The sequence below is a fragment of the Gavia stellata genome, chromosome Z (assembly GCF_030936135.1).
Source record: "Gavia stellata isolate bGavSte3 chromosome Z, bGavSte3.hap2, whole genome shotgun sequence".
NCBI classification, from domain to species: domain Eukaryota; kingdom Metazoa; phylum Chordata; class Aves; order Gaviiformes; family Gaviidae; genus Gavia; species Gavia stellata.
Genome location: NC_082637.1, coordinates 76,835,604 through 76,907,692, shown reverse-complemented (window position 1 = coordinate 76,907,692; position 72,089 = coordinate 76,835,604).

Below are 72,089 nucleotides of genomic sequence, written 5' to 3'. Positions count from 1 at the left end.
GTCTCTTCTCTTCCCTGCATTCTCTTCTTCTGTATACTGTTTTCAAAGTGGCCACAGTTGAAAGCTGTGCTCAGTTCCCTACTGCTCCCTTGCCTTACACTGTCACCATCAGGGCCCTCAGCCCTAAGTCCATTAGAGTAACATCCAGTTCACCACAAAGTCATCCTCATATTTGAGTTTTTCTTTTTATCTTAGCCCTTGAACCTACAGCTAAGGCCCGGTGGTGGACACTGAAACACTGCACAGGGCATTCAGAAACCCCAGCCGTGCATCTCTGCTCCTCACTAGTGGAGAAAATAAAAGGGTTACCCTAAGCTATTTCAAACAGTGTATTATTTTCAAAGATTTACCAGAACAATTGCATTTATCCTGATAGTGAGGTTGACAGAGCCCAGATGGTGGTATAGAAGAGGACATCTATGGGCTTTTCCTTGGTCAGACTGAAAATCTGGACCTTGACGTCAGATTAAATCAAAAAAAGAGAAAAGTTCCTATATATGAGTTTCAGAAGCAGATTTCAACACATTCCACAGATATCCCAAAGAAAGGCTGGAAGAAAAGGTGGCACTCCAGTGAACCACATTCAAAGCCTACTGAAACCAGGAATAAAATGTCCCTTTCCTTAGAGTATTAGGAATTAGGTGAAAAAAAATGTAGCCAAGGGCAGTCTTCACTGGATCTTACATGCTTTATGGAGTCCTTTGACAACTAACTTGTAGAAATATCTGGGGAGGCGTGTTATTTTATAACCCAAAAGTGTGCAGTTCTCTACAGCACGTCGCTTAACAAAGAAGCTATTACCAATTAGACATTTCCTACTTTCATAGGAAGCTTATTTTCAAAATAAGCCCCAACTTGTAACTTGCATCTTATTTATTATTTACATTACTTGTTGATCTTTGCTCCAAGAGGTTTTTGACTGCAGGATATCTCTTCTTCAGAGAAGGTTTGTTTGGGATATTTTTTGGCTGTAGTATAGTGTTGCTCGGCAATTTATCTTTAGCAATCAATGTCCTCTTACTGCATAATCTCTGCCAACTATTGCACATGTTCTTGGTACGTTTGTGTCTGTGTGAAGAGCATTGACACAGGGCAGGGCAGGACTAACAATCTTGGTCTGACACTGTAGGCCCATCCTAGCCACCCACCAGGGAAGGGAAAACTACAGATGATGCTGCATGGAGGGTTCTTGAATCAGGTTACACTAAAAAAACCTCATCTTTAGCAAAATTCAGTGAAATTTAAAAATTCCATTTACTCTGTGAAGATTTTGCTTAATATTATTTTTATTTTTGGTGACAGCAGTGTACTTCTGGTGTAGACCTGAGTGCTTGATTAGTGCTGGAAAGTTTGTTCTCATACAAATGAAAAAGATATTTCACCCTGCAAAATACCTGGTGTTTCCTCCCTGTGCTGTAAAGTTATTCTGAAATGTCACCAGAACCATAAAAAAAAATATTACTTTGGTCAGTCATTTCCTAACCTTCACAGTCATAGTAGAGGTTGGGAGTTAACTGTGTGCTGAAATAAGCTTAGTATCTTAAGGAAATCGACACCACTGCATAAGGCTTGTTGTTTTCTAATCACTATTGCAAACTACTGATGTAGTCACTTTCATGAAGTACATTACAAAAAAAAACAAAGAGTAAAAACTCATTTTGTTAACTTCTGGGAAGTTAATTCTATCTTGCAGATACACAGAGTGCAAAACATCCCACCTGTGTACATTGTGTACACACAATGGAAAAGGACAGTCAAAACCAACAGTAATATTGAAAGTCAGCTAAAGAAGCGTCATCCTCTTGTTTTCCTGACCTGTACCAGTGAGGGTGTCAGTGCAAGCAACAGTGGGTACTGATTATAAAATGACACCAAAACTAAGTGTATAAAACTGGGCAGTGCTAAAAAATTACCCCTCGTTCAGCAATAAAAAAAGTAGAAGTAATGTGTAGCTCTGGTGCTATTGAAGAAAGTTCTGCAGAAACAGGTGGCAAGAATATCACCTACCTTTGTAAGGATGTCACTGGATCTAATAGCAAATAAAGGCAGATCCTTGCCAGGGTAACACCATCTGGACTATAGTTGTCAGTTTTGTCCAATGGTCCACAGTTTAAAAATTTCATTACTGCAAAGCCTGCAATGGTCAGAGATGCTTCTTTAAATTTTGGGGCTGATAATCCCTTTTGGAATAAGCCCATCTTTACTTGACAGAAAAGAGGGAGAGACATTTATGCATGCTAATTCTACATCTGATCCTTCAGCCAGACAGAGACAGCCAGAGATCAAATACTGGAACATGAATCCATCTGACTTAATTTATTTAATTGGTATTACCGAGGGTCCATTGCTTTTCTTTAGTTAATATGTACTAAAAAGTAGTTCTGATAGACTTATTTTATATTTTTATACTTATGTATGGTAAACCCTTTTTTGTTCTCTTGAGTAGAAGTACAGCATTTCCTTTCCTGGGACCATGTAAGCACATTGGGAAGAATTTATTAGGAAGGATTGGGAAGGATTTATTAGCTGAATAATTTAGAGCCAAACAGCAGTCCCAAATCAGGAGGTAAAAGATTTTTTATTGAATTCTGTACTTATATTCTGGTTGCTCTTCTGGTCTGATGTTGGATACCTGTAGGGAATATATATATTAATATGTATATGTATAAGTAAGTCTATATATGTGTGTGTATATATGTTATATATGTTATATATTAAATATATAATATATATATGTGGGGAATATATATTAATGTAACAACAACAAAAAAGATAAGAATAATATAATAACATATAAAGATAGATGATACATATACGCGTATGATATGATAACAGATACACACTTTGTTACAGATCAGTTAAACTCCCGAACAGTATTTTTACAAAAAAAGTTTTGATATCGTTCATTCCAGAGATGGGACATACCAGACTTAGGAAACATTTTGTAGATACCTGACACCACCTGAGACCACCAAGTACAGTCGCGCAGTCAACCACCATCAGCTGATGTGAGCTCAGGCTCAGTTCATTGCCACAGTAGCACCAGGTGACTCCACAGAAAGGTTAGAGCAGAACTGAAGAGGAGAGAAAATTAAACCAGTGGAGTAACAGCTAACAGCTCTGAAAATCATGAGTTTTCTGCTCCTTTTATCAGTCAATTGCTAAAAAGACCCAAGACTTCCCACTATAATAAACTTAACTTGCCTTCACAGAAAATAGCCGTAGTCAATGCTCTTTATTTTTTAAAAGTTAGCAGACATTGGCATTGGAAAATGATTGAGTAATTAATTGCATTGATGAGTAATGCTGAGAGAAAACAAAAAAGTAGTTTCCAAAGTCTTTGTATAGGGGATATAGCTATGCAAGTATTTCTTTCAGGCTCCTAAAGCTGCATACACCTTCCACTTCTTAAACTAAATTCTGTTGCAGTTATGTTATAATACACCAACATCTGCCTCTTTCCATTTGCCACCAAAGTCCTTTGTAAGAGGAATGAATCACTACAGTATACATCCAAACAGGCAGAGCTCTTTCTCAGTTTGATTAGATGATCATTGCAGGTCCCTTCCAACTGAAAATTATGCTATGCTATGCTATGCTATGCTATGCTATGCTATGCTATGCTACTCTATGCTATAAATATTAAGCACAAATTGTGCAACAATCTGGTTGTAAACTGAGTCTTCCACGGGATATCACACACAGCATGTCAACATGTTTCCTAGGGAGAAACTCTCTCTTCTCAAGTCCTCATACATATCTTATTACAGAATCACTAAGGCTGGAAAAGACCTGTAAGATCATCAAGTCCAACCAACAACCAACACCATCATGCCCATTGAACCATGTCCCGCAGTGCCACATCCACATGTTCCTTGAACACCCCCAGTGAGGGTGACTCCACCACCTCCCTGGGCAGCCTGTTCCAGTGCTTCACCACTCTCTCAGTAAAGACATTTTTCCTAATATCCAGCCTCCTGAACCTCCCCTGGCGCAACTTGAGGCCATTTCCTCTTGTCCTGTTGCTTGGCACTTGCAAGAAGAGGCCAACACCCACCTCTCTACAACCCCCTTTCAGGTAATTGCAGAGAGCGATAAGGTCTCCCCTCAGCCTCCTCTTCTCCAGACTGAACAACCTCAGTTCCCTCAGCTGCTCCTCATCAGACTTGTGCTCCAGACCCCTCACCAGCTTCGTTGCCCTTCTCTGGACACGCTCCAGCACCTCAATGTCCTTCTTGCAGTGAGGGGCCCAGAACTGAACACAGGATTTGAGGTGCGGCCTCACCAGCGCCGAGTACAGGGGCACGATCACTTCCCTACTCCTGATGGCCACACTCTTTCTGATACAGGCCAGGATGCCGTTGGCCTTCTTGGCCACCTGGGCACACTGCTGGCTCATCTTCAGCCGGCTGTCAATCAACACCCCCAGGTCCTTTTCTGCGGGGCAGCTTTCCAGCCACTCATCCCCAAGCCTGTAGCGTTGCATGGGGTTGTTGTGACGCAAGTGCAGGACCCGGCACTTGGCCTTGTTGAGCCTCATAAAATTGGCCTGAGGCCATCGATCCAGCCTGTCCAGATCCCTCTGCAGAGCCTTCCTACCCTCAAGCACATCAGCACTCCTGCCTAACTTGATGTTGTCTGCAAACTTGCTGAGGGAGCACTCAATCCCCTCATCCAGATCATCAATAAATATATTAAAGAAAACTGAGCCCTGGGGGACTCTGCTTGTGACCGGCCGCCAACTGGATTTCACTCCATTCACCACAACTCTCTGGGCTCGGCCATCCAGCCAGTTTTTTACCCAGCGAAGAGGGCACCTGTCTGAGTCGCCAGCTTCTCCAGGAGAATATTGTGGGATACAGTGTTGAAGGCTTTACTAAAGTCCAGGTAGACAACATCCACAGCCTTTCCCTCACCCACTAGGCGGGTCACCTGGTCATAGAAGGAGATCAGGTTGGTCAAGCAGGACCTGCCTTTCATGAACCCGTGCTGGCTGGGCCTGATCCCGTGGTTGTCCTGCATGTGCCCTGTGAGCGCCCTCAGGATGAACCTCTCCATAATCTTCCCCGGCACCGAGGTCAGGCTGACAGGCCTGTAGTTCCCCAGATCCTCCTTCTGGCCCTTCTTGTAGATGGGCATCACATTGACAAGCCTCCAGTAGTCTGGGACCTCCCCTGTTAACCAGGACCATTGAAAAATGATGGAGAGTGGCTTGGCAAGCTCCTCCGCCAGCTCCCGCAGTACTCTTGGGTGGGTACTTGCTTTTTTCCTTCTGACTTGGCCACAAGTAGCTGGAAATGATAATCACATAGCCTATCAGTCACACATTATTATGGGATTATTGCCACTTCTAACAGGCAACACAGATTTTGTCAGTCCTGCTTGACTTTGTTGATCATCCTTGCAATTAACTCCTCCATTTTCTCTGGCAGATAGACAATCTGCAGGGGTGGTGGGGGTGACAAGAAAATACAAACAGAGGCAGACCTGAAAGTTAGTAATTTCACATAACCACTGAAAAAGTTCTGATGATCAAGGCAATTACTGGACTGTTGGTAACTGGCTTCCCCTAGGGCTTTATTTGACCTCCAAAAAGATTTGAGATGGGATGCAAAATTCTGATGCTTTTGTTGCTGAATAAGGCAGCTGCCTCTTCATCAGAACTGCTGTCCTATATATCATCTATCTGATTTTTGTTTTCCACTGGTTGCCTGCTTTCTTTTTTTTTTTTTTTCCTTACAGTTTCTGATTTATGCATATGACTTAGCATTCCACCAAAGCCCCCCTTGGCTTCTGTCATTTGCACTGTCTGCTGCTGGGCGGAGTACATGCTCTTGCCACACAGACCATGCCCTTTTATTCTCCCTTACCACAATAGGATAGATAAAAAACAGCAGGCTCCGTCCAGTATTATTTTAGTTTAGAGCTTCTGATGGATGCAGTGAAATGCTGCAACGTTAGCCATGCCTGGGTCAAGGCCACCTGTGTTACAGTGAGATGTGCTCACATTCAGAAGTAAGACCACAACCTAGAGTTTTCACCTTTCTCACATTTGAAAGGCGCCTAAAGCAAATCTCAAAGACAGAGACACTAAAGGCTGTATCTGCTGCAAGTGGGCAAACCTAGGCATAAAGCCAGATGCATATTCCAAAGAAATGAAATGAGTGCATCTGAACTCTTCTCCTTTCAGATCAGAAGATAGGCCTAAAAAGACTTCTTTGACTAGTGTTACGTTGTACTTTGCAGTTGGATGCTTCAGTGATGCGTATCTTGGCTTGTCTCAGTTTTTATTATTACATTCCTCCCCAAGGGGCCAAGAGACTAGCGAGAAATTTTTTTTATGCATATGTTGGCTTTTGCAATAAAACAGCAGGGGCGAAAGTCTGACTCCACTGAAAGTGATGGCAGTCTTCCAGCTGGTTTCTGCATGGCCAGGTTTAAAGAGTGGTACCCAGCCTTACAGGTGGGTCCCTGAGCAAAATCATACACAAACAAGAGGGACAACTTTGACATGATAACTGCCAGAGGAGTACTGCATGGCCAATTTCCTCTCCTACCAAGCTACTGTCAAGCCTTCTGTGTGATAAACATTTGGAATCAACACTGAAAACCTAATACATGGAACCTGCTGCACATCACCAGATGCAGCTTCCCAAGTAACTGGAGGATATTCTGAAAGAGCTATCAAGGATTTGCCCAATTTTTCTGTTACTGTTGTTTCTGATTCCTGTAAAAATACACTTGATAGCTTGAAAATGACTGCACAGATTACTTTGCAAAATGATAGCTGTAAATGCGCAGCATCTGTTATGCAAGTGTGCAGCAAAAACAGTATTACTGACTCCAGTTCTGGACCCATGCACCCGAATGATAGAAGCAGTCAGCACATCTAGAAAATGTTTTCTTTTTTGCCCTTCAATTTAGGTTTATATTTCCGGACATGCCTACAGCTAGCATTAGTACATGGTGACATCACTTTTTGTATATAATTTTCCCACTGAAACAAATTCAACCCCTGGAAAAGTAAGTAAAATTCAGTTGTTTCGTGGCTGTAGTCATGCGCATGTACAGCAGCAATTAGACCATTCACCTTCCTTAAAGTAATTCTTCAACATACACAAATTCCTTCCAGTTCCAGTGGTACTGGAACACTGACATTTAAGAAGCAGAAGAGAAAATACTTTCATTCATTACTAATAAGACATTCAAATTTATGTCTCTTACAATCAAAAAGGGAGTAATATTTCCTGTAAAGCTATTTGTCATTTGCTAGCAAGGCAAAAATCTAGTGAAATGCTGTTGTATACGTGTCTCTTATACCAGCCAACAAGGTACGCTGCAAAAAGAGCGAGCGAGCTTTGGTATCAAATAAGGTAAGTTAAAATGGAAAGGAATGAGATAAATTTACAAGAAAGCACTTTGAATTTAAACCAGTCAAATAAAAGGCTATGAAAAATCTCCATTCTCCCCAAGCAAAGAACTAGATTCTAAAATAACCATAATGTCTTCTTCAAAAGGTTTAATGATGGAGCATCCTCAGGTAAAGAAGACGGTAAATAAAGTATATGGAGCTGCTTCTCTAGTTAATAGGTTGAAAGTTCAATTCTTAAACTGACTCAAATGAAATTAAGGACCGGTAAATGAAGTAAAACAAAGAGCTAGGGGATCTGTAGAGAAATTCACTGGGCTTAAGTACATTTTAAAACAAATTAGATTTCCAGAAAGTTCAGCACAGACCAAGAAAAAAGCAATCAGTGGGGAAGTGCAAAGCCAAAATTGCATAGCTGAGGGTTGATTTACTTCTCTTTTCCGAGGCCGGACTCCAACATGAGTGTGCTGAGAATGGAGAGTGCTGGCCCAGAAATTTGTCCTGGATATGAAACAGAGGGAGACCCAGTAAAGATTTCTGAACATGCTGTCCATTGACTAGGGCTGTGAGGCATAGACCCTCAACAGGACTTGTTAAGACTTTTACTGCTGTCAGAAACAAATAATACTTGGAGTCATAAAGAGAAAAGAGGACTCACCCAGCACAGCACCCCAGCATGTGTGGCTGGATGTCTCTGGAAACAGGAGTATGAGGGACTGTTAAAGCCAAAAATACGTAGTCTTTGTCCTTGAGAAAGCAAACCTTAATACCTGTTCCTGTGACTACTTGGTAACCCTGTAACAAGCATTAAGGAATAGGACAGAGCAACAAAAATAAGAAGACATTATCGGTTCTGCAGAAGTAGGCTTACATTGGCTAGGATGGAGTAAAAAATATCAGGAAAATTAAAAATAATTCAATTTTATGTTAAAAGAAAAAAAAAAGAATTAATCAGAATGGAGTTCTTAAAACTTGATTTCTGATGGCAATTGTCTATGTGGACTTTCTGACATCTAATAAAGAACAATTTCCTATCTTTCACTCTGAGGGAGGGCTCTTTCTCTTCTGTCTACTCATCTGTTTCTGAGAAATGTGTCTGAACCTGATGTCTTTGATAACCTCTTTGATAAAATCCAGTGGGGACAAACAGACACATATACACTCACAGACAGCATGATCACGTTGGCCTCAACTTCGTACAGACACTACAAAAGGCTCAACCAGCCCTTTCCACAAATATCTAAAAATCATAGGGACCTGGTACAGTAAATTAAGGTGGGAAAAAAAAAAAAATCATCCTACACAGAAGAGCAACAGCTTGCTAAGAAATCAGTGAAAAAGAAGAAAGTAATATGATTTAGACATTTAATTTTTTGTCCATAAGGAAGATATTGAGGATAAGAAGATAACTGGTAACACTAAAGCTCAGGAATATCCTGTCCATGACACCAACTGTTATTGGAGTCCAACACTCTCTGACCAGATTCTTTTTGATATTACACATGTGGAGGATTTAATCTTCAATATCAGATTACTTATCTGAAGTTATGTTACACAGGATTTTGATTTAGCAGACTGATAAACTAATGAACATAAATCACTATACAAATACAAATTTCTCTTAGCAGAGTATAGCAACTGCAATGAATCTATGAAGAGCTCCCTTTTTAAGTTCATCTTTCTTTGCATCTTCTACAGTCAGTCTCTCCCCTTCCCTGAGCTTCATGAACACTTTGCCCTTGTCTTCTCCTCTGAGCCTTCTCCCATTCTTTGATCTAGAACAAGCAAAGATAAGGCACTTCTTTTACATAAAAGGCAAAATATAGGGTTGTGATTTAGAAAATTCTCTTGTATGATAAACAGTTGGTTGCAGCTTTGATGTCTGGCCATAGCAGTATCTGAAGACAGAGTTAAGGCTTATCCATGTATCCAAAGGGAAAAGTTTTAACTCGTGCAATACCTGCATCAAGTCTTGACCTCAGCTGATGTCCCAGATTCATGAAGAAGGCAGCACTATTCTCTTAATGGAAAGTACAATATAATTTTTCTTATATTTTAAAATTAATCATTAAGAAAATAAATTTTTTTGAGCTTATGTCCAACAATAAAGCAAAGAAAACTGTGAAAATAATAGGGAGGGAGAATAAAAAGGAGACATGAAGAATAATATAGAAAAAGTCTCAGGGAAAGAATTAATGAAAGAGCAGATCACTAGAAGAAGAAAATTAGAGTTTTCACTAGTGCTATCCACTTTACATGAAGACGGTTGTAATGTGAAAAGCATGATTTGTAGCCACATGGAATACAAAACACTTAACATACAAACAATGAACAAAAAAATTAGTACATAGTGATGCACTAAAGGGCCCCTTCCAAACCATGGACTGTTTCTCTAAACAGATAGAAAAGCTCAATGCCCCACAGCTGAGTTTGTGCCATTGCTTCCTTTTGAAGAAAGCTTCGTTCTAGGCCTTGCTTGTTCAACACACAAAATGGCCACAAATGAGGTCAGTCCACATGCCAGTCTGCCCTCTTCGGTTGGGTTCCTTCTTTCAAACCTTATTACTATATAAACACCTTGTGCATAAACCACTCAGCTCTAGCCCGCACCTTTGGCCATGCCAGTCATGGCCACCATAGGTTCCGCAGCTCAAAGCATGGGGACGGGCAGAGATAGCAGCAGGAGCCTCAGCCAAAGCACAGCAGGAGCCCAGAAAGCAGCATGGCAATGGGTCTCTGTCTGCATGGCCTGCCTTTCCCTTTCCTCTTCTGCCCTTGCCTGGGAGGAGGGCAGAGGCAGCAGGGCTGCCCTCAGCCTCTCAGACCCCAGCCACATGAGGACCATCACTCACCAGTCCCTGGTCCTGGTACACTTGTCAGTGCGCAACACTCGCTCCTGGGTCACTCTGGGAAACCTGGTGGCCCCTCCAGGGATTTCCTCTGTCCCAGGAAAAAGCCAAGAAGGGGAAGGTGGAGCATCTATCCTCCGTCTTCTTTACTCTCCCTTACCAAGCTGGTGGAGACTTGGCAGGAAAAGGGAAGGGGAAAGGGAAAGGAGAAGAGGAAGGGAAGGAGAAGAGGAAGGGGAAGAGGAAGAAGAAAGGGAAAGGGAAGGGGAAAGGAAAGGGAAAGGAAAAGGGAAAGGGAAAGGGGAATAGGAAAGGGGAGGGGAAGCAGAAGGGAAAAAGGAAGGGGAAGGGGAAGGGGAAGGGAAAAGGAAAGAGAAAGGGAAAGGGAAAGGAAAAGGGAAAAGGAGAGCTCACTGTGATGGAGAAGACATGAGCACTGCCTTGATGGGGTGGCCATGTGGGTGTTGCCACAATTCTTGGCTGTGGCTAGCCATTTTCCCATGTTTCTGCTCCTACCTGGCCCCCGTGGCCCCCCAGTTCTTCTCTGTGTTTCCCATGAGGCAGTCTGTGGCATTGGTTGCAGTTTTGAAAGCTGTGTGTTCTGAAAGAGGGCCCAGACTTTGCGATGGGGTCACGGTGAGTGTATCTGGCTAAAGGCTGTGCAGCATAAAAGACAAGAAACAGGAAAATTGCTAATTTAAATGTTCAGATACATGGACCCTAACTGACAGTGGGTAGTGAAGACTGTGAGAAGACCAGAAGGCACTGATTAATCCTCTGTTGCAGGAATCACTCATGTGCAAGTTTGAAGGGGTTCAACCAACACTTGTTAATTGGTGGGAAGAAGGAAACAAGATTGTTATAGGCTATTGGTATGAGTGTCTTAGGAAAGAACCAGCTTATGGGATATTTTGGGAGATTCTGGGACTGTATAAAGCTTACTGTTCTTTGTCTTAAGGGGAGTGTGAGAATGGACAAAGCATTATGGGACTTTTGGAGGAAAGACTGAAGTTAAAGGAAGCAAAGAATCAGGGTGGAACAGGGAGGAGCAACAGCGGGAAAATAGAAAAGAGAGATAAAAGGGGTCAATCAGTCAAGTCCTGCACTTGATCACCACAGGTCTTACTACTTTATTAACTTTTGAACTATTTTGTGTGTGCATTCCCTATAGTGTGTGAGCATGTGCAGGTGTGATCAGCTAGAGAGCTTGGATCTGGACTAGTTGGCTGGTAGGTCTGGGAGATGGTTATGGGGTAGAATGTGGGTTTAGGGGCAAGCTACCAGAAAGACCAGGAACCCAGGACCCAGGCAGTGGAGATACCATAGGTCTGAAAGCCAGCTACTGGAGACTCCCATGTGAGCCTGTGTGGGTATGCATGTGGGTGCCTTTGTATCCATGAGATCCAGCTAGTGGATTTCGGGCCTTATTAGCTGGTGAGTAAGAGCAAGGTCAGGCCATTTGTATTGCTAATGTTTACACGAGTGCTGTTTGTGTTTATGTGGGTGCCTGCAAAGGCACTGTTCTCCTATTTTGCTGAGCTGTGGCCATCTATGTCTGTACAGGGAGTGCATGGCTACTGGGAATTTGCACCAAGCTTCACCACTGGCTGGATTTGAGAATGGGGAACAGCAGTAGCATCATATCTAGATGGCTGGGAAGAGAGCAATTGCTATGTCAATGTGTCACTGGAGTTTAAAAAGGGCTAGATCCAGAACTGCCCTTGAACTGTCCTAAATAGATAGCCCTTCAGGCTTTCTGAGGACTTGGAAAACCCTCTCAAGGGCCACCCTGGTATGTTTCCAAGCACCACACAGTCAGCTGAGAAGTATTTGATCATCAATCATCTAAGTATTTGAGATCTAGCACCTTGTAACGCTTGATGGATTTGAATATTTTCCTTTTTCACAACACGTATATGATGAATATCCCATTGAATAAAGGATTTCTAAATCTTTTTTTCTGGTGGTAGTCTTTCAGTGGTAGGAGGCCAACAGTCTTAGGCCTGAGGAACATAAATAGGTGCATAGCCATGCAAGTGCTGGCCAGTGTAATAGCCTGAAATGGAACTATACACTGTTCATCTTTTCATCACCATCTTCCTCAACGAATATGCAATAAGTCATCACAAGCTCAGTCCAGTGTAACCAAGAGGCATCCCTTAACATTTTCGCATTTTGTTGGCAAGAATAATAGCTATTTTTGCATTGCAGAGATCTTCCTTTGGTTTGCTCTGTGCCATGCCAATAGCTGCTTTTTCTCCTCTAACAGATGTTGTCAGTCTCATAATGGAAGATGGTCTACAGAATTTTGATTTTCAGTAGTGTAGAGAAAGTGGGGAAAATAAACTTTGCAAGCCTGGGATCCCTATGCTTGGAGAAGGCTGTTTAGTTTCATAGGTAAAAAAATCAGAGTCTATGAAAAATATACACAGGCTGGGTACTTCTATACACATGACTCTGCCACCTTGGGTGAGTAATTGCATGAACATTTTTTCTTTCAGAAGCTGACTAAAGGAACAGTAGCCCTCACAATCTCTCACATTATGCTCTGTAAATAGCCCAGAAACTTGGTGTCCATAAAGAGCTGAATACAGTCCATGAGAAAATAGTATCCTCTAAATTCTGTCTTAACTTTGACTTTTCTTTCTACCCTCTGAGCTAGCTTCTGGTGCTAATGGCCAAGATAAAAGGTGTCCCAGTTTCCTGCATACATTCCCTGTTATAAAAATATAGCCTTTCCCTGTTTTGTGCCTTTTTATCTTGGGCATGCGACAATAATTTAGTTTTATATTCAAGATATCTCAATGACATTAACTGCATTTCCAGCCTTTACATTTGTGAGGCCTTTCCACATAGGCTTCACACCTGTCACACAAAATCACAAGTGGACAGTCCATTTACTTTTTAATTAGCAAGGGCTTTTTTATTTGTCTAAATGTTTCCCAGGCCTACAATGCATTTAGGGCATCTTAAACTCTCACACATGCTAGCTGCACAGTCCTGCAACTCAAGAACTGAGCCAACTCAATACTTATCAACACATTCATTGCTTTTATGAACTCCATCCTGACTGCCACTCCTCTGTATCGGAAAATAATTATGACCTTTGAGCACTGAGACCCTGCCTGTGCTGTTTTTGCGATATCTGTGGTCACCGAGAACATATGCGATGAGGGTGCATCCCAAAGATGCTGTCTTGTCACTTCCACAACAAATATGGTCTAACAAAACAACATAGCTTTGTGCTCAGTCTGTTTCCTATTTGCCAGGCCAAACTTCATTTCTTCTGCTGCTCATTGGCCTTTTAGGACATTCCCTTGAGGTTTCTCCTCAGGGTCACCATGTACATGTTATTGTGAATTTGACTTTCTGCTCTGGTTTACCATTTCTGTATGGACTGGGGACCCTTTAGCTTTTGGCTTGACTCATATTGTTGTTCTTGTCCCTCTTCTTACCCTGGCTGACATGCTGTCCCCTCTTTGTCCCAGCTTTTAATAGCTGCCATTCATCAGTTTGCCCCCACCCTCTGCAGCTCATTCCCACCCCACACATGCTGGGATTTGTTCAGCACTTCTTCTAGAAAAGAGACCCTGAGAGTGGCCTCTGTCTCTCCCTCCATTCCTTTTTCTTTCTTTTGGTTGATTTTCCACTGTAATCACAACACTAAGTAATCAAGACCATAGACTTTTAAGCCATTTACAAGCATCTGATTCGTTCTGCAATTTCATCAGCTGTGAAAATTTTGCCATGAAAATCTGCTCCTAACCTTATCAGACATCTCTTTTAGATACCAAGGTGTGTTCTCCCTTTTTCAGCAGAGGCCTAGTTTCTTTACTTTCAAGCCAATCCTCATACACAGTTTTCTGAAACCTCACAGCGTCAAGAGGGTTCACATTAGCAGGTCTGGCTCTGACAGTTCAAGGGAAGCTGTGGTTATAGCTCTTTATAAACTCCAATAATGCATGCCAAGAGGTGTTGTGTGCTTTAAAACACCTCCACATCTCTAACATACTGGTTAAACACTCTATAATGGAAACATTTTTTCATTATTAGGAGCAAAGTGGTGAACTTATCCTGCTTTAACTGCTTGTGTGAAGGCTATTTTTGAAAGCCTTTTTAGCCCCAGTCTGCCTGTAATTTCTGTGGTCTGTACACCCTGATAAAACTGCTTCTAATAGCCACACTTATTGCAGAAGTCATTCTGCCTATCAGACACATCACCCAGATGTGTTTGGATAATACATTTATTACCGTGAAGATGTTTTTACTGCCATTATTTTGTTTGGAAAAGTGTTGTATATCCACAAAATCTCACTCCCATTGAGCATCCACTTCCCACACAATCGTGTTTCTCTGAAGGTACTTTCTTACCTCCTGTAAGGCGTAAGCATCACCTCTGTCCAAGCCTTTTTGTCCTCCCTGCTTTCTGTTCACATCAACTGTTTATCTTGTGGCTACTTCAAAATGTGAATTTACACTATCAAATATCCCCACCACTCCAGGAACAGGCAATCCAGCATAGACACAGCTATTAACATGCTGCTCGTTCAGACAATCATTTTAACTGGTGGTCGAAGAATCTTTATTAATAAGGTATCAGGCAGGTGTGAGAGGGGTTGCCTGCCTGGCATCTTCAGACTTACTTTTTCCCCTCTTTGAACATTACTTTCCTTTCTTTGAATGATGCTGTACCAGAAATCAACAAAAATATCTCCTAAAAAGAAATGCTGTATCTTCCTTCTCACCAGACAAACCTGGCTTTTGAACACGTTAGATAAATGTGTGAAGGCTGTAATGGTACTGCACATAACTGTGACCACAGTTCACGGGTGTGGGAAAAACAGATCCAGCAATAGCTGGGGCAAAGACACTCCCATCCCAGTCAGGTAGAAATTCAGCAACTACTATAACAGTGTTCGTCTTTTACTAATTTGTACTCTCATTTTTCTTCCTGTTGCTGACCTCCTGCTGTGCACACAGCTTCAGACCAGCGTCTGGGCCCTCTTGCAGAGTGGACGGCTTTAATAACACAATCATGGCTACAAGCTGTCATGGTAAAAGCAAATTAAAACTCAGGGTGAGGGAGGTGGCCAGGCGGGAAGGGAAACACAGAAAAATGTCCAGTCTCAGCCGGGGATCACAGCAGTGCCCTCACCACCAATCCATTGCTGTGGTGAACTTCGATCATTTGGGGATGTGCCAAGGTGATGGTGGCACTGTGGTGGCTTGTATCCCAAGTCCTGAACACCTCTCCCCACATCTTCCACCTCTAGTGGGCTGCATGATGTCCTCAAAGGAGCAACCCAGGACCCTGAGCTGCCAGTCAGACCCTGGAAGTGCACAACACCTAACACTCCCGGGGTCACCAGGACCCTGAAGGGGGTTGCAAATAGTTTTCCTGATGGAAACCAAAGCAACCAAACATGAGGAGGGAGGCAGTGTTGCCTTTCTTAGTTATGGATAAGCTAGGACAGTGAAGAGAAAGCCTCTTCTGCCCAGGCGGGAGCAATGGGTAAAAGAGACCAGGAAACTGCAGGTACCACCACCAAGTGCAGATGCTGCTGCTTTGTCCAGGCCCAACAATCGGAACTGCGGAAACAAAAAGGAAACCAGAATAGTCACAGGAATGTCAGAAGAAGAACGGGTTTTGACTGCCTACCCTTTTCCACGAAGGCTCACAGGTGCAAGCGGAAGGAATTGAAAGACCTCAAAATCACCTTGGGAAGCCAGCTTGTAATTTGTGTCCACCCATGGAATGCCTGAGACTCCCACCCTTGCTGAGGATGGAGTCCCACCTGAGAGCAAGGTTCTGTTCTCCCAATGCTCAAGCTCAAGGCTGTTCCCAGCTGCTGTGGACATACCAACTCACCACCCCAACATCTGTCCCTACCTCTGAAAATGAAGCCCTTTTTCCTTCTTGTCTTAGTCCTTGAACAGGGAAGGAAGTTCATCTAGACTTTCAACTCATGCCGATCTTCCCTTACAGCCGTTTACTCACTGTTGTGCCACAGAGAACAGATCACTCAAAAGACTCAATTTAATCCTTACTGGAGCCATCTCACTACTAGTCCTAACAAGAACTGCAGTGGGAACAAAAAGAAAAAGAGTAAAGAAAACTAAGCTCACATGATGTTGCAACCTCAAGCATGAACAATGAACACCCCACTGGGAATTTCTAAGGAAAAGAAGGATGTGTTATCAACTGCCTCACAGATGCAGCTTTCATGTCAGAAGTAGCCATGCTTTTTCTAACATGCTAGATGGAAACCATCCACAGGGTACCAAAAGATACTATGCTGATCTGAAGATACTAGAAATACAACTCTCTAATATTCTGGATTTGCAAACACAAATATTGCTACATGTGCATGCAATACAAACACAGAAACAGCGTGCAATTACACATGCAGTGATGCTAGTCTACTTTTGCCAGCCCAGGAAATACCACCCTGTGCCAGGGAAATGCCTTTTCTATACCTGGAAAAAAAGGCTAAGGAAGTAGAAGGAACAACATCAAACTGGGATATAGGGATGCAGGGAAAAATGAGGGACAGAACATGCTCAGCAGCAAAGACAACGGGATGTCTGTTTGCCTTCAGAAGCAAGCAGGTAAATAAATGAAGCAAACAGAAGTCCAGTGGGACTAGGCACGGATTCGTCAGTTTTCTACTTTAAAAGGAAATGTACAGAACACGCATGTGTATTAACTGCATTTCTTTTAATCTACTGTACTTACACAGATACACACATGGGGAGACAATTTTGAGAGAGGATGCAACTAACAGGAGTCTTTTTGTTAAAGGTACCACTGGGAGAGGACTGTCTCCATGCTGAAAAACATTCCCTTGCCTTGTGCCTTCTTGGGGCTCACACTCTCATTGCTGCGGAGCTCCCAGAGCCAGTCATGAGCTGTGGAGGTGGAGCACAACTGTTGGAAATGTGTCCTGACTGAAAAAGCACACCATTCAGTTTGCCTTTCCTCTGGATTTCATATGAGCTATTCACATTAGCATGCTTGTTTAAAGTCTCAGATAAAACAATGGAAACCTTAGTAATATCATATATTTTCACTCTTTACAGTAATGTGTCCACTGATGGTGACAGGCTCATTGCTACTACATTACACAGGCAAAATGGTAACATCTTCCAGAGCCCAGTGTAACAAAGAGGTTAATGATTTTTCCAAAGTAATTTGCAGCAATTTGCATGATTCATAAGTGGTAAAAACGCAACTGAATTTTCAGGTCATCCCAGAAAACTGGTAATAAGACATTCATTTCATCAGATCTGTTCGAGATACGGCACAGATGGTAATAGATTATTGGCCTGGATCTAAAATGTCACTATTATCCTTCTTTTTTTAACAAGTTCTCCTACCTAAGTTTTTATCATCTCAGCATCAGTTACCCTTCTGGTTGAATGGAGCAAAAACCCCGATGTTATTAATACATGCAGTAGTTGCTAGCATAGGAGATAAATTAAACCAGTGGCATTCAGTCCATGTACCGATCCATGCAATTTATTAAAGTCCAGAAATCTGTACTTTTGCCTGTTTCTCTTACTGCATTGCCAGACCTAACAGCACTGTGTGAGAGCCCGAGTTGGAAAACTACAATTGTCAGGGGAGGAATTTGCATATCTGACTTTTGTTAATGTCATTGAAAAGGGAACATCCAAATCCCTCACCTTTGCTCAATAGACTCTCCCTTCAAGTAATATTTTTTACAGAACATTTAGTCCTTGATAAGAAAATTTAAAAATACAGTGTCTTCAGAATAGTATTTACAGTTCAGAGACATACTTTCGTTGCTATATTTTGTGGTTACTGGCATACCCAAAACCCCCAAAATACAAATTTTATCCGTGTTTGTCATTGTCATTAATGACATGATGCCTTGAGACTGATTACAAAAAGAATTCTCTGTAAGTTCTTCTCAGTAAATTGTCTATTTTAAATATCACTTCTGAAAGTCCATCACTGAAAAAAAAATCTCTTGAGTCTGGAAAACTACAAGTCACATAAAATTAAAAAGAAAAAAAAAAGAGCATTGATTTTTAGTTCATCTTTTATTAATTCTTCTTCAAACTAGGTGTCATCCCTTATAGTAAAAGGACAATTTATATTTATTAGATTTGAGTTATATTTATGATATGTTCATGTAGGGCTATTCTTGTTTTATACCTGAAAGTATATTGAAATCTTTGGAGACTGGCACAAAGTAACAATTTATACTGACAAGATGTGACCTTATCAAGACTATAAGGATAATACTTTTCATTTGAATGTTCTACAGCACAGAAGATCTGTTATTGTAGTTTGTAGAGTCTGTTTATTAACTGAAAGCTTTCCTGATGGGCAAGGATATATGAGATTTTAGAAGTACAGTCCAAAAAAAAGGAGTATCTTTTAGCAAAACTATCATTTGAATACTGAATTTGGAAAGTTTAATTGCAAGGCAGCCCACATGAATATGTATCAGGGGTATGCAATTACAGAGTATAATTCCAGCTTCAACAAATATAATCCATCTAACAGTTAAACAGTCTCCTAATTTTGATCTTTTTATGTGTGTTGTATTTGGAGCACAGTAGTGAGAAGACTCCATATGAATTCTTTTTTAACATTTCCACCTCAGCAATAGTTATCTTAGAACAGATTTACAAAGCTATGAATGCAAATTAGTGCCTGAATTCTCCAGCATCAACAAGTTCAGGAGAATGCGTGCCTTGAAATTCTATCACTAAGGAAAATATCTAATCAGAGTGGTACTCCTGGAAACTTTTGGTAATCAAAGAACTAATGGTTACTCATACTATGCCTTGCATTTTGGTCTGGTGATTCCCAACCACCCTGCATAAGACATGGCCTTGAAAAGTAGAGGGATCCAGGAGAGCTGATTGATGCTCAAGAAACACCGCCTCCAAGCTCAAGAGTTATCCGTCTCAGCAGGCTGAAAATGAAGCAAATGTGTCTGGGGGCCTGAATGGTTCCTGGCTGACTCAGACATAAACACAAAGTGTGCAAGAGGTGGCAGAAGGGCAGGTGACCCAGGAGGAGTATGGAGACATTGATTGTGCAGGAATGGCATTAAGAAAGCCAAGGCCCACCTGGACTTGAATGTGGCAAGGGATGTCAAAGGCAACAAGGATGGTTTCTACAAGTACATAGACAGTAGAAGGATTACTATGGAAAATGTGGTCCCACTGCTGAATGGGGCAGGAATCATGGTGAGAAAGGACATAGAAAAGGCCAAGGTGCTCATTGCCTTCTTCACCTCAGTCTTTGCTGTTAGTACCAGCCTTCAGCAATCCCAGGTCCTGAGACCACTGAGAAAGTCTGCAGCAAGGAAGACATGCCCTTAGTAGTGAAGGACCAGGTTAGGGAGCACTGAAACAAACTAGACATGCATCAGTCCATGGGGCCTGATGGGCTTGCACCCACAAGTACTGAGGGAGCTTGCTGATGGCATTGTGAGGCTGCTCTTGATTATCTTTGAAAGGTCATGGTGACTGGAAGAGTGTCCTGAAGGCTGGGAGAAAGCAAGTGTCACTTTTATCTTTAAGAAAAGCAGAAAGGAAAGATGTGGGGGTCTACAGGCCAGTCAGGCTCACCTCAGCCCCTGGGCAGGTGATGGAACAGCTAATCATGGAAACCTTTTCCAGACACAGGAAGGACAAAAAGGTGATTGGGAATAGTCAGCATGGATTTATGAAGGGAAAATCATATTTAACCAACCTGATAGCCTTCTACAATGATGTGAATGGCCTGGTGTTTGAAGGGAGTGCAGTGGATGTTGCTTTAGGAAGGCTTTTGATACTGTTTCTCGTAACATTCACATAGACAAACTGATGATAGAGATATGATGATAGGCTAGATATGTAGGCAGTGAGGTGAACTGCTGAACTGCTCGGCTTAAAAGCTTGTGGCACAAAGCGCCAGTTGGAAGTCAGTCACTAGTGGTGTAGCCCAGGGCTTCATATCAGGGCCAATACTTTAACATCCTCATTAAACACCTGGAAAATGGGACAGACTGCACCTTAAGCAAGTTCACAGATTGTACAAAACTGGGGAGAAAGGTTGATGGGCCAGAAGAATATGCTGCCATTCAGAAAGACTTGGACAGGCTGGAAAAATGGGTTGACGGGAACTCATGAAGATCAATAAAGTGAAGTGCAGAGCCCTGCACCTTCAGAAATAACCCCAGCCACCCATACATGCTGGGGAGCAACTTTTCTTGCAGAAAAGGCCATGTGAGTACTGTTGGACAACAATTTCAACATAAGCCAGCAATGTGCCTTTGAGGCAAAGAAGTCCAACAGCCTTTTGGGTTGCATTAAGAGGAATGTTGCCAGCATGTCAATGAAGGTGATCCTTCCCCTCTACTCAGTCCTGGTGAGACATATCTGAAGTGTTCAGTCCAGTCCTGGGCTCCCCAGTACAAGAGAGATGTGGACTTACTGGAGTCTGGTGAATGGACACCAAGATGGCGAAGGGACTGGAGCATTTGTTATATGAGCAAAGGCAAAAAGTGATGGGACTGTTTAGCATGGAGAAGAGAAGGCTCAGAGGAATCTTATCCATAAATATCTATTGTGGGGGAGTAAAGAAGAAAGAGCCAAAAACTTTTCAGTGGTATTCAGCAATAGGATGAGAGGCAATGGTCACAAACTGAAATACAGGAAATTCCACTTAAACACAAAACCCCCTTTTTACTGTAAGGGTGGTCAAGCAATGGAGCAGGTTGCCAGAGAGGTTGTGGAGTCTCCATCCCTGAAGGTATTCAAAACCCAATTGGACATGATCCTAGTCAACCTGATCTAGGTGACCCTGCTTTGAGCAGGTGTTGGAGTAGATGATGTCCAGTTGTGCCTGGCAACCTCAACGATTCTGTGATTGTGTGACTCTGCAAAGGTTGAAGCTAAGCTTGCTTTTGGTAGAGCTCTAAAGATTTCCAAAAGTGCAGTACAGCACTGCTGCTGGCATTTGTGGGGTAGGAACTTCCTCATTCATGAGGAAGGAGAGAGACATAAGCCAAAGTGCTGTTACTATGAAGTCTACATCTTTCTCCCTTGCAAATCTTACAAGCATTTAACCACCATCTGCCATAAATATCCTAAAATCTGAGGCTCTGGAGATGATGGAAGTGCACCATGTTGCTTCTTTTTCACAGTGCTAGATAGTAAGGAGAAGGCTGAGAAAAGCATCACTGTTTTTCTGTTATAGACCACCCGACCAGGGCGTAGAAGCTGATGAAGCGTTCTACAAGCGACTGGCAGAAGTCTCTCAGTCGCAAGCCCTTGCTCTTGTGGGGGACTTCAACTTACCGGATGTCTGCTGGAAGTACAATACAGCTAAGAGGAAACAGTCCCAGAGGTTCCTCGAGTGTGTGGAAGATAACTTCCTGACGCAGCTGGTAAGCGATCCTACAAGGGAAGGTGCCCTGCTTGACCTGCTGTTTACGAACAGTGAGGGTCTGGTGGGAGAAGTGAAGGTCGGAGGCCGTCTTGGGCTTAGCGACCATGAAATGATAGAGTTTTCAATTTTCAGCCAAGTAAGGAGGCGGGTGAGCAATACCGCTACCATGGACTTCCGGAGGGCAGACTTTGGCCTGTTCAGGACACTGGTCGGGAGGGTCCCTTGGGAGACGGTCCTGAAGGGCAAAGGGGCCCAGGAAGGCTGGACCTTCTTCAAGAAGGAAATCTTGAAGGCGCAGGAGCAGGCAGTGCCCATGTGCCGTAAGAAGAGCCGGCGGGGAAGACGGCCGGCCTGGCTGAACAAGGAGCTTATGCTGAGGCTCGGGGAAAAAAAGAGAACTTACCACCTCTGGAAAAAGGGGCAGGCAAGTGAAGAAGAATACAAGGACCTCGTTAGGTCATGCAGGGAGGGAATTAGGAAGGCGAAAGCCCAGCTAGAGCTCAACCTGGCCACGGTCATGAGGGACAACAAAAAAAGCTTCTATAAATACATTAACAACAAAAAGAGAGCCAAGGAGGATCTGCATCCTCTACTGGATGCGGCGGCGAACATTGTCACGAAGGATGAGGAAAAGGCTGAGGTACTTAATGCCTTCTTTGCCTCAGTCTTCAATAGACACACCAGGTATCCTCAGGGTATCCGTCTCCCTGAGCTGGATGACAGGGATGGAGAGCAAAATAGGCTCCCCATGATCCAGGAGGAAGCAGTTAACGACCTGCTATGCCACCTGGACACTCATAAGTCTATGGGGCCTGATGGCATCCACCCAAGGGTGCTGAGGGAGCTGGCGGAGGAGCTTGCCAAGCCACTCTCCATCATTTATCAACAGTCCTGGTCAACGGGGGAGGTCCCGGTTGACTGGAGGCTTGCCAACGTGACGCCCATCTACAAGAAGGGTCGGAAGGAGGATCCGGGGAACTACAGGCCTGTCAGCCTGACCTCGGTGCCGGGGAAGGTTATGGAGAGGCTCATCTTGAGGGTGCTCACGGGACACGTGCAGGATAACCAAGGGATCAGGCCAAGCCAGCACGGGTTCATGAAAGGCAGGTCCTGCTTGACCAACCTGATCTCCTTCGATGACCAGGTGACCCGCCTAGTGGATGAGAGGAAGGCTGTTGATGTTGTCTACCTGGACTTTAGTAAAACCTTTGACACTGTTCCCCACAGTATTCTCCTGGAGAAGCTGGTGGCCCGTGGTTTAGACAGGTACACTCTTCGCTGGGTAAAAAACTGGCTGGATGGCCGAGCCCAGAGAGTTGTAGTGAATGGGGTGAAATCCAGCTGGCGGCCGGTCACAAGCGGAGTCCCCCAGGGCTCAGTTTTGGGACCGGTCTTGTTTGATGTCTTCATTGATGATCTGGATGAGGGGATAGAGTGCTCCCTCAGCAAGTTTGCAGGTGACACCAAGTTGGGAGGGAGTGTTGATCTGCTTGAGGGTAGGAAGGCTCTGCAGAGGGATCTGGACAGGCTGGATCGATGGGCTGAGGCCAACCGGATGAAGTTCAATAAGGCCAAGTGCCGGGTTCTACACTTCGGCCACAACAACCCCAGGCAATGCTACAGGCTTGGGGACGAGTGGCTGGAAAGCTCCCCCGCAGAAAAGGACCTGGGGGTGTTGATTGACAGCCGGCTGAAGATGAGCCAGCAGTGTGCCCAGGTGGCCAAGAAGGCCAACGGCATCCTGGCTTGTATCAGAAATGGTGTGGCCAGCAGGAGCAGGGAGGTGATCATGCCTCTGTACTTGGCTCTGGTAAGGCCGCACCTCGAATCCTGTGTTCAGTTTTGGGCCCCTCACTCCAAGAAGGACATGGAGGTGCTGGAGCGTGTCCAGAGAAGGGCGACGAAGCTGGTGAGGGGTCTGGAACACAAGTCTGATGAGGAGCGGCTGAGGGAGCTGGGGTTGTTCAGTCTGGAGAAGAGGAGGCTGAGGGGAGACCTTATCGCTCTCTACAACTACCTGAAAGGGGGTTGCAGAGAGGTGGGTGTTGGTCTCTTCTCCCAAGTGACAAGTGATAGGACAAGAGGAAATGGCCTCAAGTTGTGCCAGGGGAGGTTCAGGCTAGATATTAGGAAAAAGTTCTTTACTGAGAGAGTAGTGAAGCACCGGAACAGGCTGCCCAGGGAGGTGGTAGAGTCACCCTCCCTGGAGGTATTCAAGGAGCGTGTGGATGTGGCATTATGGGATGTAGCTTGATGGACATGGTGCTGTGTGGTGTTGGGTGGGTTGGTTTTTGGTGTGTTGTGGCTTGTTGTTGTTGTGTGGTGGTTGTTTATGGTTTTTTTTTTTTTCAGGTTGGACTTGATTATCTCACAGGTCTTTTCCAACCGTAGTGATTCTGTGATTCTGTGATTCTGCTTTAGAAGGCTTAGGTCTGTTAAGACAGATCCTCAGGTCTGTTAAGGTTTAACCCTTCCTAACAATAAAGACACATTTTGCTTCTAGCTAAAAGGAGGGGATATGAGGAAAATACTCTAAACAAACAAACAAACAAACAACTAACCTTTGACCTTTCTTACAAAACACCTGTGTTTGAGGCAAAGAGGTTTTTAAGTCACAGTTTCTTAGCACTGTGTAAATGTTTTTCTTTAAAGTGCTGGCTTTAGAAAGCTACCTTATGGATGATTATTGTTGCCAAACATAATTGCTTTTTCTCTCCTCTGTCAAAACTGTTTTTCATGCAATAGGCAAGAAACATAAACTTTATAGTAAATAATTTTTCTAATGCTCTTATTAATCTGAAACCACAGTTGGGTTTTTTTGTTGTTGTTGCTTCTGGTTTTTTTCTTGAGAATTCACATCTGGGAATGAGTACCAAGAACCCGTCTTTTTGTTGCCACAGGCATAGGCCTGCAGAGGGAAAGATAAATATAGTACAGACCTGTTAGGACTTTGTATTTTATTAGTCCTACCTTTGTTTGCAAACAGAAACAGACAGACAGATAATGCAGGGTAATATGCAGAAGGTAGTATGTACTCAAATAAGCCTGCTCCACTGTCTTATCTGATGTTTCTGATTGATAGCTGAAAGAAAGATGCAAGCTGAATCACAATTACAACAGATGAAAGAGACAGTATGCTGTGATATATTCAGTATTAGCTTCTTCCCAGCTATTTAATTGCTTGGACAAGTCTGGCTTGGAGGGGAAAAAAAAAAAAAAAAAGAAGTTAAACCTTGGTATAAGGTTTCGTCAACCTTTCTGCATATTTTTTTCCCCCTGAAAAAGTCTAAGCACAAAACCAAGTTTGGTAAGCATTTACACTTTCTGTCCTCTCTTGTAGCTCCATCTCCTAATGCTTGGTGAGAGCTGGCACAGCACAGTTGAGAGATGTTTGGGTTAATTCTCTCTGAAGGTTCCCCCATGTGAAGTCCCATGTGTGTCACCTCCACAGTCCTCACCCACAGAGTGTGGCCAGTGTCATCTGCAGCCCTGGAACCAGGAGCAAAGTTACAAACTTCCTCAAGGGTACTGCACCAGTCACAAATAAAGCAAAACTAGATGATATAACCACTCACAAATTCCTCCTTTCAGCACACTACTGATGTCTCTTCCAAACTGAAGTTAAATCCATCTGATTTTTCTACGTGTTTCCTGACAAGTTGACCTGCCACTGTCTGTATACCACAAATACCTTGTCGTTCGCCAGCAAATGAAAGTGCCTGGGTTCGAATTGTCAGCAGCGTTGGCATGTTTTAGTCTGGCTATGCTATTTTGCTGCTTTAATACTCCAACATCCACAGCTTTGGGAATCAAATCTGCTCAGAGGTAATAAAATGTGTGTTAAAACTACAGCTTTTATTTTATTTGCTGGTGATTATTCCCTTACTTCTGAGCAAAAGAGTGGTGTTTTTACAGATTTATTTGTATGCAAATGCCTGTGACTGAGGAAGAAAGTTATTAATCCATGTTTAGATACAACATGCAGAAGGTCCTCAAAACATAATGATTATAGCAATGCTAGCAAAGTTATTCTTCTTTTAGGAAACTAAGTGCTATTGGATTTTCACATTTAGGTTTTATTGTATAGTAAGTGTCCTCTTTGCACAAGGTAAATAATCAAATTCTCCTCATGTAGAGTTGTTTTCCTGCTCGGAGAAAATGTTTCCTCCTGGTATACCTCTGGACATGTCGTTGGTAAAGTCTAGCTAAAGATCCCAGGAAAACTAATTCACTAGGCTGCACAGCCTGTTTTTACACTGTAACAGCAAAATGACATTAAGGACAGTGTCCTCATTTAGATTGCCTATCCTTACCCTAGCTGCGTGTTTACAACTTAAATTAACACTGCTTGGAATTACCAGGGTTGCACCACCAAGAAGTCGCTAGGTCCTTAATGAAGAGGTCGGCTTTTCCGGAGCTTAATTTCAAAATATGTGCTTCCTCTCCTCTTTCAGGTAGGTGATCCCATTTCTCCTCGTTTAAAGGAGTTGAGATTTCAGCATTTTTTTCAAGGTCAAAGCAGATTTGTGTGGCACATAGTATGGTAGTGAGAACAACAGCCATCATTTGCATTTCCCAGGGGTAACAGAGCTGAACTAAGAAAACCCACTACCAACAAAAGCCTTGCAGAGAAAAACCTGAGACTATGTTAGCACTGAGGTTATTCTACAATCCCATGTCTCTCCAGATCATAGGCAGCACACAATTGGTGCTTAAACAACATAATGCACACACAAGAAACACAGAGTAGGAGTAGTCATACACTTATAAATTGCCCAGTGAATTTTTGACAAATTCACTTCTGGAAAAGAGTAACTTGTTTTTTGACTTGTTAACTTAAAGAAGCTGAAGATGCCTATTATCAAGTGATGCAGGAAGCCTGCTGAACAGTCAGAAGTTGGATCCACTTTCTTAACCACAGTAGTTGTCCGTTTACTGGACGCTTCAGTACAATTCCTGTAACACAGACTTTGCTCTCTTTATAAAAATGCCATCTTTTAGAATAAAAAAAACCCACCCAACAAACAAAAAACATGAAAAAGTGTCTGTAATACTCAATAGCACAGAGAAATTTTTTTAATTATAAGTCTGATGAGCTGTATCCTCAAAAGAATATTAAACCCATAATTAAATTATTATTTCGATGCTCAGGATACTCACGTTTGCTAGTTTCCAACAAAATACTTTCTATTTGATATAAGCTTTCTTGTTGTAAAATTTCTATTAGTAAAATTATAATAGGTCAGTGCCAAACGATGGTGTTATAAAGGTCTACGTACCGGAGATCATCAGATGCTAAATATACAATGATGGGAACTATATATGTAAGATACATTGGTCTGTACTACTAACCATCCTAGCATACAAATTCCAGTAAATTATTTTATACTTTGCCTAATAATTATAAGGATGATGTCACCATCAATATATACAATTACACTATCTTTCGGTGTGCATACACTACAGGAAGGAAAAAAAAAATTCTAACACTATTATGATAACATAGGAAAATATAATGTGTGAGTTAGTAAGATCTCTGCAAAAACCACACACAGACTGTCCAGTTTTCAAACTGTACGTTTTCTCAGTTAATCAAAGGATTATCACACTAGAGAAAGACAGCTAGATAGCCATGCTGAAAAAAGCATAGTGAAGAGTGTAAGAATGGCCTAAACTTATGGCGTATTAGCCTAGTGTCAACTAAACCACTGGAAGCTATTTTTAGCACATTAAGAAATAATTTGTAACAGGAAAATGGAGTAGTCCAATCTTCAACCTTCCATTCTTCTAAAAAAAACATATAAACTCCCCCCATAATACACTGACAGATAGGAAACATACATCAGTTAGTATGTGTCTGTGACACATGAAATGTATTTACTGTACCATGTTCTGTTGGTTCTGTGGTTCAAGCACTTCATAAAGAGCTCCCCACTCTGTGAATGATAATTATGTGGCTAGGAAATAATATATCTACAACTGCCGCAAAATATCGCAGATGAAAAATAAACTAGCTCAAGAGTAAAACTGTAAAAAATCTCTTTCCCTGCTCACTGTGCTTTTGCAGGGCAAGTCCTTGTTACCAGACTTATTTCCAGCTAACTGCACAATTTTCTGGATTGCAACATACATTTCCCAGTTGGGAAGCTCCTTCCATCATCTCTCAGACACAGCCAGCTGCTCTTTGAACCTCAGCAGCCATCTCTTGTCTTCTCTATCAATTACAGATGGTGACATTTTTGCCTGCCTTCCTCCAATTTCTCTCCTCTCAGTAGGTTTAACAGAAGGACCATCCCTTCTTGCAACACACAGTCAATCTGACCCCCTCTTCCTAGAGTACAGAAGCAGAAACTGAGAACAGACAAGAAAACAGATCCTGTTTGTCACAGGCTAGTAGCTGAATACAAACCTGATCTTGTGATCAGACTTTTCCCAAAGTTGGCTTACCATGTCAGGCATCGAGGAGAACGGCAGAGTGCATGTGGTGATGCCCTTAAGGCTGTGCGTAGAAGTCAAAGTCTAAAAAGTGAACTAAGTGTCTTACATGTTTTTAAGAGATGCAAGAAGGAAAGGGGACAGAAACTACATCTTCATTAAATGAAGTTTCATTTGTGTGCAGAAAACCGTTTACTTACTGTGTTTCAGCAGCACTACATGTGGTGCATTCATCAAAAATTGAGGCTGGTTTTTAGCCTCTTACTGAATTCATTGGGTTCAGGATTTTATTGTTGCTACTTCTTCAAAGAAAAGGGAATAAAATAAATAGATACAAATATACTAATTCTTGCTAATGAATAAATGAAATAGGATACTGCATGCAAATGTAAATAAAACCTGACTTGGAAGCAGCAAGAAAGACAGAATTGCATAACTTATGTATGTTAAAAGTACTATGTAATGTAATGCTGAAACCAAGGTGATAGTGCAAACGATGAAATAGTAAAAGCAATGTAACACCGAAAACATGGGGACTAATCTTAATGATTTTCCAACAGAAATATACAGGACTGAAAAACAAACCTACCCCAAAATTAGGGAAGGAGTTGTCTTATAAATAATCTTATTCTGTGAATAAAAATTCAGCAGTGTTTCAGTCCAAACTTCTCCATTTTGGATTATTAGCATGAGATTGACACAAAGAGCAAGTAAATTTACATCATCTACTCCTAAGGTATAATAAACCAAATCCACTACTAGAAGAAACCTTCAGAAGCAAAGTTCTAAATTCTGCAGTAATACTTCCAAACAGCTAAAAGAAAAACAAAAAAAAAAAAAAAAAAGAAACAAGCCAAATCAAGCAGATAAGGCATGCAGACACTCAAGCCGGCTGTGAGTTCAGCCAGTAGTCAAAACATACTGTTAACCAGTAGCATATAGTTCTGCTATTTTTGTTTCTATGAACACCTAAATATATATATTTGAACTTTTCAGAGCTCTGCTGGTAGATGGAAGCTTTCTTAACCAAGAATCCTACATTTTTTACCAAGGCATCTGTTTTTTCATACCGGCATTCCGCATTTCTGTTTCAGTCAACTGCATTGAGCAACATAAGAGTTTTAAACAACTAAAAAGCATTCCATGCTCTTACCACAGTTTCTGTCTTGAAAGAAAAAAACCCATTCCCATCCCTGAATATTTCTCAAGTTTTAATATTAATCAAGCCATTCTGAATCCTTCCTTCTTTTAAAAATTTCTGCTATCTTGTAAGAACTCACAGTCTGATCAATGTATTGCAACTTTGTTCCCAAACATTAACAGGAACCACATGTTAACCAACCCAACACAAGCCTGTCTTACAGTGGTCTGAGGACCAGCTCTTCTGTTGTACCTAGGGGCTTACTCAGCACAGATATTTCCAAAATGCCTTGGACCTTGGATCATTGCTTTCAACTTCTGGTTCTTAACTCCTATTTGTCTGGAGATCAGGTTCTTTCTCACCTTGCTGCAGGTTTGCCTTGTCCCTCAGTCCAGACTCAGCCCGCTACTGTGGACTCTGAAGCTATACACCTGCTGCCTGGCTTCTGAACAAACTGTTGTCTTTCTTTTTAGGAGAACAACCTGATTTAGATGGAGTTGTCCAAACCAAGGTCCTGATACATACTAGGAACCAACAGACATTGTAGCTGTCAGACTAACAATTATCTTTTTGTTAGAGGAACAGAAGGTGATTAGATGTGATGAAAAAAGATTTGGTTAGCTTGTAAATCACATTAGTAGGTAGAGATGATCTTCAGCAGGATCTCATTCACATTTATTGTACGTGCCTTTCACACTGATTCCTTCCACAGGTTCCTGTGTCATTTCAGACAGAGATTCAAGCTGTGCAGGGCACACAGTGAGTGACACTGCCCTCCTGATGAGCCAAGGAGAGCCTAGGACAACAGATGCTTCATGATTCCTGTACTGAAAGCCCAAGGAGTGCCAGGGCACTTGACGGTATTCCAGATACCTTGTGGGTACAAGTTGTTTTCAGTCATCTTATCCTCCTGCTTTGTGTACATGACTTGACCTGGTGACTGCCACTATCTCCCACACTGTGTAGAAGCAAGGAGAAGACAGAGAAGATGTGGCATCTTTGGGCTGATATGCCACATCATAGATGGATGTGAGGTATAACTATCCGCCTCTTGAAATAAATTCAAGGGATTATGAAAAGAACAGTTATGATGTGACAGCATTTCTGTCAAGAGAGTTGATAAAAAGGCCAAGGCTTTGCCACATGAGTACACACTGATTGTTGCTGGAGGCTTCAGGAATTATGAGCAAGCTGAAGCTTTATCAGAGTACGGTAGGCACTTGCATTCAACATGTGAAAATTTTGACCAAAGAAAAAGCCAAGATGTTCTTGATACTGGGCTAACAACTTGGTATAAATTCTCATCCTTTACCATTCTGTGAAGGCCAGTGAAGTTGCAACATTTTAGAGCATGGATATTGTTTCTTCTGCTAAAGAATCTCAAAACTGAAGTTAAAGAAAAAAGTTGAATTTCAACAAGAAATTCCTCCTGTCCATTTTCAGGCTTTTCCTGGCAGTCAGTCTAAGCAGTTTCTTTGCATGAAGTGACAATGAAGTTCCCAGTTTTCTAAAATTCTTGCCGTTTTTAAATTTGTGCTGCCAGTGAACATCTGTTATAGATAAAGACTGTGGAAATGAACAAAGTGGGCAACAGTAGAATACTTAAATTTATATCTTTTCTTACACCTTATGATTTTGTTGTTCTTCTCCTGGTTTGCTGCACACTGACTAGCTACCAAGAAACAAACTCATTGCTTCCAGTTCAGTTTCATTAAAACTAATAACAAAACCCAAATACTGTTGCCTTTTACTGTTAGACAGTAAAACACAACCCCAGCTTGCTGCTGAAACGTTTATTTATTCCTGACCCAGAGCACTCTACATAGCGAGGAGACAAATAATAGTTGCATAATATGATCCTTAAGAAGGTGAATTTTCACTTATTTGAGATATTCGCTCTGTGTCACACTGCTCAAGAGGCTCAAGCCGAGAGATTATTGTCAAGAAATACCCTATGAAATGTCCCTGAACGTGCTACCTTGCTTCATCCAAACATGCTCAGCCTGGATGGCAAATAGATGTTGTTTCTACCCTGTGCCTAAGCTGTTATCGAAATCTATTTTTTCCTTCTAATCAATCTTCTGGGCCATCTGGAACCATGATGTAACATGCTGAGCAGGCTCCTCTCTGCCTAGGGGTGGCACCAGTGCTGTATGCTGTGAAGAGATACTCTTCTGCCAGTTCACTGCAGCTCCCCAGGAAAAGCAGAAGTTTCTGCTCAGCCTTTGTAGAAGACCTGAGCTCCTGCATTGGGCAGCAGACAAACCCAGCACTTTGGTTGCACAGCCTTCATGTTTACTTTCCTGTTACGTTATCTTACTTAGAGGGAAGTAAGCAGGATGAGGACTGGCAGTTTGGGAACTTCATTTCTGCTTTTAATTGCTCAGTTTATTTTGTGAGACGCTATTTCTTAGGCTGAAGAAGGAATTAATATTGTATTTTTGTATCATTTTGCATAATATTTCATATCAAAATCTGATATGCCTCATTATAAGATGGCTATATACACACACAAACACATACAATATAAGATACAGATAAGGTAAGTCTACATGACAGATCTAATTCAGTTCTTGCTTGAAGCTGGGAAGCAAGTACAACTCAGTCTGCATGTCATATACTTCCTTTGCAGAATATCTAGCAGTGTTGGTTTTCAGTGAATAGTGCTAATATAATACTGCTGCAGCTGTATTTTTGAATCAAAGTATGTCACTCTGGAAACTCCTGTAAGTGGGATACTTATGTTTGGTCTTCATCACGAGACCTGGCAATCATAACGCACAGGAAAAGTCTGAACCAGAGATAATGGTTTCTTGTGACTTAAAAGCTTTGAATATCTGTAGCTGAGCAGAAAAGGAAAACACAACAGCAGCATGACTAGAAAGACTTGAATGCAGGTCCCACTCTGGGGAAGGGTCAAAATCTGACCAAAGATGACAGAAGAGAAGAAATCCCACCCCTCCTTTACTCTTCAGTGGCCAGCCAAGACCAAAACCATTAAAAAAAAAGCTGTCGTAAGGCAGTCTCTGGCTGGCTTGTCTTGAGGTATGATATGTATGAGCGCAGGCACCTCTATGAAGCAAAAGGTGAAACAGGATCAGGCTGCTTATGCTCGTTTCCATCACTGGTACATTTCCTCATGGAGACCACAGCATTCCAGGGGAAAACAGGGGTCTTCACGTCTTGTAACTAAAAGGCCAGACTTAGAGGATCCAGTATCTGTAATCAGACCTCTTTAAGGCATGTCAGCATGGACAGTAAACTATAAGGACGCTCAAAATATGATATTTCCCTTAAGCTGCAATTCTGACATTTAACATTTTTCTTTTCTCCCAAATAAGCATATAAAGGCAAAATGTTGACATTTCTGTGAAAGGCTTTATGAAAAATTTACTTTGAAAATTACTGCAATGACTTAATCAAAAGACTCATATCCCATCAAACCTTATAAGTCTTAAAAGTTAGAACTGATTTCTTTGGGAAAGAAAATCATTGCAGTAGTTTGACAACATCTTACTAAACCCAATATATTTCTGTTAAAAATTTGAGGATCATAATTTTTGATATAGAAATTTTGCCATATTCTTTTTAATGAGGAGACCTGATTAATTCTTGAATTTTGAAAAACTTGGACAACAACTTGTTCAGTCCCTGAAACTTAACTAAACAGAAATAAATGTGCCATGGTTGAGTGCCATCATGCGACACATACAGGACAACCAGGCGATCAGGCCCAACCAGCATGGGTTCATGAAAGGCAGGTCCTGCCTGACTAACCTGATCTCCTTCTAGGACAAAGTGACCCCCTTAGTGGACGAGCGAAAGGCTGTGGATATTGTCTACCTGGACTTCAGTAAAGCCTTTGACACTGTTTCCCACAGCATTCTCCTGGAGAAACTGACTGCGCATGGCTTGGACGGGTGCGCTCTTTGCTGTGTAAAAAAACTGTCTGGATGGCCAGGCCCATTGTGCTGAATGGAGTTAAATCCAGTTGGCGGCTGGTCACAAGTGGTATTCCCCACGGTTCAGTTTTGGGGCCAGTTCTGTTTAATATCTTTATCGATGATCTGGATGAGGGGATCGAGTGCTCCCTCAGCAAGTTTGCAGACAACACCAAGTTGGGCGGGAGTGTTGATGCGCTCGAGGGTCGGAAGGCTCTGCAGAGGGATCTGGACAGGCTGGATCGATGGGCCGAGGCCAATAGTATGAGGTTCCACAAGGCCAAGTGCCGGGTCCTGCATTTGGGTCACAACAACCCCATGCAACGCTCCAGGCGTAGGGACGAGAGGCTGGAAAGCTGCCTGGCAGAAAAGGACCTGGGGATGTCGGTCGACAGCCGGCTGAAGATGAGCCAGCAGTGTGCCCAGGTGGCCAAGAAGGCCAACGGCATCCTGGCCTGTATCAGAAATGGTGTGGCCAGCAGGAGTAGGGAGGTGATCGTGCCTCTGTACTCAGCACTGGTGAGGCCGCACCTCGAATCCTGTGTTCAGTTTTGGGCCCCTCACTCCAAGAAGGACATTGAGGTGCTGGAACGTGTCCAGAGAAGGGCGACGAAGCTGGTGAGGGGTCTGGAGCACAAGTCTGATGAGGAGCGGCTGAGGGAGCTGGGGTTGTTCAGTCTGGAGAAGAGGAGGCTGAGGGGAGACCTCATCGCTCTCTACAGTTACCTGAAAGGGGGTTGCAGAGAGGTGGGTGTTGGTCTCTTCTTGCAATTGACAAGTGATAGAATGAGAGGAAATGGCCGCAAGTTGGGTGAGGGGAAGTTTAGACTGGATATTAGGAAAAACTTCTTCACTGAAAGGGTTGTCATACATTGGAACAGGCTGCCCAGGGAGGTGGTTGAGTCACCATCCCTGGACGTATTTAAAAGGCAGGTGGATGAGATGCTTAGGGATATGGTTTAGTGGTGGACTTAGCAGGGTTAGGTTGATGGTTGGACTTGATGATCTTAAATGTCTTTTCCAACCTAAATGATTCTATGATTCTATTCTATGATTCTATGACATTTGTATTCTCCCTCAGCATGTGAAATTATATTTTTAATCAGTGTATACTGCAGGTTCCTTAGGCTCCTTCCCTTTCAATTCTTTTTTAGACTACTCAGAACAAAGAAGGTGTTTTTTGTGTGGTTTCTCAGTGAGCGGCCACTGGCTCCTGAATTTAACATTTCTGGGACACAATTAGTGTTCTGAGCTCTCTTAGTGTCAAAAGAGTAAAATAAATCAAAACTGATGTAACAAAGCAAGTAAAAAAACCCACCAAGAAAAAATATGGTAACTTTCAAGATCATCTGTTCCACAGAGCACAGCCCAAGCTGGCAGTCTGCGAAACGTTATACATTAGCTGGTGAAAGAACTGAAAAAATCCTGACAGTCAACATGTACGGGAGGTTGGAGGCAAAGAGTCAGTTGTCCCCAGGGGCTGGTGTGTGGAGAAGCCACTGTAGGTAACTGGTCATGAACTGCTGCTTGAGACCCTTCCCTGGTCTTTTTACTTGTGTTTGTACACCATTGCACTTACAATAATTAGAACCAATCAATGTGTTCAGACTCTTCTAAAACAAACACTCATATATTGAAAAGTAGAGGTTGAGGAAAATTTTTATTTTTTATGACTGCAGACTTACAGATGGCAATTCTGAAACAAGGAATGTGAGATCTGCCTACGGTCATAAAAGTGGGAATTCTTTGAGTCTCAAAGAAAAAACCGTGTATCTTAATTGCTAGACCCGTTCTTTGGCTTTACTTATGTTTTACATATGCCCTGCCACGTGGGGCCCTGCCAGTGCAGGCAGCAGTGGGCAGGGAAGCAGGCAGGTGCTCTGCAGACTCACTGTGCCAGCATCAGGCCAAGTTTTGCTCTGGCTCTCTCTAGCTTTTAGCTCTGGCAGCTGTTTCACATGCGTAGTGGTGTACCAAAACAACAGCTTTATCAGATGAGCAATGGTATATTGTCATAAAATGTTCAACCAGCCACTTTTAACAATGGACTGCTCCCTAAGGGTCTTATTGCTATAGGTATTTTTGTAAGAATAACCACGTTTGTTCATCCTTCTCTCTTTCAGGTTTAAACATGTAACCAATGTATTTTAATGTACTAAATCTATCTTGCTGATTACCCTAGTAGTTTTGATGGTATTTTAGTACCCAGCTGGGTATGATATTTAATTACTGAACAATCCCTTTGATATTGTTAAGCTACTTGCAAAGTATCCAATTATAACTAGAAAAAATGGCCTGTGGACTTTTCTTCTTTTTTCATGTGTTCTGTAACCATAAATTCCACAGAGTAAATAGATTTAATCTGTTTGTTTTTAATAACAGTTCATTTTGTTTTTATTTTTCATTACATTAATATGATTTTTTTTTAGATGAAGTTCCTCCCTATTCAGTAAAACATTTAAGCTTATGGGTGATTTTTAGCACGTGCTCAAGACCCATGTGTTTCAACAGGAGTTCAGTTTATGCTTAAAATCAAAGATTTAAGTGAACAGGAATGGAGTGCTGAAATACAGCCATGGCTCCTTTAACTAGATGCAGATTGTCTGAATACCAGTCAGCAGAGTACATTTTAAAATGGTCTCTACATTTATCGAAATCATTGTTTGAGGAGATGTGCATGGACACACACACACACACACAGATATTTATATATTTGAGTATACATATGCACCTAGAAGAGGAAACCGGCATTTATACATATATAGACTAGAAAATGGATCTAGTAATACACCTAAGAGTTTCCTATTCTTTTTCTTTACCATTCCGGTGGCTGTTTTGACAAGAAGCTTGAAGTAAAGACCTGGGAAGATGCAGTATAGATATGCAATCCATTGTTTCTACCTTTCATTTTTTCAGAGGCTAGCTAAGGAAATTGTGGAGTTTCTCTTTTCTCACACATAACATCATCCTAGCTGCTGAGACTTGTTTACAGGCAAGATCAAAACAAAATAACCCCCACCTGCTATTCAATTTGCTTTCCCCCCCTTTTTTTTTCCCTTTCACTCCTCTCCATCTGTGATTGGTTTATTTTCTGATAGGTAAAAAAGTGGCTATTTCAACAATCTCAGTGGCCTGGCAGAAAAGGCAATATCAAAGCAAAAAATAGAGTCAGGACTGAATAAGACGGATGCAATCTCAACTGGTTTATCCCAAGCAGTAAATTAGAAAAAGACATAAGGAAATTTGTCAGGAATACTGTGTATTAACAGAATTTCTCCCACGGAAATCTTTTGCCTGGAAGTACTACAGGCACTTTCATTGTCCACACAGCAAATTTTTCTCATTTCTTTGACCTTTCCAATAAAGAAAGCAGGTGTCCAGTGAAGTTATTTGTGAATCAGAAATAAAAATTACACAGAACATATTATAATGCAAGAAGACATTGGATTCACCAAGCATAAAAAATACAGGTATTTGGCTGCAACAATCGTTTTTGTTTAACTTTTCAAGACCAGCTCTGATGAGCATAGATGCTCAACAGTATGAACAAAACTAAAGTCTTGGAAAAAGAAATGAGAACTGAACTAAACTGAAGCCTAGCTTTTTAAACACTACTTGCAAATTTTATGTGCAATATTGACTGTCAGATCATTTAGGTATCCATCACTCATAAGACTATGCACAAGATAATTATGTAGATAGCTTATTTTGCCATCTCTTTATCATCCATGCTTTTTCAAATTACTGCTTCATTAATACTGTGAGGTTGAGGTCTTGGGTTTTTCTACTTTTTGAGGTTTTGATAGTTTTCTTTCCCAAACCTTAGAGCATATCACGAGTGGGCCAGAAAGTTGGGTTTCTTCTCATATTTTGAAATGGCTTACTTCCAGGTAAACTGTATCTTTCTTGGCAGCTTTCATTCTCCTCCCATTTCTGGCATATTTCCATTAACAGGCAGGGAACTGCTGACTTGCATGGCACAGCCTCATCTGCTTTTCCCTGGGGTTAAACAGAGAAGTGGCACATCTGTCAGTACAAACTTCCACATCTAAACAGAAAAGGAAGTAGAAAAGTAAATCAATGTTAGTTCTGCCTTTCTGCCTGCTCTGAAGTATTAAAAAGAGCAGCTACAGAGAGCGACATGAGCAAGAGGCAGGCTGTTTCCTGGACACATGGCCAATTATGTGGAAAGAACCATCATAAAAGATCACTAATAATTCAGCCTGAGATTTTCAGTGACTTCACAGAGTTAGGCATACAGCATAGTTTGAACATCTCTGAAAACAAAGTGATTTACTAGCATGCCTCTCCATAAGGCTGTAGTAGCACTCAGCATATTCTTAGCAATCTCCCCAGAGATTAAGACTCCTTGACCTGGCAGAATTATGTTGATTATGAAGAAAAGCTGATGCAGAGCAAAGGGAAAAAAGGAGTGAGCAGAGCTTTCTCATAGCACTCAAAACAAAACCAGAGAGAGCCTAACATTTATTTTGCAGGTGGAACTAAAGCATCGGTAATATTTTGTTAATCACTGTTAGGGTTAAAATAATGCTGTCATCATAAATATATTTGAAGGCTGTGGAAACAAACACAAAAATACCTGTCATGGAACAGTAGGAACTAATATTCTGTGAGAGATTTCTGTCCACTTTCTTTTTGCATGTACAGAGAGGATGCTATCTACCTGTTCTGTGGGGTAGATAATATCCCTCTTCAGTCACAGAGCATTTGACAGTCTTACTAGGAAGTCTGGAAATTTTAATGATCTCTGTAGGATTTCCTCATTGTTTGTTATCCTACTGTGCTCTTTCCCAAGGCATAGTACAGATTCAGCAATCATTTCATGGATCATGTTAACCATAGGAAAGAACTGCAAGATATTTAAAACCCAATAACTTCCCAGTAAATTACTTTATAATGGGTAGTTCCACATGACTTCTGGCTTTTTAGCAGCAGTTTTCCCCATTAAGCCAAAGGGAATTTTGTTACCAGAGTGAGCTGTCTGGACTCATGCTTCATTTCTTTATGAAGGAGTCCACAAATAGCTCGAATCATAAAAACTTATATTATAGACAACCTTGCAATATATATATTTTTTTAAATAGTACCAAAAATCCAAAACTAGGGACTTGGAAATCATATTCTTAAGCTTTTGCTGAAGTATGAATGGATCCTTCAACTACACTACATAAAAACTCTGCCAGTGGCGCATGAGTAAACTAAGTGGCTATTTAATATGCTTTTACAGTCTGTGAGATTGGCTATCTAGGTGAAAGAATTAAAGAAAAGGTAATTAACACAGTAGAAAATAAGTAGTATTATGAAAGTATTTTTGTAAGAACATTGTGTGCTTCTGCTAGACCTCTTCATAGATCTCTGTATTTTGTTTCTTATGAATTTAATCAAAATCTTGAAGTGAGAAAATGCTCAAACTTGCAGACTGGCATATATTAAAAACAATTTGTCTCCAGAATGAGCCATACATTCCTGCAGACTCTCTTTTCAGCCCCAAAAGTTATGAAACTGGGAATTTAAATTAGAAGGTGTATGGGCTTGAATGGCACACCACAAATATGTGTTGCAATTTTTTTTTGCAAGTCACTACCTGCTCTGACCTCCAGCTATCTGAAGAGGTTTTAGGTCCAACAGAAAAAAGAAATGCACAAAAAGCTATCCAAGGCTGCATTTTCATGCAGAGATGATCTATTTTCAGTTTTTCTTAAAATACTGTGAATGCATTTCATAACAGGCAATGTCACAATATGCACAGGTTTGTTTTTCTCCTATGTAACTAAGATTGTGTGACATTAGAGAATAAAGTAACATTGATGGTCTGTGTGAGAAAGGAAAGTTTGAAGGTGGTCACAAATTTCTTGACAAAGCTGAGTATTTTTAAATCTTGTGCAGTGATCTAGTTTTCATACAGTACAAACTGCTTTAGCAAAACTACGGACTTGGCATTTTTGAAGATATTTAAATATTCATTCCCATCAGCTTGTGAAAGTACAACAAATTTATAAATTTTTCACATAATCACTTTTCTTCCTCATGGATATAACTTTCCTGTGCTCACCTGAATATTCCCTTCATTGTCCAGATTCCTTGTCTTTCTCAAAAGTCCATTTTTACTGGGATATGTGCAGTGAATCAAGATTCCTTACACAAGACCAGTTATTCTCTTTCTCACCTACCCAAAATACTTAAAAATGGAGCAGAGATGATCCTTTTTACCTGAAAACAACTTGTGGATGCAAGTGTTTATAAATAATAGCTTTGGATAAAATGTTATCATTTAAATTAAAGGTGGGAGGTTAAAAGTGGTCTTCCTACAAGAACACACCGACAGAAATTTTGCCTGATACATTGAAAATTTCACTGCATAAAATGAAATTTCCTGTTTTAGCTTTTCCCCCACTTCCCCTATTTTCTCTCTAAGACAATAGAGAAAAAAAAAGGGGAAACAAGCAACATAAATTGAAATTAAGACAGGGAAAATGAAAATTGTTGAGTCTCATTTTTGGATGTTCTCCAAGATGGAATTGAGAATTATTATTCCTACTAAATCTATACAATTAAATAATTGTGATTTGTGAAAAGAATTTTCGCCCAACTATTTGCAGCTTCTAATAAATAACAGCTCAGTAACAATGCCTGGTGTTTTTTAATTGCCACCAAGTGAAGGGGAAAGAAATATCTATTCTGCATGTGTCTGGCTGAGTGCCTATAGAAACTTCCTTCTAATGCCAAGATTGAACTATAATGGTGCATTAGTACATCTATATCTTTCATTACATCCTCTTGTGCTATAAAAGTTTTGGTGTTTCATTTGTTCAAGAATATTCAATGCTCATATACATTCAACGTATCAAGAATGAAATAATTGTGTGAACATGAATGAAATCATGTGTGCATTGCTATGTGTGTGCTAGAATTTTTGTGTCCTCTATCATGTGTGTGCTTAGAAAATGTATGTGCTGACCTTCTCAACAGTATAGTTCATTGTGAAATATCCTACATAGTCATTAGTATAGCCTTTTGGGAAAAGGATGAAAAACTGTCTTTTTTTATCCCTATAGTGCATAGGGCAAAAACCAAGTGGAATTCAAATGAAGCACCATTCAGGTTAGATATAAGAATACTGTATATGAGAATATATGTAAGAGTACTGTAATTACCTATGAAAGGTAAGGACAAAGAGGGACTCTATCTGACTGCCTGAAATACTTACAGAGTTTTTGTAACTTTGTTCTTCATGAGTATCTATCATGAAAGATACAGAGAAGGTAGATACAGCCAGGGGCACAGATTAAATGACCTGCAGATTAAATGGTTTGCAAATGAAAGCAACTACCTAACCATAAATATTCCCACAATCTCCAGCATACACCCAGCTGTTAACAAAATTTTCTGACATTTGCAATGGTGGGAGGGGGACTATACAGTCACTTGTTGTTCTAGGAAAGCTCTCAGTAAAAGGGAAGAAAGATCTGTCATTTTCTTAATTTTGGTATTGTACAATATTTCCTTGCCCATTTAGCTTTTACTGGTAATGTTCATCAATATCCAGAAACACCCATTAAAATTGGAAACTTCTCTTCCTATTAATCTATTAAATAGGATATATTAGTTTGAGAAATCTGTATTCACAGTCTTTGCGTGAGTGATTTCCATTTCCATTTTAGATGCAACAAGCTATTTTTCAATTAATACTTTGATTTCCCATTTTATCATGCACCTTTCTAAAAATAACCAACAGCTCCTTCACAAATAAGAAGACACATCTGTTTCAGTCCATTCCTTCTCAATGTCTCCTCTCAATGTCAGCTAGGAATAAAAAAAAAAAATGCATGATTTTGCATTTGCAAGCTTGAGAAAGAATCAGTCCCTATTCCAAATTACTCCTTATTCCTAGTAATTGCTACTCCCGAAGAAGCAAGCAAATAAAGAATTGTCAGAATTTGTCTGCAGAATGGTCTTATGAAGAGACCACATATTCTTTCGAGTACAGTTACAATGCAAACGTAGTATTTTGTGTGGCCGAAGGCCAAGATTGCTGAGGATGGAGTTTTGCCTAGCTCTTCAGTATGTCTACTGCCTTCTTCACTCCCCCTTCTCCATCCAGATTCCGCACATGCTCCCAATGGCAATGGTAGAATCATGCCAGTAATACTGGTAACAGTACTGAGATTAAAGTACTGAGGAGACCTTCCTGGTGCTGCAAAGGTTCACCCTGAAGTTTCACACCATCTTTGTTTCAGAATGGCTGCAAGCAGGCAGATACTGTCACAGATGCTGAGAATAAGTTCGTCATCCACATGCTGGTAGTAATACCTAAGCAAGACTTTTTTCCAAACAAATCAGACTACTCACCTAAAGAAGTGAATCTTAAAGGTTGGAAAAATGTCTCTGAAGGGTAAGGATAGTGATAAAAGTGATGATAAATATATCTATATAATTTTAAAATATAATATAATATAATATAATGTAATAATTATGTGAAGTAAATTGCATGTGTATTACAAAGTATTTACCACCTCACCAACACCAGCTTCACAAACACCAATCTTCCAAACACCAGCTTCACAGCGTCAGTATTCGGTCAGGGATCAAACACACAAGCAGGTAGCCAGTTGCCTGCAATTAGTGTAGGAAAGGAAGAGAAAAAAGCTGTGTAGCTCAGCCAGGATGTAGAGTTCCAGCTAAAGGGGATGTGATAAAATGACACAAGTAAGGTGGAGAAGGCGAGCAAAGGGTGGGATGGAGAAGATGGAGGGACGGGGAGTCTCCTGACAAAGGGCTGCCAGTTGCATAGGGGCTAATGGCTCTGAGAAGCCAAATTTGTGATTCAAAAGGAGAGGATCAAAAGACAAAAATGTGATTGCTGGATGTGGGCTAGAAACTTGGGCTTTACCCTGTCCGGGGGCTCCTCAAAGTAAAGTCCTCTTTGATGCGGGTCATGGGATTTGTGTGGGGCCAGGTGCCCTCTATGCATTTTTGGGGTAAGTGGGCAGGCTGGCAAGCCACAGGCACCTTTGGAGAAATATTGTGCTTTTACTCTTCATTTTGGGAGGGGGAGGTATAGAGGAGCAAAGAGCAGATCAGAGGGACAGCTGAATATAGGAGAAATGGAACACCTGAGGAAGTAATGCGTTTCTAATCAGATTCCTCCTCCTGGCATCTCACACATGAAGGTAATATACCTATGGCAACTTTTCACCATCCTCTGCTGGCAAATAATACAGGTGGCTTCTCCCAAATGGAGAGAGGCTTCCCTTTCTCTAGTTCCCCTGGCAGATTGCACACAACTGCCAGGCAAGACAGAGAGCGGATGCAAAGTTGTGCAAGCAAATACTTGACTGAAGCAAAATTCAAGGTAAGGCAATGTCACCTGTACGCACATGACAGAAGAAATGGGGAACAAAGCTGTTCCTCCCCACTCCCATCTGCATGCACACTGCAGAAGAAACAGGGAGCAAAGCTGCTTTTCACTGCTCCCATCCAATGACATAGGGAATTTGGATAAATCCTCTGCCACTGCTGAGTGGCGAGATAATGGCCTCATGTTAGAAATGAGAGTGACATAGAAGCACAGAATTGTTGAGGTTGGAAAAGACATTTAAGATCATCAAGTCCAACTATTAATCTAACACTGTTAAGTCCACCAGTAAACCATGTCCCTAAGTGCCTCATCCACATGTCTTTTAAATACCTCCAGGGATGGTGACTCAACCACCTCCCTGGGCAGCCCGTTCCAATGTATGACAACCCTTTCAGTGAAGAAATTTTTCCTAATATCCAGCCTGAACCTCCTCTGGTGCAACTTGAGGCCATTTCCTTTTGTCCTGTCGCTAGTCACTTGGGAGAAGAGACCAACACCCACCTCTCTGCAACCCCCTTTCAGGTAACTGTAGAGAGCGATAAGGTCTCCCCTCAGCCTCCTCTTCTCCAGACTGAACAACCCCAGCTCCCTCAGCCGCTCCTCATCAGACTTGTGCTCCAGACCCTTCACCAGCTTCGTCGCCCTTCTCTGGACATGCTCCAGCACCTCAATGTCCTTCTTGTAGTGAGGGGCCCAAAACTGAACACAGGATTCGAGGTGCGGCCTCACCAGAGCCGAGTACAGGGGCACGATCACCTCCCTGCTCCTGCTGGCCACACTGTTTCTGATACAGGCCAGGATGCCGTTGGCCTTCTTGGCCACCTGGGCACACTGCTGGCTCATCTTCAGCCAGCTGTCGACCAACACCCCCAGGTCCTTTTCTGCGGGGCAGCTTTCCAGCCACTCCTCCCCAAGCCTGTAGTGTTGCATGGGGTTGTTGTGACCCAAGTGCAGGACCCGGCACTTGGCCTTGTTGAACCTCATACTATTGGCCTCGGCCCATCGATCCAGCCTGTCCAGATCCCTCTGCAGAGCCTTCCTACCCTCGAGCACATCAGCACTCCCACCCAACTTGGTGTCTTCTGCAAACTTGCTGAGGGAGCACTCAATCTCCTCATCCAGATAATTGATAAAGATATTAAAGAAAACTGGCCTCAATACTGAGCCCTGGGGAATACCACTTGTGACCAGCTGCCAACTGGATTTAACTCCATTCACCACAATCCTTTGGGCCCGGCCGTCCAGACAGTTTTTTGCCCAGCGAAGAGTGTGCCTGTAAATGATGTGAAGCAGTAACATGAAATTGTTTAACAGGTATGTGAAAAATAGCACAAATGTCTGAAAAAACCCAAGCGTAATATGAAATCAAACTAAATGTCAGTGCATTAATAGCACTTTAAAAAAAAGTGTTTCCAGGCAGCCAAAGGCACCGTTTTATTATCTTAAAATCTCTAGATGTAAGAAATGTAAAAGTGTATTCTGGCTTTACCTGTCTACCTTTTTCCTGAGGAAAGAGGAAGAAGGAGGAAGAGCTGGTTAGTGCAGCTATGAAGAAAGATTTGGGAGGCCACAATGGTAATAGGTGAGGAAACTGTGGAGAAACAGACAAGAAGAATTTAGGGATGTCATTTGCCACATTTCCTATATACCTGAGAGAAATTTATTGTAAAATTTCCCACTGTTTCACTTTCACAGTGTCATAGGATAGTTTACTCTGGAGGCAGTCTCTGGGACTCTCTAGTCCGACCTCCTGCCCAAACCAGGCTTAGCCACGGAGTCAGACCAGGAATCCCCACCAAGTCACCGGCACAAACAGAGCTGCATGTGTGAAGCAGCCACAACTCTAGGGAAGGTGGTTTCTTTTATTTACCTGTATATGTTTTTGTGTTAATAAAACAAACAAGCCCAGAAGCAGGTTGGGTATATCTTCAAGGAGAAAACCTGTTTTTTCACTTTACTGGCATTCTTCAGCTGCTTTAACACATGTATCTCAAGATTTTGTGAGTGATCAAAGATGCCTTTGCCCAAATAGTTGCAGTAGTGTTTGGCTCACTTTATCATTTGCCTCAAGAAGATTTATGAAGCAAGCTCTTTGATAAGATCTTTCAGTTTACATGGGTATGAGAAGTCTAGAAACACCTATTCAGGGAAAAGGCGAAAGAAAAGGAATGATGTTGCAGCAGAGGAGCACAAGACAGAAATAGTGACCTATTTAATAGTTGCCAAAAATTTCAGTGAAATAATAGTTTGAATTGCTTTTTGGGAAAGGGATTGTTACTTTACTGAAAACTTCTATTGAAAAGATTATGTGTTCTCAAAAGTAATTTTCACTAATTCTTTTTGCATTTCCATTGTGATTTTCTGCACGATCTTTCTTCTCTCAAAAGACGAATCTTTCCTTACCAAAACTGGTGTAATCAGCTCTACAGAGATTTCTGGTTCATGCTATTTTAAGAGAGGAATTCAAATTATGTTAGAAGGGCTGCCTGTACTCCACTTGCCATCTGAATCACACCAAGCAGAACTGGCCATCTTGATTAAGAGTCAGTTTAGCTACATTTTCAAAGCAGTATGATGGCTTTTAGAAGGTGTTCTATGAGCAAGGCTCCAGGATAAAGGGGTACCTACCAAAGAACTGCAACAAATGTCATTTTCCCATTTTGACATTTGTGCATGCTGGCTTTGGCACTGGTCCTCCAGACGTACAGCCTGCAGATAAAAGATGAGTGAATTATATAAAACAGATTGTCTGCTACATGTTCCTGCACAGCAACGTGAAGGCAAGATTGCAGCAAACGTAAACCTAGCAACCCTTTCCTTAGTATAGAGAACAAGATAACAAAAGTAATGAAAATGCCAACACAGGACTTTGTATCAACTATCAACCTACAAAATCCCTAAGGACCCTAAATAGGCACAAATACTGTGGTTTCTGAGTTGCATCAAAGCCCTTGCTCTTCTGAACCTATTGCTATTACATATCTAGATTTATGTTTGTGCAGATATATTTACCCTGTGGCCACGCAGACATACCTGGGTTGCACCAGGATCAGTTTAGTGTCCTGAAATAAATTCTCCTCTGAGAACAGCACGGTGCCACACCACCTTGGGTGCATGATACCACAAAAGCACTGTATTCTGCTGAAGCAACACAGAGACTATAATTGTGTCAGGTCTCAAAGTGAGGGGATGCAAAGTGGAAGAAGAAGAGCTTCTTGATTCTTTCCCTTTGCTGAAGAAATATTCAAAGAGAAAAAAAAATAAAAAATCAGGCAATAACAAGAGTAAATACCACTGATGGTGCCACTAATAATTCTTAGTTCCACGAAGCAGCAATTCAGCTGATAGACCTCTAGTATGATCCGTTTCAGCATCAGCTGCTTTCACTGCAGTATTGTGCTGCCTTTTAACACTTCCCCATGGATTTCTGTAGGCCTTAGAATTGCTTCCTTATCTTTTCCAGAGACATGCAACTTCAAAAAATCATAAAATGAAAGAGCGATGGTTTTATGGTGTTTTTGGCCTCGATTTCAGTTCAGTAGCTGTCACAAAAATAACTCCCTAAAAATGATTGTGTGTGACAGTTTCCATATTTGTTCTACTTCAATGTTCTTTCATATCCAATTTGCTCAGTTTAAAAGCTAGAAGATGCATTTTCCTGCTGCCAGACAGCAAGCTCAGCCAGGGACCTGAAAAATCAAGCTGAGATCTTTTTGCCTCTTAAGTTGTCTGCTGCTACAAACACTTGGCAGCTTGAAGTTGACTGACAATTTGGTTGATGATGTGTAAAGTGGGGTGACACCCAGCTCATTAGTCTGTTCTTCTGGCAAAAATTTTGCACTAACAAATTGAAGAGATTGGCAGCTATGAAAATGCAGTTTTTCTTCTGTTTATCCTAAACCAGTGGCTTCCAATGACAGTTTCCTGTGTGCTTCTTGGTAATGAGTTTATGCTGACTGGAGAATATCTTTTTAGTTTGAGTGTCTAGAGGTAAGCAAACTACTGCAGAAGTACGAATTGCATGAAAATACTGATGGTATCACTTGTGCTTGCAGCGGTTCAGTGTTGCGGTGGCTTTTTGAAGTCATGACTTCTACTCATTTATACCCTACATCCCTGTTGGTTTACTGTGCATGCTGGATGCTCCAGCTCCTTCTGAAGGTGCCCAACATGTGCACTGGGACCAAATGGTCTCCTTGTAACCAGTGTAAAAGCAGATGTAATTTCCATCAGTTCTGATCAACAGGGGGTCATTGGGCACATTCCTTCTGCCATCTCAAGCTGCATATATGATATGATTGTTTTTTGGCCATTTCAGATATGGCTAGGAAATTATTGGGAGCTTGAGGATTATTTTAAAATGGTAGAATAGGCAAAAAGTGTGTGTTTCATCAGTTATACCACTAGTTATGGAGAGTACTTTATGGTGTGCTAGATGTAGAGTTAAGGTGGACTATTTCAGGGAGAACATGCAGGTTGGTCCTTCCTTATGGAGAGGCCATCTTGTGTTCCAGAAGCTTAAAAGCATATGGAAGGAAACCTAATGAAGACAGCAATAAACCCAGAAAAGAAGCTGAGCACCCTAAAAGAGATCCCATGGATCCAGGGTTCCCAGAATAACTATATTTGGCTGGTAGTACTGAGATGTACCAAGAATTCACCCTTGGAAGAACCTGAACACCAACAGTAACTCTGAGATCTGCATAAAGGGTGGGTTTAGGGACATCTTTGAAAATGTAGCATGTTTTCTGCCCAGATATGGGACTTAACCATGGAGAGTAATTCACGGAAGGAAAATTTTTCTGCTTTCTATGTTTTTGTATAGTTCCCTTTGGTACATCTAGTTGTGAAGATTATTTGCATGTCTCTGATAAACCAGAAAAGGTGGTATGATAAATCTAAGTCGTAATATGACCTTATAGAAAGAGGAAAGAGGGCAGAACAGAACACTTATTTATACCATCATTTTGTCATAGAATCATAGAATCATTTAGGTTGGAAAAGACATTTAAGATCATCGAGTCTTAATTATGTTTTTCCCCGTTACAAATTCTTAGACTCTGTTGGTTTAAAAAAATGTAATTCTTCTACACTATTATGAAAGACCTGGTTATCTCATTTGAGATTTGCCTCATTAATTTTCTTTTTCACTTTAGCCTTGGCCTTATATCTTGTTGCTGAGTGGGAAAAAGGGTGGAAAAATAATTAACAATTTACTATATACATTGAAATAAACAACTGTATAAACAATTCTTTATACAGTTGTATAAGAACTGTTAATACAGTCTTTTATGCGATTGTATAAACACTTTCAATAAAATTAAGGAAAATATATATCCTGACAGAAAAGTTGAAGTATGTGAATAACAAGGTGACATTAGATACTTCTGAATACTTTGTTTCTAAAACAATCCCATACCTCTAAATATGACTCTTCTGTCTCCCTTTGTTTGCCTTGAATGAAATTAATTTCCTAGAAGTATTAAAAAAAATATCCTTGGCTCAGCTCAGTATGCTCCAGAATATTCACAAAATTCATCTGCTAATACACAAAATGCATAAATGCAGGCAATGCCTCTGTTAAATAAAGTGTGCAGGAAATATGAGATCACTTTTATGTGATTATATTCTTTGCAAAAGGTCCTTTCACAAGAGTCGAACACACTTCAGGCCTGTAAATTATTAATATACCTTGTATCTCATTAGCTGTATATTATGGAAATTTACCTAAGCTGCTACCTCTAGTTTCATTAAAATAGCAAAATGTTTAAAATAGGGGGAGAAACTTTAATGTGTCTTTGCAATTAAATTGGTTTTGTAAGAATGGTAGAAGCTTACAGTTTTACCATTTCTTTGGCTGTAATTTAAAAGATCCATACGACATGCAGACTGATGAATAATTCATGCTTCATTTATTAGCCTGGTAACCTATTGCTGGCCTCATAAAAATGAGGATAATACTTTTTTCCTTTTTCATGAGGCACTGGAGAACTGTGTGCATGTGTATGCATGTGCACACATGTGGGTTTTTTGTGTGCACGTATCGCACTGTATCTTTGTGTATGCATATTCAGATTAAAAACCGAGACTATCCAATCATTTTTACCGTATAGTACATACACCAAACTGCGTTGTGAATAGAAGGGTTCACACACACATCAGCAATGAGGACCACAACGCTAAAGCTCATCAGTATGAGACAAGTTTTATCAGGGGCTCGCATTTTCACACAGGCACTAAGGAGCAGCTCAGCTCCAGACCATCCTGCTCGAAGCACAAAAGGCACCTACTTATCCTTGCTCACTCTAGCATAAATATGGGAACAAATCCAACAAATGCCTTCCTCAAAGACAGTGGAAGAAAGAGAAATTGAAAATGGATATTGCTTAGTCCTCCCCGGTTTGTGTGCACTAAAATTGTGACAATGAGGCAAAAGAAAAATTGTTACTGGAGAAAATTTTCCTGGAAGTTCTTTAAATATTGAAAACTTTACAAAAATAGTCCTGAGCTGAAATACGAACCAGTTTCCTCTTACGGACACAGAGGACAACCTGGTCAGTATCCAACTAATATTCTTCTATCAAAAATGGCAATCTGTCAAAAGCAAAGCCTCTTGCTGAAATAATTCGATTGTATCAACCTTCTGTTTTGCAAGAAAAATGGAAAAGACTAAATATGATTGAATGGGGTGTTTTGAACTCTCTTTTTTCATGTGACCTTATGAAGTTGGAAAGAATCAGAAGGAAATGTTTCAATATTGCTTAAATGAAACATTTTTGTTAAACTGAAGTAGTTTTTTCCCTACTATTTCATTTTACAGAAAATTTCTCAACCCCACAACTTCATAGCTATTTTTATCCCTTGCAAGTAGATCACAAGTATTGAACCCATGCCATGCATAAGCCTTCGTTTTGCTCCATAGATGTATATCTAGAGTCAAAATTCCAAATGTGATCTGCCCTGGTATCTACAGAGGCAATTGGATACAGATCCTGAGATACTGTCCTTCTGTTGAGCAACATAAGGGGTTGCAAACTCCTCTCCACATAACATGTAGGGCAGGCAGAAAGAGAATGACCCAAAACAGTTACCCAGGGGTGCTCAGTAGAAGGCAATTTTTCACACCTGTGTGAGTCAGCATGAACATGCTGCACCCCCAGAACATCATTACCTGGCAGCCTGAGGAAAACCTGCTCTTCAATTTCTTCTTGTAAATGAACTCGTTTATGACGCTGTTCCATTGTTATAGTCATTAAAACACAACTAAAAGAAAAATCTGTATTGAAAGCAGTCAAAAACAACTCTCAAGGAAAACTTTTAATCCATTATTCTTTTAAAGTGTATGTCAAAACCTGCATGTTAAAAAAACGGGTTTATTTTACAAGAAAAATTGGCCAGCCAGCCTTCACTTCCAAATGCAGTAATCACAGTAATTACTGAGCAGCAAAGAAATTTCTTTCTTGTGTCAGCAATAATGCCACCATTGTTACCCTTTCTCAAACCTTGAATCTACTGTGACATCTGTATTTCATCCTGTAACACATGCATTGTACACAACTATTGTCTCATTTTGTTGTATTCTATACTACTAACTTTAAAAACATATCAAACTCTGTCTAGGTAAAAAGTTCAAAAGCTGAAGACAGACTACTGTGGCAGGAGTGACACTGATAAGCATTAAGTGTCTTAACATGATTTTTCGGAAAAGAGGCTGTAGTGCCTACAGCTCTCTTGTAAAACACATGTTCTGATTATAGAGCTGAGATCACCTTATTAATACACCTGTCCTCCATCCTGCAACCCCCTGGGCAAACACTTCAGACTTTGCATATCTGCCAGCAAGTCCTGTTCCATGTGACTGGAAAAGCTCTGAACATTAAGCCAAGTATATGCTTTAATCCAGTTTTACGGGTACCCTTACCACTTCCGATTGCCTGCAAGACATCCTCCCCCCCAAACCACACAGTGTTTTACACTGTTTCTTGAAGCCTGGTCCTCTTCTTCTGGTCCTCTGTATGGTTGAAGTCTGTGCAGATGGACGCCAATCAATTTCAAGTCTGTGAGCCAAAGTACTGATACCAGTAGAAAGAAGCTGCTAGTTTTCAGTTAGCCCTCACCTTAAGTTGCAACATAAGCTGCCCTTTACCCTTCCCCTAAGTCTTACAATTTATGGCCAACTGCTTCAGAAGCTCCATCTTAGATGAGACAAACTCTGATACCTGGCTAGTGTGGGATACAAGACTCTTCTGCCAGGCCTATGCTGGGGAATGTGGGCAGGTCTCCACCACTGCCCTATTGTGAGTGATAAGCCTTTAATCTGTACTTTGGCTCAGATTTGTTTGCTGTTGTTTGGATGCTTTTTTCTATTTGAAGAAGTTAGGTGCATTTGAAGAGTTAGCAAGTCTTTTAACACAGCAGAGTCGAGTTTACTGTCGCACGTGTAAAATCAGGAGAACCTCCTGTGTCTGCATCATAGATGCTACAACACAGTTTGAAGATAAAATTTTTAGGAACACTTCATATGAAAGAATAGCAGGGATTGGACAGCACTAGATAAAAGCTGCAGGTAAGATGGACCAGTGGTTTTGTGTCACAGGGAAATCCTATATATCTGGTATCCACTTTTACTTGAGGCTACCTTCACCTGGCTTCTAGCTGCCTCTGGGAAATTGTATACTCCTGTATACTCCCACTGTGAAAGCGCTGAGTGCTAACAAAGTCCTAAATGTCTTTAACACTACCAACAGGGAGCCTGACGAGTGGTCCCCCCTCTCTGCTTTGCTGGGCACTGACCCTTTGGAAGCTTTCATTAGGAGATACCCTGTAGCCCAGCTCTGTGGTGGATTTCAAGCCTAGATGGCAGAATTTTATTTCACTGTCCTTTCTGGCCGTTATTGTATTTCCTGTGCAGCGCTCTGGGACCTTGTGTGAAGGGTGCTATATAAGTATAGGGATTGGATTGGCTGAGTAATTCTTTTTGACTTCATCAGGCTGTTAATCCTGCATGCCTGTGGTGATAAACCCAGAAAATCCCAGATAATCCTATATAATATTCAGGCAGGGCTGGCAACAGCTATAAATACATATCAAACTGTCAAAAATCATTATCATTTAGACTACTCTGCAGTCCCTTCCAAATTACATTAGAATATCCAGGCTTGACTTCAACTCTTCCCCCCCACCCCCTTTTCCTCCCTCTTAATGACAGGGTACTGCCTGTAGCTTAGCTTGCCAGCATAATAATGCACGTTTCCTGCACACCTACCTTTTTACTACAGTACCATGTTTACCCTGGTCCTGCTTCCGTATGACTCACAGGCAGAGTGAGTAGTTGCTGTTCTGTAGATAAGCAAATAATTTTTTGGCAGTTTTCAAAACTAAAGCATCCCACTGCCAAAAGGCTTCTGTTTACCACACAGAACAAATGTTGTTACTCCTGCAGTTCCAAAAATGTGTCTTAAATACATCCTTTCATAAAAATGCTGTTGTAATCTTAATGTCTAATTAGATACATAACAAAATAACAAAAGACTTTTTTTTCCTTTTGTAATTTTATCTTGGCTAATAGCCAGAGACAAATAACGGTTTAGCATCTGCATTGCTCCACAGCAACCCTGTACTGAACAAAATTATAATTATTACTAAACTGTGAGTCTTTCCGATAGGATGAAAAGCTCGTCCTCCCTCCAAACTGCCCAGCTGTCCTTCACCCCCTTACAAGGGGGAAGTAGTAGTCGATACAAGAAAGCATGTATCTGGTAACCAGTTTCACTTGTTTGTTACAGCAGTGTAAACTGGGAATATCTCTGCTTGGGTCAGTGGAAAGATCTCCATAATAAAATGTGATTGTGTAGTATCCAGACTCTGAAAAAGGATAATATACTTTTCTCAGAAATATGTAAGAAATGCATGATGCTTACGTTTTCTGTGCCATTTTTTCACTCAATTAGCTATCCAGAGGCTCAGGCAGGTAATTACTCAGGCTGATCAGAGAAAAGCTGCATCTGAAACACTACACACTGGCAGTTCTTGACAGAGATCAGCATTTGGAACATAGCCCTGTTTTAAGAACATTTAATCCTGTTTTTTCAACTGAATAAACTTCAGATTTTACTCACTCCATAATAGGGAGTGTATCTCCTATCTGCTTTCTATCTGGAAACTTTCTGCAGCATGTAGAGAAATAAAACAGTGGCTTGATATTTTCTGCTTCCTAACCTAAAATATTTCTATAGCTCTTGCTTTACTTTCAAGTATCCCACTGTCACAACTGTAACAGCATTTCATGTTTTCATTCCTCCAGCACTGAGCGCATTTAATAGGTCACGTACTAAAAGAGCCATACTCCTGGACTGGCTAAGGTGAGCCCTAGCTGCAACCAAATTTTTGCTGGTGGAGGATCCTCTGGTGGTCGATCCTCTCCACCTGCATGGAGAGGCTCTCAGTATGGTCAGGCTCTTTCCTTACCTTTCCCCCCACCAACTACAATCTCTGTCCTCCTGATCTTTCATTTGCTCTGTGGAAAGTTTTACTTTAACATTGGGGACAAATTAGCTGAAAACCACCAGCTTGCTCTTCTTTTCATTTTCCTGAAAACAGAAATTTGACTGTGTGTTTGCTAATGTTTGCAGGAGTTGCATTGCAGCACACTGCAATGTTGTGCAGTGGAGCTGTCTGAGGCGTAGTGAGATACCTGGGATGCTGAGAAGAATATTGTGGGGTTCGGACTAAATCTCCAGGTACTTCTACACAGCACATGAAGATAAGGATTTGTGTTAGCACACTGATAACAACATGCGCCTCATCACTACCTCACTGTCACTCACCACTCTGAAATTACATCTGCGCTTGCAGGCACCAAGGAGGCATCAGAGGAACAGCCTGAATTCTTACAGGGAAAAAGCTATGACCATTTGCATTGGTACTATGCTGAAGTGAAAATCATTCCACAATATTTCATGGTGGTATCTAGTTTGCTCCAAATGGTGCTTCCCCAAATATGAAGGGAGAGAGATACCATAGTATAGAAGTAATGCATGACGGCAGGAAAGCTAAAGCTAAGATTCCGGGAAACATTGCAACACCTTAGTACTTATGGGAAACATAAGTCTAATAGCAACTCCTGTCTCTATCTGACATAGTCAATGAAGCAAGGAATAAAACATGGCTACAGAGAAGAAAAGCAGATGTGGCTTCGTATTCTGTGAGAGCCGAGAGCCGGGCGCTAAATTTGTAGTCTCTGGTCCTGTACCGGATGTGAAATAAGCCTTTTTAAGTTAGGATGTTCTTATCTTAGAATAGCTGTATTCCTCCTGGATGATGGCATCTCTGGCTGTATGAAGAGTGTCAATCACTTAAATGTGAATGAAAAGGCAAATTGTGACTATGGCTGGCTTAAAGTTTTTGCAGGTCCCCAGGCTAGCAAGCTTCATGTTCATTGGCATTTTTTGAAGTCATTGCAATAAGATGAAAAGAAAGGAGATAAAGTTTGCGGGGAGAACTTAGAAGTTTCCCCTTGCTATATTTATTCTGGATTTTTTTGCTCATGAATGTATTGAAGGCAGTGGTGTGGTTACAAGCAAGGTACTATGCTGTGTTCATTTTGATTTCACGATTTGGACCTTATGTTTCTGATGAAGAACAGAGACATGTGTGTTTGGTTTTCAAGCCCTTGGAATACTGTTAGACATTTTAGATTTAGCTAAAGAGAGATGAAATACATAGATCTTTTCAAAATGCAGAAATTTTGTTCTCATGTTCATTTTAGAGCGTAGTGGTTTTGTGGATTTGTTTTGCAAATACAAATGCAGTTTAGACTTTGAGTTCTTTTTTAGCTCAACTGTGCCTCACCAAACCCTATAAACAAAGCAGAGGTTATTATTCCCTTCTTACAGTCGGAGAACACGGGTACAGACATTGTCAGTGATTGCACTATATTCCCTCAAGAAGGAAATGATAGCTAGGGAATTACATTTTTTGTTACCAAGAACCTGTCAGCAGCCAGCTGCAGTGCAGATTAAGTATTGCACATCTTTTTCACCAGTTCAGTCATTCAGTTTCTAATTCTGCCTTTCTACAGAGTCAGCAACAGCTTTTTGAATCAAAAACATAAACCACATCAGAGTACGCACTCAGACTGATTTCTCTCTTCCTTCTATTAAGAGTCTTCTTAAGCGAGAGCAAAAAAAATCTGTAGCTAGTATACAATTCCTTATCTTTAAGGAAATACTTAGCATGTTGCTTCCGTTATTGATTTTAGCGCTGGTGTCCTGTAATGGTACATTGCATGATTCAAGTATATTTTTGCCTATCAGAAGATAAAAACTGTCTCTTCCTGCCTAACCACACACATACAGAGTGTATTTAGCTAATTCACGCTACTCTGTATGGGCTAGGAACTGGTGGTGGATTTTGTGTGTGCATACATGAGTGTACTTGACTATGTAACTGTATCCATATGCATGCATGTAAAACACACAAATGTATAAAAAGTCACACACAGAGGAAAATATTCATTGCAATTTGCAGCTGATACTGGTAGCTGACAGCATACGGAGTGCTGCTGTCTATTTCTAGAGAACAAAAGATTAATTTCAGCATCGTTTGCCAGCCTGTTGCATAGTATTTCTGTTCTTGGTAGCAGGTGAGAGTAGAAAGATACAACTCAGTCAGTTCTGAAGCATACCCTGGAATAGGCAGATTTTTATGTACTTTCTTTTCCTGCTTCTTTTTTATTTCTTCTTCACTTGTTAGTTTTCACAAAGAGACCTCACCAGCCAGAGCCATAAAGTACGCCAACAGTTCAAAAGGTAGCCAGCCAGAATATTTTTCTGAATGACTGAAAATGTGAACAAAAAAGTAATTGTGTGAGCCAAGGTAAATTCTGGCAAGAGAGCAGCACACACAGAGACAAAGAAATGCTGATTTTATTCAGTCCCAGTGACAAGATATCTGATCAACTTAAGGGAGCTGACTTTGCCTAGTGGGAAAAGCAGTTGAAAAACATGTACAGCAGTCTGAGAGCAAGAAAGAGATAAAATCAGTGCAATTCCTCACTTTAAACTGGTGGCAGTACTGCAAACATCCATTCTGCTGCACCCATGAAATGAAGTACGTGTCTGAAGTAAGTGGCTTGTTAGCACAATTCATAATAGACATAGTTGATCAACTGGAAAACAAACACCCCTTCTCCCTGTGGGACTGCAGCATCCTGAGTGACATACTAAACACAGGCAAGAAATTGGAAACTTGGGCCCAGCGTCTAATATTAATAAGGCAGCAAGACCCATGAAAAATATTGCATTTGCAAGTCTGCCAGAGCAGAATGACAAGACCAGCGCCACCCGCACGCTGAGCGTCCCGCCTGCCTGCTAGGTCTCCTGTTAGCACACGCTGCAGGTGGAAGAGCAAAGCCTCAGACACACTGTGCGCAGTGAGCAGTCCCCTCGGCCACGGCCAGGACAGGGGAGAACTCTGTGAGGCGACCCTGAGGTGGCTGGAGAGGGGCTGCGTCCCTGAGAGCTGCAGAGCAGTGCAGTGCCACCCTGCACACCCCCTCCCGAAGTCAATCTCGCCTTCCTCCCCAGCAGCAGCAGCGGGGGGGCACAAAGGATCCCTCAGGAACAAACAGTGGCTGATGACAAATCATTTGCAGATACAATTTCCCATGCCCAGCGGTGCTGCTGTGACATTTGTGCGTGACCGCCACTTCCAGAGAAGCATTAGCTAAGGCAACAAGGGTTGGATCCATTTCTGCTGTTTCAGTGGGCAAAGCAAGCCATAGCAGAAGCTAGTTCGCCTTGTCTACAAAGGCTGTGGGTTTTTTCCCTGTAGACTTAAGTGGACTTGTATTAGTAATGAATTTCACTTGACTTAAGGACAGATTGCACTGGGTTTTTTCAGGGAAAGAGATACAAACGTGCGTAGAAAACATAAAACATAAAAGGTACCTCTAGGTCTCTGGATTAGTCCTACTCACAAAAAACTTTGGTCTTCCAGCTCCCAGAGAAGACCAAGCAATGTAACGAAATACCTCATTTTTACATAGGTCACTCAGCTTGTATCTGGTTTTCATTTGTTTTCTTGTGTAAACAAGATTTATGAAATTATCCTTTATCTGTGGATGTTCCCATTAACTTCTTTGTCCTGGTCACCAATTTCAATCACATCTAACATAGATGTTGAAGGTCATTATACTCCTACAGGTTTTGCAAAAATGCAAAAGTAGCTGTCACATTGAGAACTGAGAAGCTGTAAGTTCCTCCTGTTGAGGGGAAACGCATGGGCTAGTGTCTCCACATGGAGAGAAACTAACAATTTTTCTAGACACTAAAGCCGTCTGACCACAATACAGAACACCAAAGTCACACGGGTACTTCTGGCACATGAAGAACTGCTTCACAGAGGTTGTTGTCTCCTTCCTTACAGGAGGAGATGACTCCATAAACTGCAGCAACACCACTGCAGTTTTATCACAGCTCTTGAAATACTAGTTGTTTTTCTTAACATACAAAAAAACCCAAATTGGTTGTTTATTCCTTAGTAACTACTGAGGAAAACAGGGTTTTTACCACTATGATTTTGGGGAGAAATCAGAAATACGACTTGCAGCTATTTAAAAAAAAGAAAAAGTAAACAATAAGAAATACCATATATTATTCTTAAAAGAATGGTTTTAGTCTCAGTTAGGTTGGGAAGGAGTAGTGGTGACCTGACTTGTGACTTTTGCACCTATGAATACTACATAATACATTTAAATTCTTAGTTTACAGAAAATCGCCACTGAGTTTTGAGTAACATCAGCTCCTGAATTAGTACAGCCTCCCTTTCTCCTTACCGCTTGCCAGGTGTCACAGATCACCATGCTTCTAAACTTTCACTCCATGGGGCTTTTACGCTGAAACTAAATTCAGACAGACTGCTCCCAAACCATCTGCTCCTTCAGCGCCCATATAAGAGAATTTTGAAATCTCTCTCCTTCTAACACAAAGGCATTGAGATGTGCATGTCCCAGCTCAGCATCAGGGTACCTATAAAGGTACCCTTTACCTATTCACCATACTGATGAAGTGCCATATCATAGAAAGCAGAATAGCTCTGCAATCCAAATATCCTTCTGTTTGCTACATCCTAGATAAAACTCCACCCAATTTCCTTCACACCAGCATCCCCACACCCTGTAACACTTCTTTTTTTTACACGGGATGCACTTAGAAATGCTGTATTGTCACCATAATAACATAAATCTAATCAGCTTTTAAATAAGCCAATTATTCTTTATACAGATTAGGCTTAAATATTAATTAAATTATGTAGCTTAGACATGTCTTTTTTCTAAGAAAAAGTGCAATACAAATGTTAATACTTCCCAATATGTATTCACAGCTGATGATAGATTATTTGTTCTTCTGCTGAATTCCATGAATCATTGTAATTTTTCTACTCTATTCCCCCTACTTTTTTTTTAAAGTAAGAACATAAGCCCAGAGTCTTTCTTGGCTGGTTACACTGAGCACCTTGGCAGTTGACTGGACACTTTAAACAATACCATAAGTGAAAAAAAAATATATGTCTTTTACAGAGGTTGTAATTTCTCTAGTGTTCTGTGTTTGACATAGCACTTTTGTTCACCGTCTCCAGGTGTTATTTTCTTCTATCCCACTAATTTATATTGTCATTGTATTTGCCATGTTCAGGTTTCTTCAAGATGACCATATATTAAAATATTATTGTGCAATAAATTAAAGTTAAGCATTCCCTCTAAGTTCTAGAATATTAGAGTAAAATTACTTAAATCTTACATCTATCTACAGGTATTGTCAAAATATTTGCTCATCATCCACTACAACCCAAACAAATGTAAGTGATTTAATGCTCAAAGGGAAGAATCCTCTTTAAGTATGAAAAGGAGAAAGAAATAGAGGTGCATGGTTTCTTCATATTCTCTTCATCTAGACAGAAAAAGAGAACATCTTGTCCCTCTGTTATGTGGTGGTGTCTCTCAAACTTCTCTCTCCCTTTTTGTGGGGATTTTTTAAGCCTTGTTTGCTACAGTCCTTCAACAGACTTAATGTTCTTGTTCATAGTTAGCCCTGTGCTTTGGAATAACTTGGAAACAGTAATATCTGTTCTGCAGGTCCCATGAGGGTCTGAGACCACTACAGAGCCACTCACAGGGGTATCAGTTTTCTAAGTCTTCTTTAGGGTTTCAACCAGACACATCACAAGACCATGAAGAGACCCATGCATTTACTAAGTGGCAAAAAAAAATACCAGCCTACAATTAGACAGAAGGTCATAGGTGTGCTGTGACCTACTGCAGCTGTAACAAGTCCATGCCTGCTGCTTCAAAAATCTGCAGTAATGACCCATCTGATCTTATACTTCCTGCCTGAGACCCATCTGTCTGGCTCAACCTCATGCTTTCTTTTTTCGTATCAGGCCACTTATTCCTATCATGCACTGTAGTTTGGTAGAAAGAATAGACTGAAATCTTCCCTCTCCCAAACTAGGCAGTCCATTCCTCCTCAGAAACTACAGTCATTTTATTTATATGCAGACAAGTACACACACACACACACACACACATAGATATGTATATACACAGAGAGATATTTACACATTTGAGGATTAAGTTGAGTTTTTAAATGAAATTTCATATCGACATCACTTTACAAAGGGAATTGTTTTGTTTATGGATACTGTGGGAAATCACCAAGTTGACACAATTAAATCTGAAATTAGACTCTAATATTAAAATAGCACTGTTCACAGTTAGAACACTTAAACTATGTACTACAGCTAGCTATATCAGATTTGAAGACACGCCCAGCCCCTGATCTTTAAATGTTAATGTTTTCCAAACAAGTCGCAGTTGCAGAAGCATTTTTACCAGGGACCTCAACCGAAGCCCATTGGAATAATCAGTATTTAATCAACATTATTTAACATTTACTTAGTGACAAAATTCTTCACTAGCATACAGTCAGTTAATGCAGCTGCATAGACTTCATGGAGTGGCACAGTATCCAGCTTGACAGAAATTAGAAAGACAGAAATATTTATTTGTTGTTGAAAGCCTTTATGGGATGTCTGCTCAAGGCTTCTGAACTGAGTTTTTTGACTCTCCATGTAGTAGTCATCTAAGCTGTATTATTGATTGGCATATAATCCTTTACTGCTTCCATTTCTATTCAGCACACTTGAAAACAGAAATCTAGGTTTTAGGAAATGATACTGATATACAGCACAATTAAGCCTTTCATTCATGCCACCTTATCAAAAGAAGAGAAGCTGGGGTCATAGAACAAAGGCAAGTCAAAATTTGAGGTTCTCATAGCAACTCAGCAGGGTACACAAAACTAGCACTTCTATGATAATAAAGTCATTAGAAGAGCCATGTAAAAGAAAATATGAAGAAATTCAAATTAAGGAAAACAGGTGCTAGTACAGAACAACTTTTGAACTTTGGTGAGTGCCACACTGCATTTTTATCGTAACTCTGTGATACTTTTCACATAAGTAGCTGTGAATGAGAATGACAGAGTTTTCACTTTAAAATATTCATCCCAGGGGGACTTTCACAGCTGTAATGCATCTAAGTATTTTTCCTGGTACTTTAAGAGATGCTAGAGCAGGAAAATGTCACTTTCAACACTTGAAAGGTCAAAGATGAGACAACTTCTTCAAATGGTGTAAAAAAAATGCGGAATTTATAGCTTTGAATAGGACTAAAACTAATAGTACTCAATGGAAACTAACAGGACATTTTAGAAATCTAAATAAAACCTCCATCATTTCATGTGTTATCATAACCCTGCAATAGATTACCAACAAATAGAACCAAAAAATACTCTCACTGTCTTCAGGAGCTGTGACAAATAATGTTTTTACTACATGTTTAATTAACTGATTCTTTTTTCTCTTTCCTTTGCTAGCAAAAATATTCTTTCTTCTTTCTTCTTTCCCATGTTGGCCCCTTACGGTTAATTGGAAATGTCTGTAAGCTGAAACACCTGCAAGGTAGACTTGTGCTGACTTCTTTCATTGACAACCTTACCAAAGAAGAAAGCAATGCTAAAAATTCCTGTTTCTGCTAGGTTGGAGGGTGGTCCAGTTGCAGGCCTACCTACATTGTACGCCCATTGATGGTGGTTTGCTTTTTCTAGAGGTGTTTCTCTGCATGGTTGGATATTCTGGTTGCAGGAAGTTTAGCAGAGGAAGATCTGTACAAAACCAACAAAACCGTCCCCACATATCAAGGCTGAGGGGCTGTATTTGTCTCTGGTGTTCCCAAGAATTTCAAACCAGAGAAAGTAGAAATCCCTCATTTTTTTACTCTCTGAGGTGGCTCTCTACCTAAGCTGCCACTCTTAATCACAGTGCAGATGCTTATAAGGAAGCAGCCCCTTTCAGTACACAGTCATAACAGTTGCCATTTGGGTGATAATGGCCTCCTTCATACTTTTTTCAGATCACAACCATAAAATTACCTCTTTCGATGCTATCCTTTATGGAGGTGTAGCATTGTATTTTTCAGGGAGGGGAACCCCTTACCATCTTATTCCAAAACAAGCTTTTTGGTGGAAGAAACTGCTGTAATAAACAGTCTGACCTGAAGGACTTCTCTAAACTCACCACCTAAAATTGGGGTCGATTTGAAACAACATTTTCATCTGATTCACTACCTGCCTGCTGTATAAGAGGATATATGAAATGGACCCCAAGCAAAATCACAAGCTTGTTTTACTTTAGATACAGTGGACCTGTAGTTTGTCTAAAACGACAGAGGAGAGGAAAAATAAGTAAGCCTGGTGCTCAAACTCATAATAGGGAAATGTGGGGTTTCATTTTTCCTGACAATTTTTAATCTACTCTCCATAACAAGAAGATTAGGAAGAATAATGTGTTCATTTCAGGGAAAAACAAACAAGCGAAAACCAGAGATGATTCTAGGACTCTAACTCTCTCCTTGATAGTCTTGCCTGCTGCTTCTCTTTCAAAAGTAGTTCTAATTTTCTATTTAAGAATATTTCTTTTTTAACATTTCATTTTCCATCTCCTCCTTATTTTCTTCATCTCCAATCTACAATTTACCAATTCCACATGAAAAGCAATTTCGCTCTGATAAATCACACCACCCAACTCTTATACAGCAATTTTCTGCAGACCTCTGACTGCTTTACAAAGGGAAGTAAGTTTCAGTACTGAGCTTGTGTGAATTACACAGGGGAGAAGCACAGTGTATACCTTATGTAAGCAAGAAATAGAAAGAAGGGGTCATTTGTTCCATCTCCTTTCACACCAGGGATTACTTTCTATAGTACTGCTTTCATGTAATTTATCTGGAGAAGTTTTCAGTGTTCCAAGCAATAGAGAGTTCACAGGGGTGATTTTGGGACATACTGATCATGCAACCCATGTGGTAAACTTACCTTGTCAGGCCTTCTGTTCACCCAGCCCTAATATTTTTTTCCTTTTAGTGTTCTGAATAACAGTTCTTCGTTACCAGTGCTTATCCTTTTATCTATGTAGAGGTAACTCTTTCTTTCATTAAGGAAGTAACACGTTTTGTGAAGTTCACATCTGATCTAGCTGCACGACTGTTTCAGTGTATGTTTGCAAGTCGTGACGCAGAGACAAATGCGGACATGCAGTCAGGGGCTGGCAAACATGGCTGGGGGCATCTGCTCACCTCTGTTGGGTGTAGACTTGGAATGCATCTGTAGTTTTTGAATATTTGATCTTTAATCTTTCCCCAGAGGTCAACATTCCCCAGACTCTCCCACTTTCATTGATCTTATCTGTGCTTTTTCTAGCTCAGCAGTTCCTTTCTAAGTGAGATGGAGTATGGTTTGAGGGAAAGGATATGGTAATGACAGTCGTGCTGCAGCCAGAAAGAAGAGGAAAATGCCTCGCTGCTCTGTGAAGTGCCATTTCCCCCACAAGCAAGAGTTTATGAATGGATACATTATTTCAGCATCATTCTTCTCCAAAATCTGCCAGGTGTGTTAGATTACTTAAAGCAATTACATGTACAGTCCCTTTTACTCCTCACATCCGTGGAAGAGTTGAAAATCCTAATCATGTTAGTTTACTGCTCCATTCACAGGTCTGCACCCGCAAGTGCAGAATAGACCTCTGTTCTGTTTCCTCCTCTGAGCATTAACTTGCACCTCATTCCCCCACCTGCAAAGGCCCAGCCTGGGCAGGGGAAATGCTTTGCCTTTCCATAAAAACGCTGCAGCTGTTTGCATTGGGCTGTCCTGTAACAGGCTGCCAAATGTGTCACTTATCACCAGCAGATTTTGGGGGTTACGGTGTCTGTGGCACCTGAGTAGAAGTGATTGGGGAACATGGTTTCACTGACAACCAACAAAGACCAGTCTTAATGTCATGATCATTATTTTTCCTATTATATTACCAAATTCTTGCACATCAAACAATTCTGATAAAATTTGCACTTTTTCTATAGAAAATAAAGCTGTTAATTGCGACCAGGTAACAGCTATGGCTGTTTTGCCTAGGAAACATTTTACCAATAAGGAAAGCTCCTTGTACAGATCTAAAACCAGCTTTCACTGTCAGTTCTAAAGATTCAGAAGTTTGGTCTGGTTCAGACCCATAATGAAAGTTTTCATTCATTACATTTATTGGAGCCTGTTGTGATTAAGTGAAGCAGTGACCAAAAGGACCCATAAAGATTAAAATTCTGACATTAAAAAAGTACTTTCACATTGTAGCAGAAGGGCATAGGCAAACACAAACTAATTATTAGCCTGACATTTAATTTGAAACAGGGAAAATGCCACAATGTTTGACGTTTGTTTACTGAAGATGAAGGAGGAAGAATGTGCATGGAGACTAGCTTTTAAAATTTGAAAATATGCTTGCTCTTTACTTAATATAGGAATAAAACAAAATGTTTTGAACATTTTGTCACAAAGTACAGCCATGTCATGTGCCTCTCTAGCAGGGATGCCTAGAGTATGCATGATGGACATTCAAGCCTTTCCTTCACTCATTTAATCAAGTGCTGCTCAGTTCTGTTCACTGTGTCCAAAACAGGGCAGGTACCTTGAACATGCATCTCTGATGGGAGATCAGAGCAGGGTCCTAAAATCCGTGTAGGTTTATTGGCTTGTTCTGAGTGCTTCACAGATATACCTAGTCAAATAAATTAGATGGAATTTATGTCAGCTGAATATAATTTTCAGTCGCTTCCATTGCTTAGACAACATAAAAATCTTTCTGGTGGAAATTTGGCCAGTATACTTCTGATACACTTCTGCAGAGCATTTCGGCCTCAGAAGAAGAGTGTATGTTGTTGTATTATCACATAACAGTCAAGGACTATATAGTTCCTTTCTCAAATCCTGTTTTGGCCACTAGACAAAAAAATAAAACAAATTTGCTTGCATTACAGCTTTGATTTCCTTCTCTCCCCCCCCCCCCCCCCCCCCCCAATTAGGACAATTTATATAATCAGGACATGGATTTTTGTCTTCATGAGAAACATTATTTACCCTTTGAACTCATCCAGCTGCTCCATGGGATACACTGTTTTGAAGTCACTCAAGGCTATTATTGTAATCTCCCATCATATTTTCTAAATGGACACATAGTACCTGCTAATTGACAGAACTGACTTTCAAGAATTCGGAACAGCTTTTGTTATGGTATATCAAATGGTGCTTAATTCTCTTTCTCAGGTTTGACCTTGGACCGAAATTCCTGATTTCTGAACTGTTTAATAATCAACCATATTTGACTCCTTCATCTGCTCCAGTTTTTGTATACCAGAGACCATTAATCACATTCATCTTGCATTTTACAGGCCTTCTGTGGGGGCACAATTTGTACGCATTTGTTTCATCTGTAGATGCCTGATGTGGATTAGATTGGAGTGAACACACAATTTCTCTGTATCCACTGGCCAGCCCATAAGAAATCATTGTTGTTAGTAAAATAGGCCAAGCTCCTTGAGCCATCCATGCTTTGAGTATTAACCCAGTGAAGAAAGATATCTCCTCCTTCAGTGAAATACTGCTCTGGTATTGAGGAAGGGAGCAGGCAAGCTTGGTCAAGCTCTGCTTCTGTTGGTGGCTGCCCAAAACATCCCTCCAAGAACATTGTTTCTCTGCAGGACCTCTACTGCCGCCGCACACTGCTGCCTGAGCAAGATTCTCCCCTTGCTGCAGAGCAAACCGCACCTCCTGTAAGACTTACCGTGGCACTGAGGTTTGCTGGCACCCCTGTTTTTATGCCCTCCCTGGCTGCCTCATTCCTCTTATTACCTAAGTGTCGGTTTAGGTGTCATTATTAGCACCATCCATAAGAGGAGGAGATAGGAAGATGGTTAGGCTTCTTAACCTAGAGAAAGTGTTCCAGACTGTATGAGTAAACCACAAGGAAATAGCTTTTCCCTGAGAAATATGCCATTTATTTAGGATTATTTTCTCCATTCAGCTTACTGAAGGACATGTAGCAAACATGGTAAGAATTTACAATACTGTGTACCTGAGTTAGTCTCCTGAAGTGCCCAAATTTAGGCAAGAAAGGACAGGGGACCTTATTTTCTGAGGAGGTAGCCATCTTTGTTCCTATTAACATCACTTGTTACTGCATTTTCAAAGAGACACAGTTATACAACACCTTTGTACCTTTTTATACCTTTTCTGGGGTAAAGAAAAACAACTTTCCTGTCCCTGGTGACCCTGTGTACAAGTAACAAATTACTAACCTGACTTCATGATCTGATTTTGGTGGAAGCTGGGGTTATGAAGTTCCATATGGAAACAGTGATTTAAGTGTTTTCATTTTTATGCATGTGCATCTGAAACTTTTGGCTCTATTCTTCTTATATTTACAGTGTGATCTGAAGGATATCATGTTAAACGTAGTCAAATTCATCACAGGTAAATAAATATAATTTGAAAAACCTACAACATATCACCTTTATATTCATCAGTTTTCCTAACGTATTTTATTCCGTCTTGGTCTACTACATCTTTCTCACTGTGAACGAAAAAGAGGGCAAAAATAAACACAGATATTCATGGAAGTGCAAGAAGCTTGATGCAGTACCTTGAGGGGATGTTAGAGATAAGTGGCAGTTTGTATGGAGGGAAGATAATTAAAGGAGATATGGTCAAGATGTAAAATAAAGGATGACACGAAGTAGGCTAACTATGTTATGCTACTTTTCTGAAACACCAAGTGAAAAGTGCACTCACAATGAAAAGTCAAGTGCTGGAGGCTCGTTGATAATGCCTCACCTCCCTCTGGCTAAGTGGTCTGCAAGTTGACATTTCAAGACTTTGTCATAGTCCAAAGTATAACTTATCTTTCAACAGAGCAAAAAGCTCTGAGGCCTGAGGTAAGACAAAGAGCTTAGTCCTTCCCAGGAAAAGGTAGTGGTGTCAGACAGAAAGGAAAATGAAGCTGGTTTCATCAGAAAGTTTTCCATATTACATCAAAAAGAAGCCCCTGAGTTGTGATATTTGTTCTCAAATTTGAGGAAAAGACTGCAGTCTTGGATTCCTCTTACCATTGGTGCTAGGTAGCTGGGAGGAGCGCGTGCTGAAGAGATTGTTAATTAAAAAAACATGTCTGGGAGGAAAAGGAAGGAAAATAGTCACAACCCAGCTCTCCCTCCTCCCAGTATACCCTCAGACCTGACGAAACCCTGTTTATGGTTACTTTAGAGTAGAGGTAGACTCCTGGACAGGAGATCCATCAACCATGTCAGGTCAAGGGAGTTTCTGGACACATTTTTTGGGCAGCACAGCAAGGAGTGCACCATGAGCACAAGCACACTGCCTACCCGTCGCTTCTGCCTCTTTCTCCCATCCCCTGCTGTCAGGGGCTCACCCTGATGGCAGATTAAAGGCAAAATAGGGGTTAGTATATGGCCTACAGTGCACCACAGCACTGTGCTCACTGGCTTTCTGCATTCATGTAGTCAACAAACAGCAATTTTCCATGCAAAAAACTTTTAAATCTCCACACTCACATCACCGTCAAAGGCTCATCCTTATCTCAGCCATAAAATTTTACATTATCACAGCTGACCTCATTATAAATATCCTCATTGCAAAAGCCCTCGTGAACAGTATTATGTTGCTGTCATGTTTATGATTATTATTTTAAGCTACTTGCTAATGATGTGAATCCCTTCCATGTGTATACCTTGCTGCAGCTATGCTGACAAAAAATTTCTATTCTTTTTATTCTTGAGAAAAATTAAATCATCCTAAAGTTTAAGAAACACTTCAAAAATCGACCACATGGGTATGAACCAGGTAATAACAGCAACACAAATGCCAAAAGTTAATAATCTAAATGTTTGCAGAACCTTAAGGTACCTAAAAGTAATGCAGTTTATTAAAATGAAACTAGAAACTAAAGACACATGGGGGAAAAAAAAGTACAGCAATTTTCAGGGCATTAAAACCCTGCACATTGGCTGGATTGTTTGCATTTTAAGGTGTTTAAACCTTGATAGAATGACAACTTACTGGGAACAAGATTTTACTGATTCAGACAGCTGCACATGAGAAATCTTCCTCTGCCATCAGATATAAGAATGAAGAAGTTGCCAAGTGGGAAAGCAGAGAAAAAAAAGCTTTGTTTTGGTGGTATTTATTTTGCCTGTATTTTGAGAACTGGGAGGAAGGAGATTTTTAAAGTGCAGAATGGTCTCCTTTTCTGAAAAAAAATTAGCTGTTTATGACATACGTGTATATCCGCTCAGCCCTCAGGAGTCCCAGACTTTGGAGGTAACAGAGAAAGTCTGGAGGAAGGAAGACTTCCCCTTGGTTGAGGAGGATCAAGTTAGAGACCAATTAAGTAAACTGGATATCCACAAGTCCATGGGTCCTGATGCACCCACAAGTGCTGAGGGAGCTGGCAGAAGTCGTTGCTGGGCCACTCTCCATCATCTTTGAAAGGTCCTGGAGAAGAGGCAAAGTGCCTGAGGACTGGAGGAAAGCCAGTGTCACTCCAGTCTTCAAAAAGGACAAGAAGGAATATCGAGGAGACTACAGGCCAGTCAGCCTCACCTCCATCCCTGAAAAGATGATGGAACAGTTCGTTCTGGGTGTCATCTCAAAGCATCTGGAGGAAAAGAAGGTTATCAGAAGTAGTCAACATGGATTGACTAAGGGGAAGTCATGCCTGACCAATCGGATAGCCTTTCACAACGGCACGACTGGATGGATAGATGAGGGGAGGGCAGTAGATGTTGTCTACTTTGCCTTCAGCAAGGCTTTCAACACTGTCTCCCACATCATCCTCATAGGCAAGCTTAGGAAGTGTGGGTTAGATGAACAGACAGTGGGGTGGATTGAAAACTGGCTGACAGATAGAGCTCAGAGGGTTGTGATTAGTGGCACAGAGTCTAGTTGGAGGTCTGTAACAAGTGGTGTTCCCCAGGGGTCAGTGCTGGGTCCAGTCCTGTTCAATATATTCATCAATGACCTGGATGAAGCGATGGAGTGTGCCCTCAGCAAGTTTGCTGATGACACAAAACTGGGAGGAGTGGCGGACACACTGGAAGGCTGCGCTGCCATTCAGTGTGACCTGGACCGGCTGGAGAGTTGGGCAGAGAGGAACCTTATGAAATTCAACAAAGGCAAGTGTAGGGTACTGCATCTGGGGAGGAATAACCCCATGCATCAGTACAGGTTCAGGGCTGACCTACTGGAGAGCAGCTCTGTGGAAAGGGACCTGGGAGTCCTGGGGGACAAGAGGATAACCATGAGCCAGCGATGTGCCCTTGGGGCCAAGAAGGCCAATGGCATCCTGGGGTGCATCAAGAAGAGTGTGGCTAGCAGGTCAAAGGAGGTTATCCTCCCCCTCTACTCTGCCCTGGTGAGGCCACATCTGGACTGCTGTGTCTGTTCTGAGCTCCCCGGTTCAAGAAGGACAGGGAACTGCTGGAGAGGGCACAGCAAAGGGCTACAAATATGATGAGGGGACCAGAACATCTTTCTTATGAGGAAAGGCTGAGGTACTTGGGTCTTTTTAGTCTGGAGAAGAGAAGACTGAGAAGGGATCTTAATAATGCTTCTAAATACTTGAGGGGTGGGTGCCAGGAGGATGGGGCCAGTCTTTTTTCAGTGGTGTCCAGTGACAGGATGAGAGGTAACGGGCACAAACTTGGTCATAGGAAGTTCCATCTGAACATGAGGAGGAACTTCTTTCCTTTGAGGGTGGCAGAGCACTGGAACAGGCTGCCCAGAGAGGTTGTGGAGTCTCCTCCGGAGATATTGAAAATTCGCCTGGACACATTCCTGTGCAATCTGCTCTAGGTGAACCTGCTCTGGTGGAGGGGTTGGAATAGATTCTCCAGAGGTCCCTTCCAACCCCTATCATTCTGTGATTCTGTGATCCTTCCAGAAAGGAAAATAATCCCTTGGATGGCATTTATCATAAATCAAGTCGTATGAAGTGTGCAGAGTCAAACTAAATTGGTTTTTATGTAGTAAGAGCCTGTAGCAGTGATACTTATTCCTCTGGAGTTATGGAAGTTTTACACAACAATGTACAATGAAGATTCAGTAAGTCAGAATCCATCAATCAAACTGCTTATGGCCCATATTATGGGTTTCCTAAATCTTTGCTCCTTCTCTGGAGTTTTCTAAATAAAAAATTATTTTGGGGCACCTGTATGGCTCTCTGAAGTTTCAAATTCATTTCTGGGTGCAAGCGCTTTTACCCTGTATCACTGAGAGGGAAGAGATATCAGCTGCGTAAAGCTGCTGTCAGCACAGCTGTGCTCTGTGTTCCTGCCTTGTGCAAATACCAGTGATGTTCTGAGGCATCAGTAATTCCCTGTTTCAGATATCCATCCACAGGGGGTGTTCTGCACACACACACATCCCCCTCCGGATTCTATATAATGGGATGGCTCTATTTTTTAAATGTACCACATAATGAGACAGATAAGTCAGAAATGCTATTTTACTTTTCAGTATAGTAGAGTATGTGCAACAATAGAAAAATAGCACTTCTCCAAATACATATCACTTTGAGTTCTCATTCCTGCAACACCTCCTCTACCCGCTGCACTCAGTATGGTCTCTTGGTTAAAAATTGTAATACTGAGTATTTCACACAGACAATCAAATAATCTTATAGTACTTTCGCAAACTGGAGCTTAATCATAAATCATAAGAAATCTATAATGCAGCTATCACATGAGAGTTAATTTCAGAACAGACTTTAAGCAAGTCCTTCCATAAAAAGATTAAGTGATCACATTTCATTTCAAAGGTCTTATCTACCATTCAAAACAAGAACATATTGCAGGCTCTTTGAACTAACGGCCTCTCTAGTCCACTTAGCATCTTTTTGAATAAAAATGTATTAGATTTTCTATAACTGTTCATAAAAGCACCAGTTCAGCACAGTAGGAAGGTAAGTAGATATTATAATATTTTGCAGTGTAAATTTGGATAAGTATGTATCTGAAAAGTAAGTTCTAAGTCAGTGAGGAGGAAAAGAAAGTAAAAGAAAAGAACAGCCACAGAAAGCTGAAAACAAGGAAGAGATAAGGAGAAAACTTGTAATCTTGCATCACCAGTATTGCTGCATGCAAGATTCAATTAAGGTGAACTGCATCCTGGTTAGGTGAGTGGAAGTGGTATGAAACTTCTTTTAATGCCATCAGTAAAGCTTGCATGTACCCACTGCAAATATTTTTGATCAGCAAGTCAAAGTCCAGTTGCTAACATTAGACCAGGGACAAGGTGCCCCCTTTGCACTTTTCAGAAGTAAGACACACATATATGTTACCAGTAAGTGTCCCAGCTTCAAGCAGCACTTGAGGAAAGAGAGAGACCCCAACAACGAAAATATTCATTGACACATCTACCTAGAAGACAGCAATTACAGAGACAGAAAGCAGGAGGTCTTTCTAATACAACAACAAAAAGCCGTATCAACGTTGGCTAAGAAGCAATCAGTGTTCAACAACGTTGAAGAGCACAAAGTGCATGGACCACGTATCTTGCAGCCTGCGTTCTCTGTTGACAATTGCATGTGTTAACCGACCAAGGTGAACACCAAATCACAGGTTCCTGCAGCGCTGCCTGCAGAAGCAAGGCACATTTTCTTGCCAAAGCACAGGCTGTGTGACAGCAGAACAGAGGCTGGTGGATAAAACATGTCTCCTTCAGAAAATTCCTACTGCCAGAAGGAATTTCACAACTGAGTGACACTCTGCCAGATACAAAGGGAGGGGAAAGAGGAAAAAAGTTTTCAGTTTGTGCAATGGTACTGATAGACAAAAAGGAGAAAACATGTTTTCTCTGTTCGTCAGTTCTCTAGATTGGGGAGTCTAATTTACATCCAGTAGTCTTTGCCCAGCCTGCCAGATGCAAAACCCCACAGGCTTTTGTCCATCTTGTAGTTGTAAACATATCTATAATACAGGGAATGCAGGTCACCCTCTAGTCTTCCATCCCGTGGCTTCAATCCCTTCCTTCTGCACAACCTTAATCTTTTTTTTTTTTCCCTTCTTCACAGAAACATCCTGAAAAAATTCTGCCCCCAGGCTGCCCTACTCCCTGGGTGAGGGTGGTGGGATGGACCCTGGCTGCCCGGTCCTGCCCACCCTTCGGTGGTACCATAACCTGCAAAAAGGCTGAACAAGTAAAACAGGCATCATCATAGTCCGTAAATAATTTTGTAGTATTTTCTGCATATAGTCATGGTGAGTTTGGGGCAACAAGCGTGAGCTCCAGGATAATAATGGTGTTACTACAGGAAATACATTTCTATCCCCATCTGCTTGGAAGACAAAGACACTTTCAGTTCCTCACCTGTCATTACTCCACATCCTCCACATTTTATGAACAAATTCTGCCAGTTGGCTTTTTTTTCACCACTGGAAATTGCTGCGTTCTTCTGGAATTTCAAAGACAGAGCCTCAGGTTATGAGGCATTTTATATATTAATGCAAACAAGCATACATGACAAAAGCTTCTTAGCTGTGTGGAATTATGAACATCCTAATTTTTAAAGAATTAATAAAAACAATTTAGAACACTGGTGCTCTTACATAGATGTGTAGGTGTAACATGGATATTACAGCACAGTGTTATTTCCTCTCCTAACCTTTCTACCTGGTATGCAACTCTGTTCTTTCTGTTTAGGAAGGAAGGACCTTTCTCTTTTTTAAAGAGATGATGAACTTATAATTACTCATCTCTCTTTGGAGAAAGTCCATGCAGCAGGTAGAGCCTCACACATACGAATTACTGATCACAGTCTGCTGGGCTGCCCAGCTCCTTGGAAGAAATGGAGGGTGGGGCCCTTTGCATCCAGGAAACTGTGTGAAATTTGGAGACAGCAATATCTCCAATGACTCATCTGTGTATTTGGAAAATCCAAGTAAGTTTTATGTGCACATTTCATGATGTTAAGAGCTGATTTCATTCTTTTTCCTGATGCTCCCTGAAGTTTTCTTTCCACTCTAACTGTGAGAAGCAATTCAGGCAGGCAGTTTTACTCATTTAGGCAGTAATTATTTAGAAATTTCACAGCATTTATGTT